This window comes from Salmo trutta, chromosome 4 (assembly GCF_901001165.1).
Source record: "Salmo trutta chromosome 4, fSalTru1.1, whole genome shotgun sequence".
NCBI classification, from domain to species: domain Eukaryota; kingdom Metazoa; phylum Chordata; class Actinopteri; order Salmoniformes; family Salmonidae; genus Salmo; species Salmo trutta.
This window is the reverse complement of record NC_042960.1, coordinates 55,228,921-55,301,009: the sequence shown is the minus strand read 5'-3', so window position 1 is coordinate 55,301,009 and position 72,089 is coordinate 55,228,921.

The following is a 72,089-nucleotide window of genomic DNA, read 5'->3' as shown; positions in this document are numbered from 1 at the left end:
AATGCACATGAGGGTGTACTTCAGAGTTACTCCGGACAGAACAAAATTCAGTTGGTGGTACGGTAACCAAAAAGGTTGGAACCACTGCTGCAGTATACTGTAGTATTTAATAGTGATTGGGAAACAAAGCTTCCTGAAGCATTGAGGTTTCCAGCAAAAATAGGTTAATTACTCAATGATTTGAACACAATGTACACTAGTGGCACCTGCTAGTCAAAATAATTTAGAGCAGACAAATTATTATAGATGACAATCCACACTCCGTAGCGCATGCGCAGCAGAGCCTTTTTATCTTCTACCAATCCAATACCAAACCAATCAGGTGGTTGTTCAACGAAATGAAGCTTTGGAAGTCCTTGATCACATGCTTCTGATAAAATTATACACTGCTTGGCTATTTCGACACATGCCTTGGAGCTCCAGTATGAAACGAAAGAATCTTATTATTTACTATAGTGTTTTTGTTTAATTATCTTTGACATAGAAATGGAGGCTTTGTCCTTTAGGAAGCCTGTTGGGGAAATACTAAGAGAGCAAACTGTACATAATCTTTAGATAGGCATGCAGCCTGAACAGTCCAGCACTTCTGCTCTTCTCTGTAAGGCACACAATATGGTCTACACTTGGCATGTAGGTTTCTCACTTATGGGTGGCACAAATTGCAATATTGGGAGGGAAATGGGCAGGGTATATGCAAATGAATTAATGTAGTATTTACTATAGTTAACTATAGTTACTATATTTACTTTAGAGATACTACAGTATACTACAGTTTACCATAGTATTCCATAGTTAACTGTAGTATTTCTTTATGTGGGGGTAAACACTTACTGTAGGTTGACACAGGTTTAATTTAAGAGTGACCACCCATGAAATCACCCACAGAATCTCCCCCAAAAAGTGCCACCCATAAACAAACAAAATCAGTAAACAACATTACCCAGTAAGTGGCCATACCTGGGAGGGTCAAACAGCACACTATTTTAGTGAGGAGCGGAGGAACAGGAAAGCAACACTCCTCCTCCACACTCCTCGTCCACACAGAGGCGGTTAGAGCCTGTCTCTCTAATTATGCTATTCTAAGGACCATAATAATCACTCTCTCTCTCGTCTCTCAATCTTGCTCTATAAAAACAAATCCACTGCAGGGCTCTATATCATCTCCTCCCCATTTGGCTGGTTGGTGGCTGGTGCTAATTTCCCACTCTGGCCATCCTACGCTAAACCACGGTCTACACAAAATACATGTGCCAAACCAGCGAGCCACTATTATCCTCCCCACATCCTCTCACCTCTCCCCAACTCAGTCTCTCCTCACACCTCCCCATATCCTCTCCCCTGGCCTGCATCGTATCACAGTCCCCACAAACACCACTGCTATAGCAACAGTCTTCTCATCTCCATCCTTCGGCTGCTGCTCATTAAGCCTGCTTGTGGCCATGTTTGGTGGTGGGAGCAAAAAGGAAGGGAAGGAGATAAATCCAAAACAAATGAGTGTGGCTCGCTGACAGATGTGCTGGCCCTGTTGCCTTGCCTTTGTTTGGGGACAAAAGCTTTCCACCTTTCCCCCTGAGCCGTGCTGCGCTGGTTAGGTGTCTGGGTGGCAGCCGGGCTGGGTGGAGAAGATTAGGAGGTTATGTAAAATGAGAGAATTCAATCTGGCCTGGCTGGCGTTGCCCGCATGCAGCTCTCTGAGGGGTGCTGAGTGAGCTCGGGGACTGTACTGTAGAGAGGGAGTCACAGGGTACATGGTGTGCCAGATCATTTGTTATACAGACCAGGCCTTGCCCCAACCACTGTATGGTACTGCATGGTACCATGTAGGGCAGCCCCCGAAGTGACTGTTCTTATCAACTGTATGCAAGAATTTCCTCAGTGTTAGGAATTCAGCATTCTCTGTGTTCATCTTGCTAACCCCATTGTTACACCTCTAAGAAGCAGAGGTTCTGTTGTGATTACATCATATAGGGCTGATATCACTTTGGAGGTTCATTTTACAGTAATGCTATTGGTCAACAACTAAGATTTTGAATCCAAAACAACTTAGATGTTATAGAAGGTCTTAGATGAATTGTTTCTCTCTCTTTTTTGTTCCTGACCAGCGCTGGTGAGATACCTACACTCTCTTTTTTTTCTATATGCCATGGTTTCTTTGTTTCTCTCTCTCTATGATCATGTCTAGAGTAGTGCCTTGTAAAACTTGTTAATGCTTTGTAACTTAAGCTGAATGCCTTGTATGTGAATCCATTCATTGTACAATGTTAATTAAATATCTGCATTTGATATAGACAATTCTCAGACCGATTCTTTGTAGTCAATGTCAACTCATTGTCTAATGCTTGCTTGTATATTATAATTATCTTTATGGAGTCAGAATTGTTCATTTATTGGCTAATTGCTTACTCTTATTATGAGTCGCATGTGATGTATACATAATATGCATACATTAAATATTACTGCCCACTACAACCATATATCTATCACCTGCTCAGTCTCATGCATTGTGTGGATGACCCATCTAATGTTTAGTGGGCCCACCCACTCTTACCACAACTTGTGTAGCAGAGCCTTTACATCCCAAAGAGCTGATGTGAGCTGATGCAGTCCTGGATGCTGGAGGGACTGCATCACACGAACCACCCTCCCTGACCTCTAACCCCTCTACACAGAGACCAGGCTGATCTTCAGAGTCCTTAAGCTCAGTTGCAAACAAGACCCTGCACATAGGGGCCATATGGAGGAATAACGACTCAACCATATTGAACAGTTGACCATACATGAGATTGAGTCAACCATACATGAGATTGAGTCAGCATACCTTATGTAAGAGTCAGTCGACTATGGAGGGAACCATACTGGGTCATGAGCGAGTCAACCATACACTGACAGTCGACTTTCACCCAGCGATGAATGAGCTCTGACAAGACTGACTCTGAGGCCCTGTAATCAGGATCCACTCAAGATGTACAATATATATTTGAGACGTGTTTGAGATGTGTCCGAGACAGGGTTTGAGACAGTCGCCCCAGAGGAAACCAAGCTAGTGGGGGTTACAGCCTGGATGTGACTGCGGTCGATCTGTTCTGGTCCGGGCACATGGTTCAAAATAGCCTGTGGAGAGGCTGGTATTTCATAATGACATCCTGTACACATCAGCGAACAGATTGTCTGGCTGCATCCTCCACTACTCATCTGACATAACTATGCTGGAGAAAAAAAACATTACTCGCTCATACTCGACATTAGCCTTAAGTCGATGGTGTATAGAGTGTAGTGGCTAAGACCATTTTCAATGCATTCTTTCTCTGACACTGTCAGTATGGGAGGCTAAGTGCCAGGGTTGCTACAGTACAACACCCCATTGATAGAAGCACTCCAGTTGTATCTCCTCACAGGCCTTGGGTCCATGACAGAGGAGAGGTTTGGCCCCAGCAGATTAGCAGTGGCACAAGCTAACAGCACACAGGTGGCTAACGTCCACTCCATCTGTCAGTAAGACAGAGGTTGGCGTCAGGGCGTCTTGTACAAATAACCCCTCAAAAATACCTCTGCCTCAATCTTCTCCTATGTGGAATCCAAACAAACACATCTAATAGGCCAACACATTCATGTTTAACTGGGATATATCTACATAATGAGCCATGACAGACGGAGCCCTTTAACAGATTCTACCTTTATACCACAAAGAGAACAGTTTGTATGATTTATTGGAAAATGTTGGCCATCACCCAGATGTTTTGGCTTGACCTTGGATTTCATAGGCCTGAGGTTAACCGGTCAGCAGACACATTGGGAGATACTGTGATGTGACCCTTGCAGCGGTGGGTAACTGAGATCCAGAGCACGAGAGTGGAGTGAAGCAGAGGTGCGAGAATGTGTGACTGTATGTGTGTAGAGAGTTACGTAAGAAGTATGTTTAAATGTTGAATGAGAAAACAGGTTGTTGACCATGGCCTGCTGAGAGTAGTCTCTTCGGTGTCTGTGTGTGCGTGCATATACAGTGCCTTCGGAAAGTATTCAGACCCCTTGAATTTTTTCACATTTTGTTAGGTTACAGCATTATTCTAAAATTGATTCAATCGTTTCCCCCCCATCAATCTACATACACAATACCCCATAATGACAAAGCAAAAATAGGTTAAGAAATGTTTGCTACATAAGTATTCAGAACCTTTACTCAGCACTTTGTTGAAGCACCTTTGGCAGCGATTACAGCCTTGAGTCTTCTTGGGTAGGACGCTACAAGCTTGGCACACCTGTATTTGCAGTTTCACCCATTCTTCTCTGCAAATCCTCTCAAGCTCCGTCAGGTTGGATGGGGAACGTTGCGGCACAGCTTGTATTTTCTGGTCTCTCCAGAGATGTTCGATCGGGTTCAAGTTTGGGCTGTGGCTGGGCCATTCAAGGGCATTCAGACACTCATCCCGAAGCCACTCCTGCGTTGTCTTGGCTGTGAGCTTAGGGTCGTTGTCCTGTTGGAAGGTGAACCGTCGCCCCAGTCTGAGGTCCTAAGTGCTCTGGAGCAGGTTTTCATCAAGGATCTCTCTGTACTTTGCTCCATTCATCTTTGCCTCGATCCTAACTAGTCTCCCAGTCCCTGCCACTGAATGCCAAGTATCACAGACGTGACAGATGAGAGTTCAATCTTGGTTTCATCAGACCAGATAATCTTGTTTCTCATGGTTTGAGAGTCTTTAGGTGCCTTTTGGCAAACTCCTAGCAGGCTGTCATGTGCCTTTTACTGAGGAGTGTCTTCCGTCTGGCCAATACCATAAAGGCCTGATTGGTGCAGTGCTGCAGAGATGGTTGTCCTTCTAGAAGGGTCACCCATCTCCACAGAGGAACTCTAGACCTCTGTCAGAGTGACCATCAGGTTCTTGGTCACCTCCCTGACCAAGGCTTTTCTCCCCCGATTGCTCATTTTGGCCAGGTGGCCCGCTCTAGGAAAAGTCTTGGTGGTTCCAAACATTTTACATTTAAGAATGATGGAGGCCACTATGTTCTTGGGGACCTTCAATGCTGCAGACATTTTTTGGTACCCTTCCCCAGACCTGTGCCTCAACACTATCCTGTCTCAGAGCTCTACAGACAATTCCTTCAACCTCATGGCTTGGTTTGCGTTCGGACATGCACTGTCAGCTGTGGAACCTTATATAGACAGGTGTGTGATATTCAAAATCATGTCCAATCAATTGAATTTACCACAGGTGGACTCCAATAAATGTGTAGAAACATCTCAAGGATGATCAATGGAAACAGGATGCACCTGAGCTCAATTTTGAGTCTCATAGCAAAGTTCTGATTACTTATGTAAATAAGGTATTTCTATTTTTTAATTTTAATAAATTTGCAAAAATTCCTAAAAACCTGTTTTCTCTTTGTCATTATGGGGTATTGTGTGTAGATTGCTGAGGATTTGTATTTATTTAATCCATTTTAGAATAAGGCTGTAACGTAAGAAAATGAGGAACAAGTCAAGGGGTCTGAATACTTAGGCACTGTATTTGTTCTCACGGCTGTTTGAAGGATCGGATCAAAATGCAGCGTGTTTGTAGTTCCACATCTTTATTTATTCATGCAACGTAATGCAATACATTAAATACTTGAACTAACAAAAAACAACAAAACGTGACGCAGAGAGAAAACACACTACTCAAAATATAATCACCCACAAACACAGGTGGGACAAACATCAGCATAAATATGACCTCCAATTAGAGCTAATGAGGATCAGCTGCCTCCAATTGGAGATCAACCCAAACAACACCAACATAGAAATACAAAACTAGAAACTGAACATAGAAATACAAAACATAGACAAACACCCCCTGTCACGCCCTGACCTACTCTACCATAGAAAATAATCACTTACTATGGTCAGGACGTGACAGTAGCCCCCCCAACAACAAACCCCCCACACAACAAACCCCCCAACAACAAAACACAAAGGGAGGGTAGGGTGGGCAACTAATGTCTATGGTGGCTCATATGCAGTACCCAGAACCTTCTTATCTAGCGCCTCCCCCCATGGAGGCGGCTCGGGTTCGGGGCGTAACCCCCACTCCACCCACTGATCCCTTTGCTTCTTTACCACCTGACCGTGGATCGTCGTCGAAAGAACCGGACTGTAGATCATTGCTAGAGGTTCTGGGCTGCAGGCCGCCACTGAAGGCTCCGGGCTGCAGACCGCCGCTGAAGGCTCCGGGCTGCGGACCGCCGCTGAAGACTCCGGGCTGCGGACCGCCGCTGGAGGCTCCGGACTGGGGAGCGTCGCTGGAGGCTCCGGACTGGGGAGCGTCGCTGGAGGCTCCGGACTGGGGATGCGCACTGGAGGCCTGATGCGTGGGGCTGGCATAGGAGGCGCCAGACTAGTAACACGCACCTCAGGGCGAGTGTGGGGAGCAGGAACAGGACACCCTGGACTGGGCAGGCGCACTGGAAGCCTGATGCGTGGGGCTGGCCTAGGAGGCGCCAGACTAGTAACACGCACCTCAGGGCGAGTGCGGGGAGCAGGAACAGGACACCCCGGACTGGGCAGGCGCACTGGAGGCCTGATGCGTGGGGCTGGCCTAGGAGGCGCCAGACTAGTAACACGCACCTCAGGGCAAGTGCGGGGAGCAGGAACAGAACACCCCGGACTGGACAGGCGCTCTGGAGGCTGGGTAAGTGGGGCAGGCATAGGATATACTGGGCCGTGGAGGCGCACTGGAGATCTCGAGCGTAGAGCTGGCACAACCCGTTCTGGCTGGATGCTCAACCTAGCTCGACTAATGCAGGGCGCGGGCACAAATCGCACCGGCCTGTGAGTGCGCCCTGACGACACAGTGCGCATCAACACCCTGTCGTTCTCCACTAACATCAAGGCGGTGACCCGATCCTGTAGGTTCATGCTCTACAACATTCGCAGAGTACGACCCTGCCTCACACAGGAAGCGGCGCAGGTCCTAGTCCAGGCACTTGTCATCTCCCGTCTGGATTACTGCAACTCGCTGTTGGCTGGGCTCCCTGCCTGTGCCATTAAACCCCTACAACTCATCCAGAACGCCGCAGCCCGTCTGGTGTTCAACCTTCCCAAGTTCTCTCACGTCACCCCGCTCCTCCGCTCTCTCCACTGGCTTCCAGTTGAAGCTCGCATCCGCTACAAGTCCATGGTGCTTGCCTACGGAGCTGTGAGGGGAACGGCACCTCCGTACCTTCAGGCTCTGATCAGGCCCTACACCCAAACAAGGGCACTGCGTTCATCCACCTCTGGCCTGCTCGCCTCCCTACCTCTGAGGAAGCACAGCTCCCGCTCAGCCCAGTCAAAACTGTTCGCTGCTCTGGCACCCCAATGGTGGAACAAGCTCCCTCACGACGCCAGGACAGCGGAGTCAATCACCACCTTCCGGAGACACCTGAAACCCCACCTCTTTAAGGAATACCTGGGATAGGATAAAGTAATCCTTCTACCCCCCCCCCCCCGAAAGATTTAGATGCACTATTGTAAAGTGGTTGTTCCACTGGATATCTTAAGGTGAATGCACCAATTTGTAAGTCGCTCTGGATAAGAGCGTCTGCTAAATGACTTAAATGTAAATGTAAATGTAAATCACCGCATAACACGGTGCTTTCCCCGTCACTCGCTCCCCACGGTAAGCACGGGGAGTTGGCTCAGGTCTCCATCCTGACTCTGCCAAACTTCCCGTGTGCCCCCCCCAACATTTTTTGGGAGGGATGCCTCTCGTGCTTCCTTCATTGGGCTAGCTCCTCGTAATGTCGCCGTTCCTCCCTCGCTGTCTCCACCTGCTTCCATGGCAGGGTCTTGTCCCCTGCCATTACCTCCTCCCATGTCCAGGACGTCCTCCATTCTCTCCTTTCCCTGGCCCAGGATCCCTGCTCCTCTTGGGCACGCTGCTTGGTCCTTTTTTGGTGGGTGACTCTGTCACGGCTGTTTGAAGGATTGGACCAAAATGCAGCGTGTTTGTAGTTCCACATCTTTATTTATTCGTGAAACGTAATGCAATACATTAAATACTTGAACTAACAAAAAACAACAAACCGTGACGCAGAGAGAAAACACACTACTCAAAATATAATCACCCACAAACACAGGTGGGACAAACATCAACATAAATATGACCTCCAATTAGAGGTAACGAGGATCAGCTGCCTCCAATTGGAGATCAACCCAAACAACACCAACATAGAAATACAAAACTAGAATCTGAACATAGAAATACAAAACATAGACAAACACCCCCTGTCACGCCCTGAACTACTCTACCATAGAAAATAACCACTTACTATGGTCAGGATGTGACAATTTGTGTGCGTGTGTATGGTGTGACAGTGTGACAATGTGTGTGTCTGTGTGGGTGTGATGGCTGATAACCATCATCACTCCTAAATCCACAGCCCTGAGTGAGACTGTGTGCGGTTGAGGGATGAGGGATCTCATGTTAACATGTGTCTAATGTCAGAGGGGTATAGTTTCATAAGCAAATTTTTGACATTACATAGGTGACCCACATGAGGCCGTAAAAAGGTGTGTTTAGTTTAAAATAGAACACCTTGCAGCAGGACAATGGATATTCAGTCCTAAGCTGTGTAATGTGATGATAAGAGAGCGATTGAGACTGAAACATCAACAGCAGCTAGTTCAAGGGGAGTTATGCTGTTTGTAGAGTGCCATTATACTTAGTCTTTGTTGAGAGACATTATGTTTCCCATGCCAATAAAGCCCTTTGAATTCAATTTAATTGAGAGAGAGACAGACGGAGAGAAAGAGAGCGATACTTTGACTTGTATGGACTACAAGTTCATACAAGTCCATATAAGATTTCATGTAGATTCTCCCAACAGTTTAGAATCTACTTGAAATCTAATATGTAAAGGTTTTCAGGGTATGGTAATTAGCCATCCATTCTGCGCCATGACTAATACCTTAATTGAAATGTACACTCTTGTTGCCCAAGATATGTTTTGTTCTGTCTGTCAAAACTTCAAGATACAGCTCTTTATTGAATAGTGCACCTATTGTTCATGGTCTTTTCTATGGCTTAGAGCTCATTTCAGCTAATATAATTCAGTTCATAAGTCAAAAGACAATGGCTTCCTGTCTTATTTTAAAGTGGCAGTGCAGTCAAAAACACGATTGTTCTGTGTTTGATATATATTTCCACACTATGAGGTTGGAATAATACTTACAATTTGTGAAAATTATGATAATGCACTTTTAGTGTAAGAGCTGTTTGAAAAGAACGCCTGAAATTTCAACTTGTTTGGCTGGGTGGGGTTTTTGGACCACCTGGTGACATCACCAGGCGATATAACGTAATAGACCAATAACAAAGAGAGTTTCCCTGCCAATAACAGCTAGTTTTCAGGTTACACATCCCTCACATTAGGCCCCTCCAATTAGACTCCCCTCTCAGACCACTCCCAGACAGTCCTAGCAAAATTCTTGCTTAAATTGCATTTTGCTAAAAAGTTGTTACTTTTTGACCATTTTAATTGAAAACAATCATAGTAAGTTAATTAATTGTTACCCAGAAATGATTTGATATTGAGATAAAAATGGCTGCATTGGCCCTTTAACAACTCTGCTGAATAATGAGAAGTGCACCACAGCTGTTTCTGACACAGTGCTGAGAGAGGTCAAGGTTCAAGGCTTGAAGGGACCTGCCGTTTGAAACTCAAATACAACACTTCTGTGTAACAACACCATGGCTGGTTCCAGAGGCAAGCCTTTCTTCCTCCAGGCTTAAAGCTAACTTCAATGAACTCTCAACTCACACTCTTTTCTATGTCCAACCACTCTGCATTACAATAGGCTCTCACAAACACATTTTTCTGTCAAACCACTCTTGCTACCTCTGTATGGTCTGTAAAGAGTTAACACACAGAAAAGGATTAGGTCTCTGTGTGCTGCAGCTGCCAGACTCGTGAGTTGAACAGGGTGCAGATAAAACATAAATTCTCCCCTGCTTGTCCGGTGCAGGGGGGCTGGCTTCCATCCCATTCCCAGAACTGAGGGGGAAAGAATCTCTTGATTCCGCAGCTGAACAAAAACACACTACAGTACCTCCGTAGTCCACCTCCAAACCCACTCACCTCCCCTCTTCCCCCTCCACCCGAAAGGGGGTCTGGGGGTGAATGTTGTTCCCCGTACTGGTCCCCTGGTGAGTTATTTCCCCCCTCTACCGAGACAGAAAGCTTGGAGCCCAGAGCCCAGGGGGTGAAAGGCTACTACGTGAACATACAGAGAGTTATGCAGCCCTGCTACCCCCACAACACGGCCCCTGTATATATCATATATGCGCCACCTCAAAAGTCTGTCAATAAAAGGGAGGTTAGTGAGTTCAGGGGGGAGTCAGACTGTGAGACTGGGAAACTGTGAGACCTCTGGCATAGGAGGACGTGTCCACAGAACCAGCAGACTGTGCCATTCCCCGTTTCGGCTCAGTCCAGGCCGCCTCGTGTGATGGGAAGGAGAGGAGCAGAGTTCAAAGCTCCCCCATCTGGGAGGGTGGAATTTACCGGTCGCTCACACGTCTGGAGGTCCACAGGATCAGATGCCTTGGAAGAGAGGAATTAAAACAAAAATGGAGTGAATGAGAGGAGAAAATTGAATTGACACGGGGAAGGAGGGGTTGAGGGAGAGTGCGGTGCAGCATACACAGGAGCGCAGACACAAACATGCATGCACACGCACACACACATTCCTCTTTAATGAAGTCAAGCAGGAGCGATCAACTCAAACCAAGGCGGCACCTTGAAGGAGTAAAACACAAGCCTGCTTCTATTAAAATAACCCAGAAAAACCCATCGCCAATTCCTGCCATCGTGTGTCAGCTCCCCCATGTATGTCTTTCCACCCACTAAGCTGAGAGAGGGATGGAGAGTGAAGAACAGCAGAGAGAGAGAATGAAAGAGAACACAGCTGTTTTGCATCACTGTCAGAACAACCTTGAAAGAGATTCTTGTAGGGATGTGGGAGTCAAACCATGGATCTCCTTCTGTTCTACCTGATAATTAATTGCACACACCTGGTATCCCAGTTCTAAATCAGTCCCTAATTAGAGGGGAACAATGAAAAAATGCAGTTGAACTGGCTTTGAGGTCCAGAGTTGAGTTTGGTCATTCATTGACACTTATTTGGTTTCACACACATACTGTATATCTTAACACATTGAGCCGGCACTAATTCATGTAATGTAAAGGATAGGACTGAGGAGACCAACTCCTCCAGTGCTCTGTTCATAGACACACATACTGTACATTACATTACACCACCCTCCAGCCATCTGGCCTTCATTGGACTGAGAAATATCTAGTGTCATCTCTAGCCCTGTTTATACCTGGTTCTAACATGCGTCCTTTGTCCTGATCTTGTACACATTCTGATTGTGCCCGTATTTATCGACAGGTATAGATAATCAAAAGATGCAGTGTGATCTGATTGTGATTAGATCTTCCTGACCACCTCCCGAGGTAGTCGAAGACACATCTTGTAGGGCAGGGCTGCACGGGGGTACAGAATATCCTTGAAGTGTAAATTAACCTGGACAACGAAAGCATATACATTTGACCAACGTCACGATTGTCCCGTCCTCTCAAAAAAATTACACCGGCCAGTTGAATTAAGATCATGGTCTTTATTAGAAACCAAGTGCCTACTGGCACTGTGGTCAGATGCTAAAGTCCAATACCGTTTCCAGCTCTGAAATAAATGGGTATATAGATATAAAGATATTTATAAAGAGATCATCCTGAATGAGAGAAAAAGTTCCCAGCGCAAAATCTAATGAAGACATTGTAGGCTACAGAAATGCCGAAGACTGTAACAGTAGAATTTAAAGTGAACTGCAGATGTAGTGGGGATGCATGGGACGCACTATGACGGAGTTGTTGCAGAAGAGCGCAGTGCATAACAAGTGTATGGCAAGGTATAATGTGTAGGTCTAATTTTCCAACTTTAGATTTAGACAGAATGAACTGTGGGCAGGTGGTGAATAGACTATTTTAGTTGCTATATCAGATATTAAGATAATACATTGGTATTATAATGCAATCCCAGTAAGCAAATTTCAGTTGAAAATATGTATATCCCAGACATTGATGTCAGGTGAATTTTAGGTGCTGAATTAAAGGTGAAAAGACAATTTACAGACGTTGAAAACACTTGTTCTTTGGTATTTGATTCTATGACCAAATTTCAACTGCTATACATTCTCAATGAAGTAAGAATTATATCACAATAATACTTTCTCAAGCCTCTTAAAAGGAAAGAGGAGAAGATTGCAACAGAATATTTATTATTGCTCCCATCTTTCGCATGCGCTTACATTAGCTTTTTCAAAAGGTCAATTTATTTGGTTATTCCAAAATTCATGTAAAAATTTCTCATCCAATTTTGTTAAACTTCAAAATAATAAACAATTGATACAATAAATAATCAATCCAACTTAAGTTTATAAAATCTGAAGAAAAACAAGCAATTGCCAAAAAAATGGTGTCTGAGCTGGCAGTTTCTGGATGAAGGTGGCAGTTGTGGTTGGTCAGTGCTGTGTCCAGGGAAAACCTGGGTTGGAGTTGGGCCCGGGTTGGAAATTGTGCTGGTACCACGGCTGGAAAACTAGGGGTTGGTGATGGGTCTAGTGCTAGGACTGTGGGCCTGGGAGAAACAGGAACCGGGAAGCGGGGCTGGGGCTGGTGCTGGTGCTGGGGCTGGTGCTGGGTCGGGATCTGTATAGGGGAGGAAAGACAACCCGAGGAGCAAGCAAACATCCAAGGGAGCCCTAGACTCAGAGGTAAATTGTGGCACTCCCCTGTGGTCTGCTCGCTCCGGGTGAAGGTGTCTGGTGTTTGGTCCATGTATGCCACCAATATAAGCCTCTCCCACTGGGCCCCTGGCATCTGGTAGCCAGGGATTCCTGGTGTTGACCTGTTCTTCTGGAGGAAAGACTCTAGGTAGATGTTGTACAGCAGCCCCCATTAAATTGGCGGATCTATAGTGGAGCAGGTCGAGAGTTTCAAGTTCCTTGTCGTCCGCATCACCAACGAACTATCATGGTCCAAACATACCAAGACAGTCGACGACAACACCTTTTCCCCCTCAGGACACTGAAAGAATTTGTCATGGGTCCCCAGATCCTCAAAAAGTTCTACAGCTGCACCATCGAGAGCATCCTGACCAGTTGCATCACTGCCTGGTATGGCAACTGCTCGGCATCTGACCGTAAGGCGCTGCAGAGGGTAATGCGTACGGCCCAGTACATCACTGGGGCCAGGCTTCCTACCATCCAGGACCTTTAAACTAGGCGGTGTCAGAGGAAGGCTCAAAAATGTGTCAGACTCCAGTCACCCAAGTCATAGACTGTTCTCTCTGCTACCGCACGGCAAGCGGTACCGGAGTGCCAAATCTAGGACCAAAGGGATCCTTAACAGCTTGCTGTTAAGCCTGCTGAACAATTAATCAAATGGCCACACGGACTATTTACAATTGACACCCTCCTCCCTCCCTTTGTTTTTACAATGCTGCTACTCGCTGTTTATTATCTATGCATAGTCACTTTACCCCTACCTACATGTACAAAATAACTTGACCCCCGCACATTGACTCGGTACCAGTACCCCCTGTATATAGCCTCGTTATTGTTATTTTTATTGTGTAACTTAAAAAAATAAATAAAATGACTTTAAAATTCAAAATGCACTCGCACATCTGAGAAATCTTTTTTGCAGGTGCATGGTAACAGTTGAACAAGATGAAGGAAAAAGGAAAACAATTTTTACTTTAGTTTATTTAGTAAATATTTTTTCAACTCTTTCTTGAACTGCATTGTTGGTTAAGGGCTTGTAAGTAAGCATTTCACAGTAAGGCACTCGTCTGTGGTCTGTTGTATTCGGAGCATGTGACAAATAACATTTGATTTAATTTGATTTTGTTGGTCTGTTGTTTGTCTGGTCTTTTCCATTTGGTCATTTTTGTCCAGTTTGGGTTGCCATCATCTAAGAACTGGAGTTGTGATGTGGGGTGGGGGTCTTCCTGTTGTATGGCCTTTCTCGAAACCGGCTCCCCTTTGACCAGGGATTTGCAAAAAGTCATTAACTGTTGTTTTGTGGGGAACATTTTAACCACAGGATTATGCAAAGGTGGAGGGGCCAGAAGGGGTAGGGGCTGTTTCTGGGACGTCTTGGGTGGTGACAGGGGTGGGGGCCATTTCTAAGACATCTTGGGTGGTGGGGGTGGTGCCTGTAGACAGGTTTGTGTCTGGGTCTTTGTTGTTGTTGTCTGGTGGAGGGGGTGGGGGGTTGGCGGTGCCTGTAGACAGGTTTGGGTCTGGGTCTTTGTTGTTATTGTCTGGTGGAGGGGGTGGTGGGTTGGCGGTGCCTGTAGACAGGTTTGGGTCTGGGTCTTTGTTGTTGTTGTCTGGTGGAGGGGGTCGTGGGTTGGCGGTGCCTGTAGACAGGTTTGGGTCTTTGTTGTTGTTGTCTGGTGGAGGGGGTCGTGGGTTGGCGGTGCCTGTAGACAGGTTTGGGTCTTTGTTGTTATTGTCTGGTGGAGGGGGTGGGGGGGTTGGCAGTGCCTGTAGACAGGTTTGGGTCTTTGTTGTTGTTGTCTGGTGGAGGGGGTGGGGGGGTTGGCGGTGCCTGTAGACAGGTTTGGGTCTTTGTTGTTGTTGTCTGGTGGAGGGGGTGGGGGGTTGGCGGTGCCTATAGACAGGTTTGGGTCTGGGTCTTTGTTGTTGTTGTCTGGTGGAGAGGAGTTGGGATTTCGGTTCATGGGGTTGGTGGTGTTGGCCCTTGTCCTGCCGACGAAGGAACTGGGGCAGGTTCTGAAGAAGTGGCACCCTTTCCCACACATATTGCAGGAGCATGTGGAGATACAGTCGGATGTGGGATGGTTGTCTTTACAGATCTTGCAGATAATAGCTGAGCAGGCTGTGACCAGATGGCCGTTGGTCCTGGACAGTTTGGGCATTCCGTAGGAATGGACAGAGCCTCTGTTGTTTCCCAGAGTGATGGTGCTGGGGAGGTGTTGGACTCCGCCCACTCCAATTGGGTCCAGTCTTAACATTACTTTTTCATTCTTTCATGCCCCAGTCCAGGACCCTCCTAGCCACAGACCTGCATAAACAAACTTGTATGCCATAGTCCTGGATGCATTTGTTGTTAAACTGTACTGTAACTAACTTGGATTCTATGTCAGAAAAGGGATATTTTTTTATGTATTTAACTAGGCAAGTCAGTTAAAAACAAATTCCTATTCACAATGACGGCCTACCCTGGCCAAACTGGGATGAGGCTGGGCCAATTGTACACCGCCTTATGGGACTCCCAATCCCAGCCAGATGTGATACAGCCTGGTTTCAAACAAGGGACACCTCTTGCACTGAGATGCAGTGCCTTAGACCACTGGGGGGGGGGTCTTGAAACTGGCTTTGAATGATTCCTGTGGCCCTGGGGGTTTCACCAGGCAGTTTAGGTCAGACGGCACAAAGCCCATGCCTCTCTACAGAACTGCCCTGCTGAATTCCAGGTGGGTCAATGTTTCTGGTCTGGCGGTTGTTGTTGCTGCTCCCCGGCGATTGGCGGCTCCGTCCTCGGCAGCCTCCTCTTTGGGGATTAGCGTCAGTCTCACTGCGTTGTAGCAGGGCATCACTCATGGGTTCATCCCGGTCATCTGGGCTCTGCTCCGGTCCTGCAGGGGGAGGAAGGACGAACCTCAGAGCGGGCAGACACACCTGAAAGCCTGTGTCCCATAGGTCATTGGGGGCACTCGTTAACCATTGAAGCTGCTTCACTCAACTTTGCCTCACTGATTGGCTTAGCCAAAGTACCCAAACAAAGCCAAATTAGAAGGAGAGTGATGAGAAGCAGCAGCAGCATCAAACCACCAGTGCTGATGCTGCTGAGCTTCAGCTAGCTCGGCTGCAGAGCCTACCTACCCTTCCTCAAGCACCACTAGGATGATGGTTCCACAGCTAGGGCTGTGGCGGTCATGAGATTTCATTATCCGGTGATTGTCAAGCAACAGTGTTGTAAGAAGACTTGAAAGTACTACTTAAGTCATTTTTTGTGGTATCTGTACTTTACTTCACTATTTATATTTTGACTACTTTTACTTTGACTCCACTACATTCCTAAAGAAAAAAATGTACTTTTTACTCCATACATTTTCCCTAACACCCAAAAGCTCTTGTTACATTATTATTTTACCTTTATTTAACTCGGCAAGTCAGTTAAGAACAAATTCTTATTTTCAATGACAGCCTAGGAACTGTGGGTTAACTGCCTTATTCAAGGGCAGAACGACAGATTTTTACCTTTTCAGCTTAGGGGTTTGATCCTGCAACCTTCCAGTTGCTAGTCCAACACTCTAACGACTAGGCTACATTCAATTTGATTTGATTTAGCTTATTGTTATAGAGTCTTATTGTTATAGAGTCTTATTGTTATAGAGTCTTATTGTTATAGAGTCTTATTGTTATAGAGTCTTACTGTTATAGAGTCTTATTGTTATAGAGTCTTATTGTTATAGAGTCTTATTGTTATAGAGTCTTATTGTTATAGAGTCTTATTGTTATAGAGTCTTATTGTTATAGAGTCTTACTGTTATAGAGTCTTATTGTTATAGAGTCTTATTGTTATAGAGTCTTATTGTTATAGAGTCTTATTGTTATAGAGTCTTATTGTTATAGAGTCTTACTGTTATAGAGTCTTATTGTTATAGAGTCTTATTGTTATAGAGTCTTATTGTTATAGAGTCTTATTGTTATAGAGTCTTATTGTTATAGAGTCTTACTTCATTTGCTCACACTGTATATAGATGTTTCTATTGTGTTATTGACTGTCCGTTTGTTCACTCCATGTGTAACTCTGGGTTGTTTGTGTCGCACTGCTTTGCTTTATCTTGGCCAGGTCGCAGTTGTAAATGAGGACTTGTTCTCAACTGGCCTACCTGGTTAAATAAATGTGAAATAAAATAAAATAAATGTCATGCATCATCAGGATGCCCAGCCCACATTTTGAATGCTCAGGCTGGACAACTATTCCCCAGGTCATTGCTGTAAAAAAATTAAATAATACACCAATCAATATACCGCGTCGTCATCCCTACTGCCTCTGATCTGGCAGACTCACTAAACACAAATACTGTGTTTGCAAATTATGTCTGAGTGTTGGAGTGTGCCCCTGGCTTTCTATGATTAAAATAACAAGAAAATCTGGTTTGCTTAATATATGGAATTTGATGTACTGTACAGCATTTACTTTAACTTTGTACTTTCACTCAAGTATGAAAATGTAGTACTTTTTCCACAACTGTACTTAAGTACATTTAAAACCAGATACTTTTAGACTTTTAGTATTTTACTGGGTGACTTTCACAGATTGAACTTATTAGACTGAAAGATACAGCCTAAGGTAATTTTGTCAAACTGTCCATCCTCATTAGTTGCTCATTCAACATACAGTGAGGCCTGAAATTGACACTCTTGATAAAGATAAGCAGTAATTACTGTATAAAGGAATAATTCAAATACTGATCTATATTATATGCTATTTTATATTATTATATTATTTTATACTAATACCATTTCTCAGAGAAGTAATACAAAAAAATCTCAAAAAGGTAGCGATCAAAATTATTGAAACCCTTAAAGATCATTATAAAAAAGTAGTCAAACGTTTAGTATTTGGTCCTATATTCCTAGCACGCAATGACTACATCAAGCGTGTGACTGTACACACTTGTTGGATGCATTTGCAGTTCATTTTGGTTGTATTTCAGATTACTTTGTGCCCAATAGAAATGAATGGTAAATACTCTATTTTGGTGTCACTTTTATTATAAATAAGAATAGAATGTTTCTAAATATTTCTGTGGATGACAATGGTATTATTTTGTGGGGAATTCGCAGGACAGTGTAGCCTTCATGAATAAATGTTTTTTACAATACATGACGTGGTGTGCCCAGTGGGTTGTAGCCTACTCTGTAACTGTTTTTACTGTGTGCATTAGGGCCTAAGTGTCATTTTAATTACACTGTGCAATAATTGCATTTTGTACACACATCCAGATAGTCATCTCATTTGTGTGGTGACTTTTTTAGGGATGTGAGAGATTCTCTGAATATTTATTTGTATGGCTGTGGACAGGTCGGCTGTGGACAGGTCGAGGTTATCGGGACAGTAGCCTATTATGTCCAGTCTTAAATCATTGGATAACGAAAGTAGACTGTAATGATGAGAGTATAAAACTATTGACTATAAAAGTATGGTGTTTTCTGTCGATTTATACAGCTTGTGTCATAACGCGAGGTCCAAGGCAGGGTGGATTAATTTGCATACAGGGAGGGACTATGGAATCTGGACAAAATGCGGATGCACTGTGTAGACGCAACAAATCTTGATCTCATAGTAATCCGATAATCTCGACAACCACATGTAAATGCAAGGTGTAACTACTGCTTTTGTTATGCAACGCAGTCAAATAAGAGCACTTCAAATCAAATCAAATTTTATTTGTCACATGCGCTGAATACAACAGGTACCTTACAAGCCCTGAACCAACAATGCAGTTTTAAGAAAATACCCCAAAAAAGTAAAATATAAGAATAACAAATTATTAAAGAGCAGCAGTAAATAACAATAGCGGGGCTAAACGCAGGGGGTACTGGTACAGATTCAATGTGTGGGGGCACCGGTGTCGAGGTAATTGAGGTAATATGTACATGTAAGTAGAATTATTCAATTGACTATGCATCGGGGGGGGGGGGGGGGGGGGGGGGGTCAATGCAAATAGTCTGGGTAGCCATTTGATTAGCTGTTCAGGAGTCTAATGGCTTGGGGGTAGAAGCTATTTAGGAGCCTCTTAGACCTAGACTTGGCACGCCGGTACCACTTGCTTGCGGTGGCAGAGAGAACAGTCTATGACTAGGGTGGCTGGAGTCTCTGACAATTTTTAGGGCCTTCCTCTGACACAGCCTGGTATGGAGATCCTAGATGGCAGGAAGCTTGGCCCCAGATGATGTACTTGGCCGTACGCACTACCCTCTGTAGTGCCTTGCGGTCGGAGGCAGAGCAGTTGCCATACCAGGCAGTGATGCAACCCGTCAGGATGCTCTCAATGGTGCAGCAGTAAAACCTTTTGAGGATATGAGGACCCATGCCAAATCTTTCAGTCTCCTGAGGGGGAATAGGTTTTGTTGTGCCCTCTTCACGACTGTCTTGGTGTGCTTGGACCATGTTAGTTTGTTGGTGATATGGATGCCAAGGAACTTGAAGCTCTCAACCTGCTCCACTACAGCCTCGTCGTTGACAATGGGGGCGTGCTCTGTCCTCCTTTTCCTGTAGTCCACAATCATCTCCTTGTCTTGATCACGTTGAGGGAGAGGTTGTTGTTCTTGCACCACATGGTCAGATCTCTGACCTCCTGTCTATAGGCTGTCTCATCGTTGTTGGTGATCAGGTTTACCACTGTTGTGTCATCAGCAAACAAAATGATGGTGTTGGAATCGTGCCTGGCCTTGCAGTTATGAGTGAACAGGGAGTGCAGGAGGGGACTGAGCACACACCCCTGAGGGGCTCCCGTGTTGAGGACCAGCGTGGCGGATATGTTGTTACCTACCCTTACCACCTGGGGGCGGCCCGTAAGGAAGTCCAGGATCCAGTTGCAGAGGGAGGTGTTTAGTCCCAGGGTCCTTAGCTTAGTGATGAGCTTTGAGGGCACTATGGTGTTGAACGCTCCTTTTGTCCAGGTGTGAAAGGGCAGTGTGGAGTGCGTGATCACACAGTCGTCCGGAACAGCTGATGCTCTCATGCATGTTTCAGTGTTACTTGTCTCGAAAGCGAGCATGGAAGTTATTTAGCTCATCTGGCTGGCTCGTGTCAATGGGCAGCTCTCAGCTGTGCTTTCCTTTGTAGTCTGAAATAGTTTGCAGGCCCTGCCACATCCGACGAGCGTCAGAGCCGGTGTGGTACGATTCGATCTTAGTCCTGTATTGACACTTTGCCTGTTTGATGGTTCGTTGGAGGGCTTAGCGGGATTTCTTATAAGCTTCCGGGTTAGAGTCCTGCTCCTTGAAAGTGTCAGCTCTACCCTTTAGCTCAGTTCGAATGTTGCCTGTAATCCATGGCTTCTGGTTGGGGTATGCACGTACAGTCACTGTGGGGGCGACGTCCTCGATGCACTTATTGATAAAACCAGTGACTGATGTGGTGTATTCCTCAATGCTATCGGAAGAATCCAGGAACATTTTCCAGTCTGTGCTAGCAAAACTGTCCTGTAGTATAGCATCTGCTTAATCTGACAACTTTTTTATAGACTGAGTCATTGGTGCTTCCTGATTTAATTTTTATTTCTTAGCAGGAATCAGGAGGATAGGATTATGGTCAGATTTGCCAAATGGAGGGTGAGGGAGAGCTTTGTACACGTCTCTGTGTGGAGTAAAGGTGGTCTCGAATGTTTTTCCGTCTGGTTGCACGTTTAACATGCTGATAGAAATGAAGTAAATCTGATTTAAGTTTCCCTGCATTTAAGTCCCCGGCCACTAGGAGCGCCGCCTCTGGATGAGTATTTTCCTGTTTGCTTATGGCGCTATACAACATTGAGTGTGGTTTTAGTGCCAGCATCGGTCTGTGGTGGTATGTAGACAGCTACAAAAAATACAGATGAAAACTCTCTAGGTAGATAGTGTGGTCTACAGCTTATCATGAGATACTGTACCTTAGGCGGGCAAAACCTTGAGACCTCCTTAGATATCGTGCACCAGCTGTTGTTTACATAAATGCATAGGCCCCCGCCCCATGTCTTACCAGAGGCTGCTGTTCTGTCCTGCAGATAGAGTGTATAACACGCCAGCTGTATGTTCTTAATGTCGTCGTTCAGCCACGACTCGGTGAAACATAAGATAATACAGAGTAGCTCATACTGTGGGAGAGGTCTGGACCTGGGAGTACGCCTTGGAATATCATAGTGTATCATCATTACAGGTTCAGGCAGTACAGCTCGGTACATGTAACTGCCAAAATAAAGGAAACACCAACATGTCTTAATAGACACATTGAGCCATCACGAGCCAGAACAGCTTCAATGCACCTTGGCATAGATTCTACAAGTGTCTGAAATTCTATTGGAGGGATGCGACACCATTCTTCCAAAATACATTTCATCATTTGGTGTTTTTTCTGTTGATGGTGGAAAACGCTGTCTCATGTGCCACTCCAGAATCTCCTAGAAGTGTTCAATTGGGTTGGGATCTGGTGACTGAGACAGCCATGGCATATGTTTTACATTGTTTTCATGCTCATCAAACCATTCAGTGACCACTCGGGGCCCGTGGATAGGGGCATTTTCATCCTATGGGGGCGTAGCTATGGTAGCCAAAATAATGGCAAAAAGAGTGGCATGCCCAGCATTTTCATACATGACCCTAAGCATGATGGGATGTTAATTGCTTAATTAACTCAGGAACCACAACTGTGTGGAAGCACCTGCTTTCACTAAACTTTGTATCCGTCATTTACTCATGTGTTTCCATTATTTTTGCAGGAATCTGTATATCTTATCCTCATTACAGGGTTAGGGAGTACAGCTAGGTATATCGTATCCTCATTACAGGGTTATGGAGTACAGCTAGGTATATTGTACACTCAAGTAGAGGGTTAGCTCCAAGGTCAGGCATCACCCAGTCAACACCATCTCTATTGTCAAGTAGTGAGGTGGCTGAGAAAGCCGTATCATGTCATAGGGATGCTTATGGTCAGCAGGGAGGGCAGGGTGGGCTTCGCTCGTTCTCGCTGGGCCTCTGGAAATGGCAGGAGAGGGAGTTGTGTTCTCAGTCTGAAATGAGCTCTTCCTGAGTGGCAGTGGGTTTATTATTGTATGGAAAGAGGAGAGGGTTGATGCCTATAGGTAGCCAGGGAGGGCGGTGTGCGGCTGAGAGGCCTGGAATGCATTACATGTACGTTTTACAGTCAAAAATACGTTACAAAAATACATCACCTCATATTTGACACCACACTCCACAAAGCAAGTCCTGCAGGCTCTAGTTTTATCTTATCCTGATTATTGTCCACTCATATGGTTAAGTGCTGCGAAGAAGCACCTAGTTAATCTGTAGCTGGCCCAGAACAGAGCAGCATGTTTTGCTCTTCATTGTAATCAGAGGGCTAATATCAATACTATGCATGCCAGTCTCTCTTGGCTAAGAGTTGAGGAAAGACCGACAGCATCACTTCTTGTTCTTATACGAAATATTAATTCCAAATTGTTTGCATAGTCAACTTACATACACTGAGTATACAAAACATAAAAAACACCTGCTCTTGACATAGACTGACCGGGTGAATCCAGGTGAAAGCTACTGTATGATCCTTTATTGATGTATGAAGGGAGGAGGCAGGTTAAAGAAGGATGTTTAAGCCTTGAGACAAATGAGACATGGATTGTGTATGTGGGCTATTCATATGGTGAATGGGCAAGACAAAATATTTAAGTACCTTTGAATGGGGTATAGTAGTAGGTGCCAGCCACACCGGTTTTTGTCAAGAAACGGAACGCTGCTGGATTTATTAAGAATGGTCCACCACCCAAAGGACATCCAGCCAACTTGACACAACTGTGAGAAGCATTGGAGTCAACATGGGCCAACATCCTTGTAAAACACTTTTGACACCTTGTAGAGTCCATGCCCGACAAATTTAGGCTGTTCTCAGTGCAGAGGGGGGAGGGATGCAGCTCAATATTAGGAAGTTGTTCTTGATGTTTGGTATACTCAATGTACAGCACTGACACACACACTTACCCCACCAGAAATGCCACCAGGGGTCTTTTCACAGTCCCCAGATCCAGAACAAATTCAAAGAAATGTACAGTATTATACAGAGCCAAGATTGCATGGAACTCCCTTCCATCTCATATAGCGCAAGTGAACAGCAAACCTGGTTTCAAAAAACAAATAAAGCAACACCTCTCCCCCATGTGACCTACTTTTTGTGTGTATGTACTGACATGTACAGTTGAAGTCGGAAGTTTACATACACTTAGGTTGGAGTCATTAAACCTCGTTTTTCAACCACTACACAAATTTCTTGTTAACAAACTATAGTTTTGGCAAGTCGGTTAGGACATCAACTTTGTGCATGACACAAGTCATTTTTCCAACAATTGTTTACAGACAGATTATTTCACTTATAATTCACGGTATCACAATTCCAGTGGGTCAGAAGTGTACATACACTAAGTTGACTGTGCTTTGAAACAGCTTGGAAAATTCCAGAAAATGTTGTTATGGCTTTAGAAGCTTCTGATAGGCTAATTGACATCCGTTGTGTCAATTGGAGGTGTACCTGTGGATATATTTCAAGGCCTACCTTCAAACTCAGTGCCTCTTTGCTTGACATCATGGGAAAATCAAAAGAAATCAGCCAAGACCTCAGAAAACAATTGTAGATCTCCACAAGTCTGGCTCATCCTTGGGAGCAATTTCCAAACGCCTGAAGGTACAACGTTCATCTGTTCAAACAATAGTACGCAAGTATAAACACCATGGGACTACGCAGCTGTCATACCACTCAGGAAGGAGACGCGTTCTGTCTCCCAGAGATGAACATACTTTGGTGTTAAAAGTGCAAATCAATCCCAGAACAACAGCAAAGGACCTTGTGAAGATGCTGGCGGAAACAGGTACAAAGTTTCTATATCCACAGTAAAACGAGTCCTATATCGACATAACCTGAAAGGCCCCTCAGCAAGGAAGAAGCCACTGCTCCAAAACCACCATAAAAAAGCCAGACTACTGTTTGCAACTGCACATGGGGACAAAGATTGTACTTTTTGGAGAAATGTCCTCTTGTCTGATGAAACAAAAATAGAACTGTTTGGAGGAAAAAGGGGGATGCTTGCAAGCCAAAGAACACCATCCCAACCGTGAAGCACGGGGGTGGCAGCATCATGTTGTTGGGGTGCTTTGCTGCAGGAGGAACTGGTGCACTTCACAAAATAGATGGCATCATGAGGCAGGAAAATTATGTGGATATATTGAAGCAACATCTCAAGACATCAGTCAGGAAGTTGAAGCTTGGCGGCTTATGGTAGATAAATTAACATTCAATTCTCTGGCAACAGCTGTAGTGGACATTCCTGCAGTCAGCATGCTAATTGAATGCTCGCTCAAACTTGGCATTGTGTTGTGTGACAAATCTGCACATTTTAGAGTCACCTTCTATTGTCCCCAGTACAAGGTGCACCTGTGTAATGAGCATGCTGTTTAATTATCTTCTTGAAATGCCACACCTGTCAGGTGGATGGATTATCTTGGCAAAGGAGAAATGCTCACTAACAGGGATGTAAACAAATGTGTGCACAAAATTGAAGAGAAATAAGCTTTTTGTGCATATGGAAAATGTCTGGGATATTTATTTTAGCTCATGAAACATGAGACCAACACTTTACATGTCCGTTTATATTTTTGGTTAGTGTAATTAGAATGACAGTTATGGGCCTAAAACTTCTCTGCGACTGGGCCTGTGGTGGATATCAGACCTGGGTTCAAAATATATTTAATATATTTTAAATAGTTTGAGTGTTTAATTGAGGCTGTCTGGAGTGCCAGGATGGCAGGGTTTGCATTTTTGGGCCTAGTCCATTGGTTCCATTGAGCCAGGCTAGCTCAGTCAAGAACAGCTACAATATTTGAAAGTGAATCAATCCTATTTGAACCCAGGTCTGTGAGTCAGCATAGTCTGCAGAGATGCTGATGCTCCCCAGGCCAGGCCAGCTGTGTGTGTCAGTGATCCAGAGAGGAAGCCTGAAGGAGAGGGTTCACTGTCAGATATATACAGCCACATAGGAAGATGAAAGACGAGAAGGAGAAGGAGAAGGGAGTAGGAGGCAGGGAGAAGGAGGACAATAATGACTAGGAGCAGCAGGGCCTTTATAAATCAGATTAATCTTCACTTTTGGGGTCAAGCACCTTCTGACTGCAAACCTTACCAGACCCACATTTCCTCCACCAGTCATTCAGCACTTTTTCCACCTCCGGCCCCCCTCTTTTTGTCCTTGATGCCCTGGACCTGGCCTGCTGTAGCCTCTGATCTGGTGTGGCTTGTGCCCACTTGAGCTGGAGTCTTTAATGTGGGCCATTGGCTTGCGTGAGCCGTAGCCGCCTGCTGTCTTTGATCGCTGGCTGCCTTGACTTTATTAATGTAATTGATGGAGGGAAGGCTCATGTAGTAGCTTAGCACAACACCCTCCACCCCCTCTCACTCACTCACAGCCAGCCCCCCAACCAGCCTCCCAGCCCTACAGCCAGCCTCCCAGCCCCACAGGCCCCCAGCCATCCAGCCCCCCCATAGTTCCCTCTTTAACTCTCACACTTGGGTATGGGGCAACTCTGTCCTCTGACAGGTAAATCAGTGCTATGATCCCTCCGTATGGACAGCTAGAACTACACTCCCTTCGCCTGTATGAGGTTCAGTTCAGTCTACTGTGCTGTAGCCTACATACAGTACCCTCCATGTCTGTCTGTCGCCACCAGCCCTTGCTGCCTGGACAGACCCAACAATGTTGCTGGCGATGAAATGGACCGCTCCACTATTATACAGGCAGCTTGACTGGGGAAATTAATTACAACTCGGGGGAATGGATGTGTGTGTGTGTGTGTGTGCGTGCACATGCATATGTATCTGCATTTGTGACTGCACGTGTGTGTATGTGTATGTGTCAGCATGCCTGTGTTTCCCCCCTCTGTATTTTTCCCACTGCGTGCCAGACAAGCTGTGTTTATATGTGGGGGACATTAAAACGTACATGTGCATTGACAAGTGAGACTTTCATGTGCTGTGATGTTGTCTTAATGACTTAAACAAGCCAGTTGAGTTATGGAGGGAGGGGACACATGTAGGGCTTACTAAGCTGGGTGCCCGCCTGTCCGCCTGACTGCCTGCCTGACAACTACCAGCTGCCAATGGACAGGGAGAAAACACACAGGAGCCTATAGAAATAGGACACACACACACACACACACACACACACACGCGCGCACACGCACACACATGCACACACTGAGAGAGCAAACCTGCATTATGACCTGCTAGACTTTCTAGTCACCATCCCTGTTGGTCACCATCCCTGTTGGTCACCATCACTGTTGGTCACCATCCCTGTTGGTCACCATCCCTGTTGGTCACCATCCCTGTTGGTCAACATCCCTGTTGGTCAAGGTCACCATCCCTGTTGGTCACCATCCCTGTTGGTCACCATCCCTGTTGGTCACCATCCCTGTTGGTCACCCCTACCATTAGCTCTGTTGAATGGCTGTGAGACACAGGGCTGGGGTCAATTCGAATTGAAAAAACTAATAACTCAGGAAGTAAACTTAAAGAACATTTCAACACTTGAAAAAACTGCAACTGTTTTCAATGACTTGTCAAAAAACTAAGGTGTAGAAGCTTTTTATTTCAAACGTTTTTAAATGCTTAATTAGAAGTACTTCCTGAATTGACTACCTTCTATTTTGAATTGACCCCAGCCCTGGTGAGACAACATAGGAGATAGCTATCTATGCAGAGGTACATAGACAGTGAGGAAGTACATAGGGCTTGTAGGCTATACTCAGTAGGTGGGAGGAGAGAGGCTTCGCGTGCAAAGCTTCCATTCATCACTGTCAATAGCCTTGGGTTTTCTGGCTGTAGAAGACTGCTTTAGTTCTTCCTGTGAAAATGCTTTTAGGATGAACTGCTGGCTGGCTCCTGTAAAAGGGATCTATCCACTCTGCCACTTAGCCAAAGCCCTATAAAGTGGGCCAGTGCATGTCAGAGTACCGTTAATTACAGCAGTGCAACTGGAGTGTGACCTGTGTTAGTGTTAACCCAGCTCTAATGGACTCTGTCACCACCTCCTGAGATTATCTCACTTGATTTACTTATGATTGATAATAATGACAACAAAACCATGCTCTTGGATGGGTACTGTAATTTACCAAACAGTTTCTTCTCCTTAGAACCCCCTCGCTCAATCTCTTTAGTAACGAGTACTTGATGTGGTAACGAACCTTCAAACAAACAAAGAGTTTGTGAGTGTTTGAGAGAGAGTGTTTTGTGTTTTGGTGTGAAGCTGCAATAGCACACAGCACTCGTCCAATGCTCTCTCAGGTCATATAAACACATAAACATGGTCTACGGGCCAAACAGGGAGGGGGTCAGGCTCTGGAACTCTGGCCTACTTCTGAACCAGGTTTTGCCATTTGTCCTTACCTCTATCAAGGGCATCAGTCCACCAAGTTTATAGGTTCCCTAGATCTGGCCTGATAATGGTGTGTGCGTGTGTGTTTGTGTATATGCGTGTGCTTGCTTGTGTGCATGTGTGTTTCAGAGAGTTTTTATTGGCCAACTGAGAAAACAGTCAGTTGACGTACCTTATTTTCTACTCAGGTGGAATGTGTCCGGCCAGAGAATGGTTTAGTGGCTGGAGAGAACTAATGCAGGAGAAAAATGCTGGAGTCAAATTCAATTACCTTAAGTGGACCAGACTGAAAATGAGGGGGTCTGTTTCAAATTGGGCCCATTTTCGGTTCACAAAACACCCATTTAACTGAACTAAATGTAATATGAGCCCAATCTAAGTGCCACAAGGATTAAGAAGTTTACAGACAAAGGGGCTATCAACAGCTAATGTCTATAAATCAACACAGTGTTGGAAGGAGGATACAGTATATGGAAAATTGTCACCAACTGTCAATGCCCCAGGTTTTTCAGGGTCGATAGTTCTTACGATAGCTAGGATATATTGCTATATAAGATCTCCTTTCAACTCTACTGGACAAAGTCTGCAGTATCCCCTCTGAAGTCCCCAGTACTGTATTTGTCATTGTTCCTGAACATTCAGAAACTTCTGAACTTCCTTTGTTCTGTCCCCAACCAATAGCCATCGATCTGCAACACGTTGGCCAATGAAATCCATGGGAAGTAGACTACTAAGCAACAGTCCATTGTAATATCCTATCTATTAGTATAATGATTCACTTCACAACAGCTCTCTGTCCACCAGCTAAAAAAGTCCCATATGAATAACGCTGTCTGTCTCTCATGTGTTTTCTAATTCCCACATCTGCAAACAGGCTTCTTCAGGGAAAGAGAGACTGTCACAATCCAGCTTTGTTTGATCAGATGCCGGCAAAGATCTACCTTTGTGGACCCCAGAGCGAGAGAGAGAGTGTCTAAATGACATAATGAGATCAAGGGTTGGGTGTGTTTGGATGATGACCTAGTTTGAGAGGGAGAGAGTAGTAAGCAGAGCCGGCCTGAGACTCATTATACACTCTGACAGGTCCAAATGAATGGGCCATTTCTCTAATATGGAACAGAGATGGGGGGCCTAGGATACTTCAAATGTTTCAAATTCAGCAAAACAGTGACCTCCCTTTGGAGGTCTTCACAACGAAATCCCCAGTCACACAGTCAAACCACGGGAAGAGGACAAATGGATCCTGCACCAACGCTTGAGACAAAGTGAAAAAGTATGTACACGGATCTGTACTGGGATTATGCTGAATGTTTTATGTGTGTGTTGGCTTCACTGTGCGTGTGTGTGTGTGTGTGTGTGTGTGTGTGTGTGTGTGTGTGTGTGTGTGTGTGTGTAATAGTACAAATTAGGTGGGTGCTTATATTTGTCCAGTTTCACACAAATACAAGTGGGTATTATACGCATGTGTGAATTGGAAATGTAACCTGAATCAATTAGGGTTAAGTGCCTTGCACAAGGGCACATCAACAGTTTTTCACCTTCTCGGCTCAGGGATTCAAACTAGCAACCTTTCGGATACTGGCCCAATACTCTAATCGCTCTGCTACCTGACGTCCTTATGTACAAATAACAATGTGTATGGTGACCCCTGTAGATATAAAAAATATATATAAACTCAGCAAAAAAAGAAACGTCCCTTTTTCAGGACCCTGTCTTTCAAAGATAATTTGTAACACTGGTTCCCATGCTTGTTTAATGAACCATAAACAATTAATGAACATGCACCTGTGGAACGGTCGTTAAGACACTAACAGCTTACAGGATGGTAGGCAATTAATGTCACAGTTATGTGCGTGTGTGTAGGACACTAAAGAGGCCTTTCTACTGACTCTGAAAAACATCAAAAGAAAGATGCCCAGTGTCCCTGCTCATCTGTGTGAACATGCCTTAAGCATGCTGCAAGGAGGCATGAGGACTGCAGATGTGGCCAGGGCAATAAATTGTAATGTCCGTACTGTGAGATGCCTAAGACAGCGCTACAGGGAGACAGGAAGGACAGCTGATCATCCTTGCAGTGGCAGACCACAACACCTGCGGGACAGGTACAGGATGGCAACAACAACTGCCCGAGTTATACCAGGACCGCACAATCCCTCCATCAGTGCTCAGACTGTCCGTAATAGGCTGAGAGAGGCTGGACTGAGGGCTTGTAGGCCTGTTGTAAGGCAGGTCCTCACCAGACATCTCTGGCAACAACTTCACCTATGGGCACAAACCCACCGTCGCTGAACCAGACAGGACTGGCAAAAAGTGCTCTTCACTGACGAGTCATGGTTTTGTCTCACCGGGGGGATGGTCGGATTCGCGTTTATTGTCAAAGGAATGAGCGTTACACCGAGGCCTGTACTCTGGAGCGTGATCGATTTGGAGGTGGAGGGTCCGTCATGGTCTGGGGCGGTGTGTCACAGAATCATCGGACTGAGCTTGTTGTCATTGCAGGCAATCTCAATACTGTGCGTTACAGGGAAGACATCCTCCTCCCTCATGTGGTACCCTTCCTGCAGGCTCATTCTGACGTGACCATCCAGCATGACAATGCCACCAGCCATACTGCTTGTTCTGTGCGTGATTTCCTGCAAGGCAGAAAGAAATGTCAGTGTTCTGCCATGACCAGCGAAGAGCCCGGATCTCAATCCCAATGAGCACGTCTGGGACCTGTTGGATCGGAGGGTGAGGGCTAGGGCCATTCACCCCAGAAATGTCCGGGAACTTGCAGGTGCCTCGGTGGAAGTGTGGGGTAACATCTCACAGCAAGAACTGGCAAATCTGGTGCAGTCCATGATGAGGAGATGCACTGCAGTACTTAATGCAGCTGGTGGCCACACCATATACTGACTGTTACTTTTGATTTTGACCCCCCCTTTGTTCAGGGACACATTATTCCATTTCTGTTAGTCACATGTCTGTGGAACTTGTTCAGTTTATGTCTTAGTTGGATCTTGTTATGTTCATACAAATATTTACACATGTTAAGTTGCTGAAAATGAACACAGTTGACAGTGAGAGGACGTTTCTTTTTTGCTGAGTTTATTTATATACACTGAACAAAAATATAAATGCAACACGCAACAATTTCAAAGATTTTACTTACTTATAGTTTATATAAGGAAATCAGATACCTTGAAAAAAGGTGTGACCACCATTTTCCCCATGCAGCGTGACACATCTCCTTCACATATAGTTGATCAGGCTGTTGATTGTGGCCTGTGGAATGTTATTCAACTCCTCTTCAAAGGCTGTGCGAAGTTTCTGGATATTGGCGGGAACTGGAACACGCTGTCATCCAGAGCATCCCAAACATGCTCAACGGGTGACATGTCTGTTGAGTATGCAGGCCATGGAAGAACTGGGCCATTTTCAGCTTCCGGGAATTGTGTACAGATCCTTGCGTCATGGGGCAGTGTTCCAGTTCCCGTCAATATCCAGCAACTTTGCACAGCCATTAATAAAGAGGACTGGGACAACTCTGTCAACAGCTCTGGTGGACGTTCTTGCAGTCAGCATGCCAATTGCACACTCCCTCAAAATTTGAGACATCTGTGGTATTGTGTTTTGTGACAAAACTGCACATTTTAGAGTGGCCTTTTATTGCCCCCAGCACAAGGCTCACCTGTGTAATAATCAGCTTCTTGATATGCCACACCTGTCAAGTGGATGGATTATCTTGGCAAAGGTGAAATGCTCACTAACAGGCATGTAAACAAATGTGTGCACAAAATAAGCTTTTTGTACAGATGGAACATTTCTGGAATCTTTTATTTCAGCTCATGAAACATGGGACCAACATTTTACATGTTGTGTTAATATTATTGTTCAGTATATATAAAATAAAATATTAAATTTTGGGCTTTACTACTTTAGCCCATAGAAATGCATTTAATAAATCAAATCAAATCCCCCAAAATTGTCACATGCGTCGAATACAGTTGGTGTAGACCTTACAGTGAAATGATTACTTACAAATACCCCCCCAAAAAGTTAAAGATAAGAATAACAAATAATTAAAGAGCAGCAGTAAATAACAATAGCGGGGCTATGTATAGGGGCTACCGATACAGAGTCAATGTGCGGGGGCACCGGTGTCGAGGTAACTGAGGTAGAATGGTTAGTTAAGAGCCGATAAGATGGCAGCCATCCCCTCCGGCGCCATCATGAATCAATACACATTCATAAGTGGGAAAACAGACAGACAAAAACATGATTAAGAAATTAGGTTTTGAAGTGTCTTTTCTATATCTAGGACAGTGGTTCCCAACTTTTTTCATTTACCGTACCACCAACTGAATTTTGCTCTGCCCGGAGTATCCCTGAAGTACCCTTCATGTACATTTTACCAGTAGGTCTGTGGTCTCATGAGTCTTCTCAAGTACCCCCAGCTGATAGGCCAAGTACCCCCAGGGGTTCTAGTACCCCTGTTGGGAACCACTGATCTAGGAGATATATGAAAGCTCAGAAAATGTATATTTAACCCCCCTTTTTTTGGGGAACAAAACTACCTCTGTACTTATGTTCATTATTTTAAACGGTACCAGTTACTTTCAGCCAAGTTACGTGAAAGTTGTGGGGGTCATAGAGCAAAACAGAAAACACCATTGTGTTCATATTAATTTGTAGCCCAAACTGTTCGGACGCTACAGACAGAAGTTGGTACATCGGCGGTACCGACTTCAGACGAGTCCCTTGGCTTGTTGGGGTCGTAGACCAAAACAGAGAACATCTCATCTTTCCATAGAGTAGTAGGCCAAACCGTTCGGAAGCTGCAGACGTTTTCGTGAGAAGACAAAGAGCGCTGTAGCTCTGCCAATGATTGAGATGCAGCCCATGCACAAAACCAGATAGCTTTAGCTTAAACTGAACGATTTTAATGGGGATTTTTTATTATTATGTTAATTATATATAGATTCTTAAAGATTATAAACCTGAATTCACATAAAGCACTATTGTTATATGTACAGTACATGTGTGTACGGTTGTAGACTTACAGTATGTCTGTTTTCTCCATTTGCTCATTCCGTATCCCCCATGTCTCTCTTTCTCAGGATTGTCTGTCTCTGTCAGTCTGCCGACTAGGTCAAGGTCAGTCTTGGTTCTAGGTCAGAGCCTGTGGATGAGAGCCATAGGGGGGCCAGTCTCTGGATCCAATGTCATGCATTGAAAAATCTCCACTTGAACTCAACAGACTCAACAGACGACCAAGTTCATCAAAGTAAATCGGATAAAACCCTAACAGAACCAATAAGAATCCTCAAAACCCAAACGTCTGCATAAATGAGCAAATATTTCCAAACAGATGTCACTTCACTTCACTTCCACTCCTCTGCAGATAGGAGGAAACCTCTTAAAACAAGCAAATAATTCTGTTGGTCGGACACGTTTGGTATAGGAGAGGTTTTTATCGTTTGGAGCAATGTGTCTAGATCCGGTCTGGAGCGGAGGTTGCAGACAGGCAGGAGGAACCATAGGGTGATGGAGAGGGCCACCTGAACAAACCCGTATGGGTCTTAGGACCACGATTTATTGCTCTCTTCCCCCAGGCTGGGGCCTGTCTCTGGAGCCGCTCTGTCAGGGGAAAGATAGCTCCCTCTCTCACGTTCTCTTTTTCTCTCTCTTGCTCTCGTTTTCCCTCTCTCTCTATCTCTCTCACCTTCTCTCTCACTATTTATTTATCTGGCTTTCTCCATCCCTCTCTCTCTCTCACTCTCTCTGTCTCTCTACACGGCTCTCTTTCTCTCTCCAGACATCCGCGACAGCTGTTTGTCCAGACGGGTGTGTGGGTGTCTGCTGTGGGGTTGCCTGGCCCTGGCCTCAAGGGTGGAACTCTTTTCTTTCCCAGCACTTCTTCTGTCTCCTCTTACTCACTGACTGACTGAGTTGCTGCTGCATCACCTACCTTCAGACGACCTCCGCCACTCGCTGTTACATGGAGTGTACATGCCACCCACAAGTTACAGAACAGACAGACGGACTGGCAAACAGTTTAACCATACAGATGTAGGATCTTAATTTGAGCCAGTTTGCTACAGCTGGAAAATAATCCTGCAGCAACAGGAAATGTAAATGATTATGTTGATTATAATTAATGGAGATTTTTGTAGGGGATGATTGTTTTGTAATTTCTTTTTTTTTCACCTTTATTTAACCAGGTAGGCTAGTTGAGAACAAGTTCTCATTTGCAACTGCGACCTGCCCAAGATAAAGCATAGCAATTCGACACATACAACAACACAGAGTTACACATGGAATAAACAAAACATACAGTCAATAATACAGTAGAACAAAAGAAAACAAAAAGTCTATATACAGTGAGTGCAAATGAGGTAAGTTAAGGCAATAAATAGGCCACGGTGGTGAAGTAATTACAATATAGCAATTAAACACTGGAATGGTAGATGTGCAGAAGATGAATGTGCAAGTAGAGATACTGGGGTGCAAAGGCGCAAGATAAATAAATAAATACAGTATGGGGATGAGGTAGGTAGATAGATGGGCTATTTACAGATGGGCTATGTACAGGTGCAGTGATCTGTGAGCTGCTCTGACAGCTGGTGCTTAAAGTTAGTGAGGGAGATATGAGTCTCCAGCTTCAGAGATTTTGCAGTTCGTTCCAGTCATTGGCAGCAGAGAACTGGAAGGAAAGACGACCAAAGGAGGAATTGGCTTTGGGGGTGACCAGTGAGATATACCTGCTGGAGCGCATGCTACAAGTGGGTGCTGCTATGGTGACCAGTGAGCTGAGATAAGGCGGGGCTTTACCTAGCAGAGACTTGTAGATAACCTGTAGCCAGGTTATCTGTTGATACCTTTTTCGTAAGGGAAAGTCTGAAATTTCAAAGCGGAAATTACAAACGTAAGTATACGTTTTACATTTCCTGTATTGCAGGAATGTTCTCTTGCAACAGGGTGATCAAATTAAGATCCTACATCTGTACATTATTAGCTGACTACCATTACGTACTGCACAGTGTGCATTGTGCATACAAACTAAAATAGACTTGCACACTCAAACATACTCAGCTCATTCAAAAGCACAGTATGCTATCAGTTCTACTATTCTTGTGTTGTTAAAGAGGATTTATCCACCCTAGCAACAGTGAAATCTTGGCAAAGGCAACCATCACCCCAAGTAAAAGTAAAATCACTGACTACAGACATTCAGTAAAGGTGTAAAGATTTCCCTTGACGGTGGTAAACTCTTTTAAACAACTTTTGAGACACAAAGTAGTAAAATCAAATGAAGTGTGCGGCAAATTTGTCCTGCTTTGCTGCAGATATTGCAATAATTAATCTAGGCCTTGTACGCTTTTCTGCCATGGTATTTCACCTTAGTAGCTAAGTCCATCTCAGATGGGGGAATTTAAGAGCTTGCTCTCATTTCTTAAGTTACAAGCCAAAGCATGAGCCAATCAGACCTACTCAGGACATGGACTTGGGTAGCTCACAAGCATTTCCAACATAAGCACAGAAGCACAACCGTATTCCATGGGCAGGATACAGGAGAAGAGACAGAACAAAGGCATTTCCTTCCAATTCCTTCCAATTATAACATTCAAAGGTGTAACTCTTTCAAACATTGGTCAAACCATTGACCAATGAAACGATACCACGTTTACAGTAACCTGATCACCCAGGCCCAATCTCCACAGCATGTCACAGCATCTAAAGGCTTGTGTGAGACCAATGTAAAACCCCTTTGCAGATAATAATTCAGAGTTCATCCTGTAAAGATACAAGTTACCACAGAGATCATACATCCATATAGATGGCATCAGAGTCCTCTTCAGGGTAGAAGTTTAAAATAGATACCAAACATGGCTGCAGTAGTATTATTCATCACACATTCCAGTTTAAGAGAGCGAGAGAGAGAGAGAGAGAGAGAGAGAGAGAGAGAGAGAGAGAGGAGAGAGAGAGAGAGAGAGAGAGAGAGAGAGAGAGAGAGAGAGAGAGAGAGAGAGAGAGAGAGAGAGAGAGAGAGAGAGAGAGAGAGAGAGAGAGAGAGAGAGAGAGAGAGAGAGAGAGAGAGAGAGAGAGATTTTGTCCCCTCAGAGGGTGGAAGGGCGTACTGGGCATTAAATCATTGTCGTTTGTGTCTGCCTTGTGTTCCTGGGCCATTTGCCATGCAGCCCCAGGTGACATAGTTTAGGGCCGAGCCTACATCGGCTGTGACAAAAGTTTTTGATAAAAATTTTTTATTGTATTTTCTGAGAGATTCAAATAGCTGTTCTATTGTTTCCAAGGTAAGTCAAAAACAACATTCTCCTCAATGTTTTAAGAGAATGTTTAAACCTTGAAACAAACTAAAACTCCACTTAAACCAGTCTCACAGAAACAAGTGAAAATAATGTTGTTTTTATTATCACCTGGAAACCCGGTTATTGCTTGTGATGGAATAGGGCCTCTAGACAGTGTTTCTTTATGTTGGTCATTACAGTAAATGTAGTTATCAATGAGGAGAGGCTGACTGAAACCTCCAGGCCCATGTGATGGACGTGTTTACCCTGGACCTAAACACCATGTCTGATGTTTTATTTATTTTTATTTATTTCACCTTTATTTAACCAGGTAGGCCAGTTGAGAACAGGTTCTCATTTACAACTGCGACCTGGCCAAGATAAAGCAAAGCAGTGTGACACAAACAACAACACAGAGTTACACATGGAATAAACAACATACAGTCAATAATACAATAGAGAAAGTCTATATACAGTGTGTGCAAATGAGGTAGGATAAGGGGGGTGAGGCAATAAATAGGTCATAGTGGCGAAATAATTCCAGTATGGCAAATTAAACACTGGGGTGATAGATGTGCAGAAGATGAGTGTGCAAGTAGCGGTACTGGGGTGCAAAGGAGCAAAATAAATAACAATATGGTGATGAGGTAGTTGGATGGGCTATTTACAGATGGGCTATGTACAGGTGCAGTGATCTGTGAGCTGCTCTGACAACTGGCGCTTAAAGTTAGTGAGGGAGATATGAGTCTCCAGCTTCAGTGATTTTTGCAGTTCGTTCCAGTCATTGGCAGCAGAGAACTGGAAGGAAAGGCGGCCGAAGGAGGAATTGGCTTTGGTGTGACCAGTGAAATATACCTGCTGGAGCCCGTGCTGCGGGTGGGTGCTGCTATGGTGACCAGTGAGCTGAGATAAGGCGGGGCTTTACCTAGCAGCGACTTATAGATGACCTGGAGCCAGTGGGTTTGGCGACGGATATGAAGCGTGGGCCAGCCAACGAGAGCATACAGGTTGCAGTGGTGGGTAGTATATGGGGATTTGGTGACAAAACGGATGGCACTGTGATAGACTGCATCCAATTTGCTGAGTAGATGGAACGGCCGTCGTCAGAATGAGAACAAGGTGCAGCGGAGGATGTGTTCATCTTAAATTATTTTAATGACCGAATGAACACTTACAAAAGAAAACACGAAAATGACAGCCAAACAGTTCTGTCAGGAATAACAAAACACTAGACAGAAAACATTCACCCACAAACCCCAAAGGAAAAACAGGCTGCCTATGTATGACTCTCAATCAGCAACAACGATCTACACCTGTTCCTGATTGAGAGCCATACACGGCCGAAACAAAGAAAATCACCGACATAGAAAAAGAAACCTAGAACGCCCACCCATGTCACACCCTGGCCTAACCAAAAATAGAGAACAAAAAACCCTCTCTATGGCCAGGGCGTTACAGTAGAGTGTTGGAGGCTATTTTGTAAATGACATCGCCGAAGTCACGGATCGGTAGGATAGTCAGTTTTACTAGGGTATGTTTGGCAGCATGAGTGAAGGATGCTTTGTTGCAAAATAGGAAGCCGATTCTATAATTAATTTTGGATTGGAGATGCTTAATGTGTCTGGAAGGAGAGTTTACAGTCTAGCCAGACACCTAGGTATTTGTAGTTGTCCACATATTCTAAGTCAGAACTGTCCAGAGTAGTGATGCTGGACAGGTGGGTAGGTGTGCTGTCAGTGATCGGTTGAAGAGCATGCATTTAAGAGCATTGGAGGCCTCGGAAGGAGAGTTGTATGGCATTGAAGCTCGTCTGGAGGTTAGTTAACACAGTGTCCAAAGAAGGGCCAGAAGTATACAGAATGGTTTCATTTGTGTAGAGGTGGATCAGAGAATCACCAGCAGCAAGAGCAACATCATTGATGTATACAGAGAAAAGAGTCGGCCCGAGGATTGAACCCTGTGGCACGCCCATAGAGACTGCCAGAGGTCCGGACAACAGGCCCTCCTGTTGACACACTGAACTCTATCAGAGAAGTAGTTGGTGAACCAGGCGAGGCAGTCATGGGGCTTCTCTGGACGTGTGAGGGAGAAATGCCAGCTAAATGCAGTCACCGCCATCTAATGAAGTGGTAGAGCTCCTTCTACCCAGCCTGTAATTCAGCCACCAGCCTCCCTACCTCTCTTGACCTGGTTGCGTCACAAGTGTGTCCATCCATAGTTTTGATATATGCCCACATCTCCTGTGCTGTAGTAAAGGCTGAACCCAAAGGGCTGCCTGTTGCTCAAGGCTGCATGTGTGATTTTGTCAGTGCATGAAATGGAAATGGTAAGAGGAAATTACTTGTGTTTTGCCTGTTTTTGATGGATGCTGAACTCTGTGTCCTGGGTACATGGAGTCTCATACACACACACACTGAGCTCTTCTCCTAATGGTTAAACAGCATGCTCATGCCATGCTACGTAATGACAGGCTTGGGTAATTCCGTTGAAGTGGCAGTTTTCAGAGTCAGCAGGCAAAGAGAAGTCACTGCACCGCCCTAGGCACAGAGGTTGTGTGAGGACACTGTCTCCACACCTCACTCAGGCATGCACATATATGCACAGACACACACACACACACATGCACACGAACGCACGCACGCACACAAACACAGTGGTACGGCACAGTAATTAAGGTCTGGAGGTTTGGTTATCTTCCAACAGTTCCTTGAAGATGGAACTCTGATAGTAGTGTTGGGTGGAATCTCATTCCAGCTCAGAATCTGCTCCTACTTTACACAAAATCCCAAAGATTAAGCTGATTATTTTTCTGGAGTGAACACAATCATGGTGTTTTGGCCTCTTGGGCTCTCACCAGGGTTTCACATCAGCTAGGTCACCCATGATACATGTCAGTAATCGACATCCATCCATGTCTGAGGATGTCGGGAGATGACGTGGAAACCAGCCACTCGGGCAACAGTGAGCGTTGTTACCTTCCAGTAGGTTTGGGTTTTGCTAGTGTCGTGTCTTTGGCTATGCCGGATTAAGTGATATGACATGCTAACCTATAAAATTATTTCTCTAATTAATATTACCTGATTAAGCTAATCATGTAAATGTAATTAACTAGAAAGTCGGAGCACCATGGAAGAACGTTTATAGAGCCGTTATCTTCCGAATAAATTCTTAAAATACTTAGTAATATTTTACATCGATAGCAGTCAATATTAACCCTTATCTTATTTTCAGTCTCATAATGAAAGTTGTAAATTCTTGGTTATCTTCACGAACCCTGGCTAACAAGTTGAATCAGCAATACAAAATTTGGTTTAATTATTTATTTACTAAATACCTAAACTAATCACACAGAATTACATATACACAGAATACCAATGCTGTCATACAGAAAACGTCCTGGTGGACGGAACCTGTATCATGGCTGGTTACACAAAGGAAAGGGAGTTGGGCTTGAATGAAAGAGCGGGAAGACTTAGGAACGAAGAAACAGCAGCTATGCTATCGTAAATACATTATCTTATGCGTTCTAAATTACCGCCCATTTGGAAAAGGAAAATGCAATAAATAGTTACTCTGAGCTGCGCTTCGGTAGATTGGTCGTAGATGCTGGCCGGGTTGGCCAACAGATCTTCCTGTCCTTGGGAGAATGTCTCTGGTGGTAAATTGGATACGTGGTGGTATCTTCGTCTGTTTGTTAGACTGGATCCGTCGTCCGTCCTTTCCTAGCCCACGTCTACAGCGGCCGCTGCTAACTCAACGGCTAGGAAGTATCACTTCTGTAGTGAATAAGCTCAAAGTTCATACCATTCACAACCAAAGCTCACGCCGAGGTTGGCATAGTTCTGTTCTTGACATGTGTGTCCTTCTAACGTAGAGGCTGCAGACCTTACGTACTGGAACAACATGGTTATCTTTTCGTCAAAGGCTTATATAGTGGAGAGGGGGGAAGGATGTGTTTCATCGTTTATAACCCCTCCTCTTCACAGGGGTGGGCCACTGATCAAGCAGGGCACTTTCCTTATGAAAACCCAATTCTCTCATTTGGAAGCTAAAATTACATTTAATCTCCTAACAAACAATTTCAATATCAAACATTTCAATTGCATAACAATTCCATGTGACTCTGATAACTAGAGGGTGTATACTTTCCCAGGTACAGTTTATGTCGTCGTGTCATCAGTCATAATGTCTCAGATGACAACGGAACTGACATCCATACTCATTACGTTCCAAAGCATATTTCCAACTGGTTTTATTACCAAAATATGGTTCCTTTTCCCCATTTGTTTGATGTTCCCAGACTCTCTATATTTAACACAGGCTATTCAAGTCCTTCAGTAGGGTCAGAGAGGGGAAGGGAGAAAGGTATTTATGGGGGGGGGGGGGGGGGTCATAAACCTTACCCACAGGCCAACGTCATGACACTAGGTTGTTGTTGACGGGGTTGGCAGATGGGCGTAGGCATCTGCCTCTGATTCAAGGTTGCAAGTTGGAATCCAGTGATAGAAAGTCGTTTTAGATTTTTTTGTTTTAAGCCTATCCCAAACCTTAACCCTTACCTTAATTAACCAGTTAATGCCTGAATGTAACCTTAGACAACGCAAAATTTGGAACAACTTAGAAATTTGAGATACATGGATGAACGTGTAATTATCTTTCTTTAAAAAAATTTAATTTCGATCTTGTCCCATCGCTGCAACTCCCCAACGGGCTCGGGAGGTGAAGGTTTAGTCATGCGTCATCCGAAACATGACCCAACAAACTTCTTAACACCCGCCTGTTTAACCCGGAAGCTAGCCGCACCAAAGTGTCAGAGGAAAACACTGTTCAACTGACTACCAGGGTCAGCCTGCAGGCACCTGGCCCACCACAAGGAGTTGCCCACCCGGCCAAACCCTTTTCTAACCCGGACAATGCTGCTCCCACCCGGCCAATTGTGCTCTTCCCTATGGGACTTCCAATCAGGGCTGGTTGTGATACAGCTTGGGATCAAACCCAGGTCTGTAGTGAACCCTTTAGCACTGCGATGCAGTACCTTAGACCGCTGCGCCACTCAGGAGGCCCCATGAATGTCTCATTCTGACGTGAGACTGTGAGAGCTAGTAGTTCACATGGCTGTCACTTCTCATGACCATGTTTTCCCTAGAATAGGTCCCATTCACATCAGTTGGAGACGTACATACTGAACACACATCCTTGTTGTTAACAATATTATATAAGTGGTGGTGAATAAACCCTGTCTGGCTGGTAGTGGTAGCTGGTATTGGTACAGAACATCCTCCTGCTATCTCTGTGTGTCTGAAAGGGAAGGAGGTTTAACTAAATTACTCCTGTGACAGAGCTTCTGGCACAAAGTCCATGGTTGCGTCCAATCATTTTTATTATTATTATTTTTTATGTTATTTAAGCCAGTTAAGAACAAATTCTTATTTACAATGACGGCCTACTGGGGAACAGTTGTTAACTGCCTTGTTCAGGGCACTACTTTGACCAAGGCCCATAGGGCTCTGGTAAAAAGTAGTACACTACTGTATGTAGGGAATAGGGTGCAATTTGGGACTCATGTCCCTAGTCTGCACTTAAAACAAATCAAATCAAATCAAATTGTATTGGTCACATACACACGGTTAGCAGATGTTAATGCGAGTGTAGCGAAATGCTTGTGCTTCTAGTTCCGACCGTGCAGTAATATCTAACAAGTAATCTAACAATTTCACAACTACCTTATACACACACAAGTGTAAAGGAATGAATAAGAATATGTACATATAAATATATGGATGAGCGATGGCCGAACGGTATAGGCAAGATGCAGTAGATGTTATAGAGTACAGTATATACATATGAGATGAGTAATGTAGGGTATGTAAACATTATATAAAGTGGCATTGTTTAAAGTGACCAGTGATACATTTATTACATCCAATTTTTTATTATTAAAGTGGCTAGAGATTTGTGTCAGTATGTTGGCAGCAGCCACTCAATGTTAGTGATGGCTGTTTAACAGTCTGATGGCCTTGAGATAGAAGCTGCTTTTCAGTCTCTCGGTCCCAGCTTTGATGCACCTGTACTGACCTCACCTTTTGTGGATGATAGCGGGGTGAACAGGCAGTGGCTTGGGTGGTTGTTGTCCTTGATGATCTTTTTGGCCTTCCTGTGACATCGGGTGGTGTAGGTGTCCTGCAGGGCAGGTAGTGTGCCCCCGGTGATGCGTTGTGCAGACCTCACTACCCTCTGGAGAGCCTTACGGTTGTGGGTAGAGCAGTTGCCATACCAGGCGGTGATACTGCCTGACAGGATGCCCTCGATTGTGTATCTGTAAAAGTTTGTGAGTGTTTTTGGTGACAAGCCAAATTTCTTCAGCCTCCTGAGGTTGAAGAGGCGTTGCTGCGCCTTCTTCACCACGCTGTCTGTGTGAGTGGACCATTTCAGTTTGTCCGTGATGTGTACGCCAAGGAACTTAAAACTTTTCACTTTCTCCACTACTGTCCCGTCGATGTAGATCGGGTGGTGCTCCCTCTACTTTTTCCTGAAGTCCACGATCATCTCCTTTGTTTTGTTGACGTTGAGTGTGAGGTTATTTTCCTGACACCACACTCCAAGGGCCCTCACCTCCTCCCTGTAGGCCGTCTTGTCGTTGTTGGTAATCAAGCCTACCACTGTAGTGTCGTCTGCAAACTTGACGATTGAGTTGGAGGCGTGCATGGCCACGCAGTCATGGGTGAACAGGGAGTACAGGAGAGGGCTGAGAACGCACCCTTGTGGGGCCCCAGTGTTGAGGATCAGCAGGGTGTTGATGTTGTTTCCTACCCTCAGTTGTACAGGGTGGGTTGTACAGGACTCAGGTTGTACAGGACTCAGTTGTACAGGGTGGGTTCGAGACCCAGGGTCTCGAGCTTAATGACGAGTTTGGAGGTTACTATGGTGTTAAATGCTGAGCTTTAATTGATGAACAGGGTTCTTACATAGGTTTTCCTCTTGTCCAGATGGGTTAGGGCAGTGTGCAGTGTGATTGTGATTACGTCATCTGTGGACCTTTTGGGGTGGTAAGCAAATTGGAGTGGGTCTAGGGTGTCAGGTAGGGTGGAGGTGATATGATCCTTGACTAGTCTCTCAAAGCACTTCATGATGACGGAAGTGAGTGCTACGGGAGTCGTTTAGCTCAGTTACCTCATCTTTCTTGGGAACAGGAACAACGGTGGCCCTCCTGAAGCATGTGGGAACAGCAGACTGGGATAGGGATTGATTGAATATGTGTTACGTGCCTCCTAGTAGGAGGGAGGTGCAGGAATCAGGAGCAGGAAAGCAAGGAAGTCCCAGTGGCACAATCGTTTATTAAAGGAGTCCCAACTCAACAACAACATGGGGGGAAACACGCTCAAACGAAGTCGCCACACACAGGGGAAGTAACGCAACACACGGAGGAGAAACCTCTACTCCTAAATATAGCTCAAAACGGTACAACTACCGAGGGAAAAGAAAACCCCGTGGTGCAAACACGCACCCCTAACAAAGTAACACATGCAAACAATCCCGCACAAAGACTAGCAGGCAGCGGAGGTAATTAAACCCACCGAAATCAACTAATGGTACACAGCTGTGACAAAACAGACAGACACAAACGAAGGAAAAATGGATCGGTGGCAGCTAGTAGGCCGGCGACGACGACCGCCGAGTACCGCCCGAACAGGGAGAGCAGCCACCTTCGGTGGAAGTCGTGACAATATGTCCGTAAACACACCAGCCAGCTGGTTTCAGCTGGTTTGCACATGCTCTGAGGATGCGGCTAGGGATGCCGTCTGGGCCGGCAGCCTTGCGAGGGTTGACAAGTTTAAATGTTTTACTCACGTTAGCTGCGGTGAAGGAGACCCCGCAGGTTTTGGTAGTGGGCCGTGTAAGTGGCACTGTATTGTCCTCAAAGCAAGCAAAGAAGTCGTTTAGTTTGTCTGGGAGCAAGACATCGATGTCCGCGACGGGGCTGGTTTTCTTTTTGTAATCCGTGATTGACTGTAGACCCTGCCACATACGTCTCGTGTTTGAGCCGTTGAATTGCGACTCTATTTTGTCTCTATACTGACGCTTAGCTTGTTTGATTGCCTTGCGGAGAGAATAGCTACACTGTTTGTATTCGGTCATGTTTCCGGTCGCCTTTCCATGATTAAAAGCAGTGGTTTGCACTTTCAGTTTTGAGCGAATGCTGCCATCAATCCACAGTTTCTGGTTCGGGAAGGTTTTAATAGTCACCGTGGGTACAACATCACCGATGCACTTGCTAATAAACTCGCTCACCGAATCAGCGTATTCATCAATGTTGTTGTCTGAGGCTATCTGGAACATCCCAGCCCACGTGATCGAAGCAATCTTGAAGCGTGGAATCAGATTGGTCGGACCAGCTTTGAACAGACCTGAGCACGGGCGTTTCCTGTTTACTCCAGCAGTAAACATTAAACAGAAGGAGAGAGAGAGTGTGTGTCTTTGTCTTTGAAAACACAGGGGTGGTTTAGGACTCCTTTGTTTAGCCGAACAGCCTGCTATTAGGATAGTAAACTACCAAGCTTCATTGTTATTTAGACTATCTACTGGCTACATGTTTGTCTTTTAAATTCCCTCTGAGACAGCCAGGATGTAAGGGGACCTCCACCTAGTCTCGCGAAGCAGAGCAGTTGGAGGTGACCCGAGCCGAGGGTCTTCAGAGTGGAGGAGAATCCATCATCTCAGCATCACTTGGCCTGGCACAATTAGACTCTCCCAGGGAGCTGCATGGGCTATGCAAGGCTATGCTAGGTCACTCAGTGGCTGCATGGGTCACATTACCATGGGCCAGTATGATGCTACTCCTAGATTACGCTATCTCACTCCCAGGGGCCAGTATGATTCTAACACTAGGCTGCGCTAAGCTAGACCACATTTCCAGGGGTTGCTCAGGTCCTGACACAGTTTCCCTGGCTGCATCCTCCTGCAGGCTCAAGATCTGCCCTGCGGCTACAGCTGACTTCCACTCGCATCAGCAAGGTGGGAAGAAGAAGAATGGGCCTTTTCATCAGGCAGGACTGGCCCTACATGAATATTTCAATCAGGCAACATAATTCCAGAGTGCCAACCTAGACTAGACAAAGGAAAGCTATGTGGGTGAGGAGGTGAAAGGAGAGGTGAGAGAGGAGGGACATGAGGGGGTTAGAGAAGCAGGGAGAATGGGAGACTTGGAGCTCTGATATCTGATTTTCTCCTTGAGGTACCACCTGCTGGAATCCACAGGCAGCCTTGTGGTTTTAGTTTGTTCCGTGATGGGAGAGACGGCAGCTTGGTAAAACCCTATCTGACCATGTCTGCCTGAAGCGGTGCCAGCCAGCCATTGAGCTGACTAGACCACATCCCATCTCCTGTGGAAAGATGAAGAGGCTGAACGAGCTCTGGCTTGTGCTCCCAGTGTCCAGGCCTATGTGTGTGGAAGGGAAGGGTGTGCCTGTGGACATACCAAGCATTCCAGGTCGGCAATAAACCCAAATTGAAGGGGGGATATAGTTGTGATGTGTTGAGTGATACCTGGGCAGCTGGGCCAGGGGGTGGGACCAGGGTAACAGGGTGGGTTAGCTGATGAGAGGTCCTGATGTTGCCTAGGGTGGTGACTGGAGACAGATTGAGAGTGAAGGCTTTCTTGCCACTCCCAGTCCCGCCCTCTACGTCAATTTGGGCTAAGGTTATAGAAAAGTGTTTTAGAGTAGCTCTGTGGTCTGACTAAGATGCAAAGATACTGCTGTTAGTTGTTCCTGTTGCCACAGCATTTTGGCAGTTGAAGTTGTTAGAATAGTGGAGTCGAACTCAATTCCGTCCATGTTGCATTCACCATACAGGCATGCACCGAAAGTCTCAGTACAAAAGTATTGATTTTCATACAACAGCTCCGCCAAATACCTGTTATGTTGTTATTATGCAAGTGCATGGTGGTGACTCTCAGTCTCACTATGGCTTAATAGCTTAGCATTTCTTGGGGGGGTTAAAAGCTTGTCCAAGCTTGAGACAGAGGCCTAACCCAGGCACCACAGATCCTCAACACATAGCAGATCCATAGATAAAGGCAATGCATATTCCAAAACACAAGCTTCTTCCAAAACTGGGGACGCAGCGTACTTTTCTGTAACTTTACTGTTTCTTGCATGACAATATTTCAAAACATCAGCTTATGTTCTTTAGATACTTTTTGGAATATTTATCAGCTGTAAATTGGAATTCTACTAAATCCCCAACAAGCATGAAGAATACTGTAAACCTGTGGTGTTACTGTAGATTTGCACATAACATTTGTGGAGTGTTGTCCAATTCAAATGCATGGCTGTTAACTAATTCAACATCATTCAACACATCACACATTTCCCCAAGCAGCTTGGCTACAGTACCAGTCAGTCAGTCAGGACACGTAGGGATATGACTGACATTGACACGGCTGAGGCGTGGTTCATTACACCAGAAAACTGACCCAATTACACCAATTAACAACGCCAATGGACCCCCCAGAGGGAGGGCCTGTAATGTGCCAACAGGGAGAGAAAAAAGAGGTGGAGGCCTGAACACATCCTCTGTTAACACACACACACTGTTAGAACAGCACACAGAATGAACATGTCTGAGGAACCGAAAAGCGCTCCATTGTTCATGCAGTGTATTTCACCTCTCTGGCACGCGATCTCTGTTGTGGCTAGAAGACATGGGAATCCAACGAAGCCAAAAATAACCCTAACCCCAGCTTTAATAACAGGAGTATTTCCCGACCGAGCCGACTGAAGGGCCACAGTTATAGTTGAGAATAACTCTCAGACGGGGATTCCTACATGGTCCTGTAGACATCTGGATGCTTTTCAAAAAGCCAGTTTTTCAGCATGGCCAGTATTTTGAAATGCAACAGAGGGGGCCTTTGTCTTTGAGTGTAACTGACTTCCGGGCAACATGTGGAAAAAAGGGCCAGCCTTTTCATCCTGAAGGTATGTCCGTCAGGGCTGCACGGCGCTGTTCGATGCAGGGTTCCTCTACCCTGGCCTGAAAAGCCTAACGGGAGCCAGATTGCTTTTGGGTAAAATATAGATCTGATAATTACCAACAATTGACCAATTCATTTGAGACCTCGTTTGACATTGCGTCTGTATGTGCTGTTTTACGTGTGTGTATTCCAGATCCATCATGTAGTAATATATCTAAGGAGGCTGGTAGCCCGTAGCTCGTTTTGGGCCTCTCATTTCAGAGAAATTGGCACACGACGTGATCATTGATTTAAGCGACAGCAGGGAGGCAGGGACATGGAGACTGAGTGTTAGGATTTGAGTGAACACATCACATATGCAGCAATGCACAGATGGTGATTGTGTTGTAGTCCGTCCAGCAGACAGAATTTTGTAGGGCTGGGCTTTTGGTTTGTAATTCTCACTGGCCTCAGTGGACCAGGCCAAAACATTAGTGCTCAGCACGTGTGGACCGCTAGAATCCAAAGCAACAGGGTCGCACGATTAACGGCTTGACTGATCACTGGCCTCAGGAATGGAGGTTTTAACTCAGAAAGCTTCAGATGGGCCATCATAAAGTCTTCAGAGAGAGAAAAGAGGGAGAGAGAGTGAGAGAGAGAGTGAGAGAGGGAGAGAGCGAGACAGAGAGAGAGTGAGAGAGAGTGAGAGAGAGCGAGCGAGAGAGACAGAGACAGAGACAGAGAGACAGAGAGACAGAGAGACAGAGAGAGAGAGAGAGAGAGAGAGAGAGAGAGAGAGGGAAGAGGGGATAGGGCAGCTTTACTGGCTGCAGATGAAGTAGTTCTGTACAAAGGGATTCCATGCATGCCAAGGGAGATGGAGAGGAGACTGCCCATGGCCAGGTAGCCCCCCAGCCCACAACTCCCACCCTCTCCTCCCCTTTCCTTTCCTTTCCTTTTCAATGGAGCTTATCACAGCTGGCACACAGCTGCTTCTCCCCAGCAGAACTCTCCCTCTAACCCACTGGCACAGGTATTTATGATGTACAGTATAGTTCAATAAAAGCCTGTGTGTGTGTGTGTGTGTGTGTGTGTGTGTGTGTGTGTGTGTGTGTGTGTGTGTGTGTGTGTGTGTGTGTGTGTGTGTGTGTGTGTGTGTGTGTGTGTGTGTGTGTGTGGGTCATATTCATATCTAGCCTATTTTTGTACAATATCACACATTGACTCTGTACCGGTGTGTGTGTGTGTGTGTGTGTGTGTGTGTGTGTGTGTGTGTGTGTGTGTGTGTGTCATATTCATATCTAGCCTATTTTTGTACAATATCACACATTGACTCTGTACCGGTACCCCCTGTATATAGTCTCGCTACTGTTATTTTACTGCTGCTCTTTAATTTGATTTGATTTTGTATTACCCTAAACAAACTCTAGATCTTTAGATTAATTCAGCATCTGTTCAGTAACAGTTTGTCCCAAACGTATGCAACACAAACAGGGAGGTGACGGCTGGGATGTCTGTGGATGACATCACTGTTTCTTTGTGGCCCCCCTTGGGTGTCACATGGTCTTGATTAGGGAGTGGAGCACACATGTCCCCTGTCATCCTCCCCATGTGGTGTCCATAGGGGCCTCCGGGATCAGACCAATCCCAGGTTGGGGGCCACACGCTAGACTACATCCACCAGATGAAACCCACCACAGGAAGAATGGGTGAGGAGCTGGTGAATTTGGACAAAGATGAAGGTAGAGTAAAGAGGAGGAAAGCACCATTAAAAAGAAGACACTGGTCACATGTGGTTGCGGAGACGGAAGACGGTTGCCTGAGATCACAAGCAGAGAAATGATTTATCACTGCTTACTCTATGATTTCTCATGGCAGAGACAGATGGCCTGAAGTTAGATTGGATCAGTGATGTATTACTTGGCGTTTACAAACACGCACACACACTCCACACTCACTGTGGCTAAGAAGATGAACAGCTTCCTTCCACAAAATTGTCTGCATTCAGAGATAATATTTGTATTTTTGTGGGACATCGTGGGAACGTTATATTGATGTTATGGGAATGTTATGGTGATGTTACAGGGAGGTTATTGGGACGTTGTGTTGATGTTATGGCAACATTATCGGGGCTTTATAATGATGTTATGATGTTAAATTGATGTCATGGGAATGTAATGGGGATATGATGAGGGAGTTATATTGATGTTGATGTTATGGGAACATTATGGGGACGTTATGTTGATGTTGGGGACATTAAAGTTGAGTGGGTGTCAGATAAAAGTAACCTGCTTTTATCTTTGAAGAGACCAGTGTTAAATGTTAACATGTGTGATAAGGAAATCCTTTGAGCGAGCATCCGCCATCTCGTAAACACACAAACAGTCTGTAAACAAGACTACAAACTTACATAATGTCACTTTCATGTACCTTCCTAAAGTGTCCAAACAAAGCATTCATGGTATGAACTCATTGTTATGTATGTGAGATTGAAGCAGAGATTATGCCATTGTTCACTAGCATTATTATTGGCATTACAGCATTACAGCAACTCTGTATCACCTGACACAAAGAAAACAGTTCAGTAACTTTTAGGAAATATGACTTGTTAGTCCTGTGAACATTTCATATTACAGATGTAGGATCTTAATTTGACCTACAGTACCAGTCAAAAGTTTGGACACAGATAATCATTCAAGGGTTTTTCTTTATTTTTTACTATTTTCTACATTGTAGAATAAGAGTGAAGACATCAAAACTATGAAATAGCACATATGGAATCATGTAGTAACCATAAAAGTGTTAAACAAATCAAAATATATTTTAGATTTTAGATTCTTCAAAGTAGCCACCCTTTAACTTGATGACAGCTTTACATACTCTTGGCATTCTCTCAACCAGCTTCATGATTTAGTCACCTGGAATGCATTTATATTAACCTCTCTAGGGTAGGTGGCACCAAATCGTCCCACCTACGTAACAGCCAGTGGAATCCTGTGGTGCGTTATTCAAATACCTTAGAAATGCTATTACTTCAATTTCTCAAACATATGACTATTTTACAGCATTTTAAAGACAAGACTCTCGTTAATCTAACCACACTGTCCGATTTCAAAAAGGCTTTACAACGAAAGCAAAACATTAGATTATGTCAGCAGAGTACCCAGCCAGAAATAATCAGACACCCATTTTTCAAGCTAGCATATAATGTCACATAAACCCAGAAGACAGCTAAATGCAGCACTAACCTTTGATGATCTTCATCAGATGACAACCCTAGGACATTATGTTATACAATACATGCATGTTTTGTTCAATCAAGTTCATTATTTATATCAAAAAACAGCTTTTTACATTAGCATGTGACGTTCAGAACTAGCATACCCCCCGCAAACTTCCGGCGAATTTACTAACAATTTACTAAATTACTCACGATAAACGTTCACAAAAAGCATAACAATTATTTTAAGAATTATAGATACAGAACTCCTCTATGCACTCGATATGTCCGATTTTAAAATAGCTTTTTGGTGAAAGCACATTTTGCAATATTCTAAGAAGATAGCCCAGCATCACAGGGCTAGCTATTTAGACACCCAGCAAGTTTAGCCTTCACCAAACTCCGATTTACTATTAGAAAAGTTTGATTACCTTTGGTGTTCTTCGTCAGAATGCACTCCCAGGACTTCTACTTCAATAACAAATGTTGGTTTGGTCCCAAATAATCCATAGTTTTTGTTCAAACAGCGGCGTTTTGTTCGTGCGTTCAAGACACTATCCGAATGGTAAATAAGGGTTACGAGCACGGCGCATTTCGTGACAAAAAAAATCTAAATATTCCATTACCGTACTTCGAAGCATGTCAACCGCTGTTTAAAATCAATTTTTATGCCATTTTTCTCGTAAAAAAGCGATAATATTCCGACCGGGAATCTGCAATTAGGTAAACAGACGAAAGAAAATAAAGCATGGGGTCGACTCGGGCACACGCCTAAGCCCATTGTCCTCTGATCGGCCACTTGTCAAAAGCGATAATGTGTTTCAGCCTGGGGCTGCCTCGATATCGTTCAGCTTTTTCCCGGGCTCTGAGAGCCTATGGGAGCCGTAGGAAGTGTCACGTTACAGCAAAGATCCTCAGTCTTCATTAAACAGAGGCAAGAACAACAACAACTTGTCAGACAGGCCACTCCTGCATGGAATCTTCTCAGGTTTTTGCCTGCCATATGAGTTCTGTTATACTCACAGACACCATTCAAACAGTTTTAGAAACTTTAGGGTGTTTTCTATCCAAAGCCAATAATTATATGCATATTCTAGTTACTGGGCAGGAGTAGTAACCAGATTAAATCAGGTACGTTTTTTATCCGGCCGTGTAAATACTGCCCCCTAGCCCTAACAGGTTAATAGGTGTGCCTTGTTAAAAGTTAATTTGTGGAATTTCTTTCCTTCTCAACGCGTTTGAGCCTATCAGTTGTGTTGTGACAAGGTAGGGGTGGTATACAGAATATAGCCCTATTTGGTAAAAGACCAAGTCCATATTGTGGCAAGAACAGCTCAAATAAGCAATGAGAAATGACAGTCCATCGCTACTTTAAGACATGAAGGTCAGTCAATATGAAACATTTCAAGAACTTTGAAAGTTTCTTCAAGTGCAGTCACAAAAAACATCAAGCACTATAATGAAACTGGCTCTCATGAGGACCGACCACAGGAAAGGAAGACCCAAAGTTAACTCTGCTGCAGAGGATAAGTTCATTAGAGTTCACTGCACCTCAGATTGCAGCCCAAATACATGCTTCACAGAGTTCAAGTAACAGACACATTTCAACATCAACTGTTCAGAGGAGACTGCGTGAATCAGGCCTTCATGGTCGAATTGCTTCAAAGAAACCACTACTAAAGGACACCAATAATAAGAAGAGGCTTGCTTGGGCCAAGAAACACGAGCAATGGACATTAGACCGATGGAAATCTGTCCTTTGGTCTGATGAGTCCAAATTTGAGATTTTTGATTCCAACCACGGTGTCCTTGTGAGATGCAGAGTAGTTGAACGGATGATCTCCGCATGTGTGGTTCCCACCGTGAAGCATGGAGGAGGAAGTGTGATGGTGTGAGGGTGCTTTGCTGGTGACACTGTCAGTGATTTATTTAGAATTCAAGGCACACTTAACCAGCATGGCTACCACAGCATTCTGCAGCGATACGCCATCCCATCTGGTTTGCCCTTAGTGGGACTATCATTTGTTTTTCGACAGGACAATGACTGAAAACACACCTCCAGGCTGTGTAAGGGCTATTTGACCAAGAAGGAGAGGGATGGAGTGCTGCATCAGATGACATGGTCTCCACAATCACCCAACCTCAACCCAATTGAAATGGTTTGGGATGAGTTGGACCGCAGAGCGAAGGAAAAGCAGCCAACAAGTGCTCAGCATATGTGGGAACTCCTTCAAGACAGTTGGAAAAGCATTCCTCATGAAGCTGGTTGAGAGAATGTCAAGAGTGTGCAAAGCTGTCATCAAGGCAAAGGGTGGCTACTTTGAAGAATCTCAAAAATAAAATCTATTTTGATTTGTTTAACACCTTTTTTGGTTACTACATGATGACATATTTGTTATTTCATAATTTGATGTCTTCACTATTATTCTATATGTTGAAAATAGTAAAAATAAATAAAAACCCTTGAATGAGTAGGTGAGTAGACACTTTTACCGGTACTGCATATTGTCACAGCAAAGTAATCCTGCAGCAACAACATTTTAACAATTCTGTTTATATATTAGTGTGGGTTTTCAGTGATTTTATGTAAATCACGAAGCTAATCTGCATTTCCTGCATTGCACGACAATTCTTACAAACAAAAGAGAGATCATATTAAGATCCAACTTTTGTACTACAGTGGACGATAACATCGTCCTTCCAATCCTTCATACAGTATAAGTACAGTAGACATTATTTTCCGATACTGACAGACAACTCTCTCCCATCACAGACACTACAGTAATGCCCTGGAGACCCAATCCACTCCCAGTGCAGAGAACTCTCATTCTAGAGAAGCTTAGCAGGATGTTTGTGAACGCTGTGAGGCTTTTTGTTGCCCCAGTTCCTCCCTGGTCTCCTGACGGTGAAGACAGCGCTATCCGGGATCCTTGGGATGCCCCTATTCTAACCCTGACCTTAACTCCTACCCTTACTCCAACCCCAACCTTAACCATAACCCTTACCTAACCCTAACCCTAAACTTAAACCTTACCTTAACCATTTTAAATTTCAACTTCAATGGGGTAACGTCAGAGTTGGGACGTCCAAAGGAGTCCGGATAGCAAGGACGAGAATGGATGCCAACAGGTATCGGAACAGGAAGATTGTGGCATGAACGAGTCGGGAATGGGTGGACGGGTGGAAAAATACCCTGGGAGTAGTCAGTCTGTCATGGATGCTTGACCACGGATTAGGGATCTGACAGGGCGATCAGATGTGAAGATGGGATAGGAAGAGCATGGCAGATGGTTCATTTGAGGGCCTCAAACACCTGTATGCTCCAGTGCTTATCACCTAAGAGAGTATTCTAAAAACAGAGTGTTTTGCTCATGCATCATCATTTGATTTTGACCATGCACACATATGCCCATACACCAACATGCACGCACGCACGATATGCAAGCGTGCACACACGCACGCACGCACACGCACACACACACACACACATGCATGCACCCACACTAGGGTTGCAAAGCTACCATTAATGTACCGAAGTTATCGGAATTTTCTGTACTTTTGGTAATTAACAAGTAATCTATGGTAACTTTGGTATTTTATACTTGAATAACAAAATTTTTTAAAATCTTATCTAGAATTCATTTTTAATATCTGTTTCTAGTAGATATACCATATGGTTCAAGAGAAAATAACCTAATTAATGAAAAAGCATCTTATCAACAATGGCATTATTTTCAGTTCACTCTGCAACTTTTCCAACTATTGACTTTTTTCACAACTGCCACCAGTTTGGCACAAAAACATTTACAACAAAGATGTATTGAAAAATATATGATAGCTAGAAATGAAAACTGGATGGTCTTCAGAGATAGATGGGAGGGGTTGAGGGTAACTGAAGGATGGGACTAAAAGCAAACAAAAGATAACTAATGTAAAAGTATGTATAAGTGGAAGTAGAAACCTAACGGGCTGACTACACCGCTCACGTCGCGTGCAAGAGCCTTACAAAATAAATGTAGAATTATTATTCAATATTATTCAATTATTGCACCCACACTGCTCGCGTGCGCCAACGAGCGTCTGCGTTGCCCAGGGATAAAATATAAGTCAGTTCTATTTGTGACACAGATCGCGCTGCAAGTCCTGCCTCTCCCATCTCCTCATTGGTTTAGAGAAGCAGGTACCCACGTGCCATCTCCTCATTGGTTATACCCACGTGGGTGACAGAAAGACGAACGAGGTCAGTGGCGGTAATGCACCTAATTTATGAAAGTTTCCAGTAACATACTCTCCCGTTGCAATCATAACCCACACACACACACACCCACCTACCCCCACCCCAACCCCAACCCCCACACCCACACATTACACACTAAAGGCCATACACACATACACACATACATCCGTGATGAATCAGAGTTCTACAGACAGCCCTCTCTCTGGGAGATATGAAGTATGTTTGAGTGATGAATCAGAGTTCTACAGACAGCCCTCTCTCTGGGAGATATGAAGTATGTTTGAGTGATGAATCAGAGTTCTACAGACAGCCCTCTCTCTGGGAGATATGAAGTATGTTTGAGTGATGAATCAGAGTTCTACAGACAGCCCTCTCTCTGGGAGATGTGAAGTATGTTTGAGTGATGAATCAGAGTTCTACAGACAGCCCTCTCTCTGGGAGATATGAAGTATGTTTGAGTGATGAATCATAGTTCTACAGACAGCCCTCTCTCTGGGAGATATGAAGTATGTTTGAGTGATGAATCAGAGTTCTACAGACAGCCCTCTCTCTGGGAGATATGAAGTATGTTGGAGTGATGAATCAGAGTTCTACAGACAGCCCTCTCTCTGGGAGATATGAAGTATGTTTGAGTGATGAATCAGAGTTCTACAGACAGCCCTCTCTCTGGGAGATATGAAGTATGTTGGAGTGATGAATCAGAGTTCTACAGACAGCCCTCTCTCTGGGAGATATGAAGTATGTTTGAGTGATGAATCAGAGTTCTACAGACAGCCCTCTCTCTGGGAGATATGAAGTATGTTTGAGTGATGAATCAGAGTTCTACAGACAACCCTCTCTCTGGGAGATATGAAGTATGTTGGAGTGATGAATCAGAGTTGTACAGACAGCCCTCTCTCTGGGAGTTATGAAGTATGTTGGAGTGATGAATAGAGTGTGAGACACTCCCAGGTCTATAATCACACTGATAACACACTACTGTAATTGTCACCTGGTACACTTTAACGCTTCATCTCAGCATTGCTGCAGCTGGCGTAGACACGCCACACCAATAAATAAATATACATTCCTACACATACGTTGAGAGTAAGCACCCTGTTTTTACTGTGTACTGTGTGTGTGTGTGTGTGTGTGTGTGTGTGTGTGTGTGTGTGTGTGTGTGTGTGTGTGTGTGTGTGTGTGTGTGTGTGTGTGTGTGTGATTATATTTCCCATGACATTTTCTAAATAAAAAAGAGTTAGTAGAATAATGAATGTCTACAATATATGAAATATAAAAAACACTGTAAACTGTAAACACTCCAGTTGCAATGGCGTCAGCCTATTCACTAATGCTATGGCTGGCTTAGCTTCTTGGTGCTAAGCACGCTTTAATTGTTTGGAAATGAGCCACCTCCCTCCCACTCTGTGTTCTGATCCAGGGATGGAGCTTCCCGAAAACAGCCCGCCCCCTCCACCCTCTACTCCGCTCTGCTCCACGGCCCATAGTCCTTTTCTGAATCCCAGCTCCATCCGCAATGCATTCTGGGAGGATGGTCACAAAAACTGGTGAGGGACATAACAGTTCAAAGGCAGACCCCTGCCATAGAGTCTATGTACTGACTAGTTTCTAACAATTCTATAGAATGGAATGAGTAGCTTCAAGTTTAGTTGCTACCATTGTATTTCTCAGTCCTCTTATGAGGCATGATTCTAGTGTATGAAAGTCGGAATTCAAAGAATTGGTTGAGAAATTTCGCACACATTTCTGTTGACACACATTCATAGACAGACAAAGCACACACTGCAACCACTAATGCCACAGCACGAGTTAATGAAAATAGTCCAGCTGCAGGCCTAATAGTTAGAGTAGTGATTTATTTGTTTTGAAGGAGCTGTTCATATATGCAGCTCCTAGACTGTAATGTCTGCTCTTTTGTTTTCCTACCAGGGGTTGAAGAGACAAAGCAAAACACAGATTCTGTTTGAGTTGCCAACTGGAGAAATGAACTGTAAACACTCTGCATACCTCCTATTTCGCCACGCTGAGTATAGTAGGGATGCCAGAAAACAATTACATTACTCTTCTCTGGTTGTCTGAGTGAGATGGATGTGAGGCGTGCATGGAGGAGAGGGGGAGGATAGAGGAGAGAAGCAGGGGGAAGATGGAGGAAAGGAGAGGATAGAGGATAGGAAAGGAGAGTAGAGGAGGAGGGTGGAGGAGAGGAGAGGGGGAGGATGGAGGAGAGGGTGAGGATAGAGAGGAGGGGGGATGGAGGAGAGGAGAAGAGAAGAGAAGGATGGAGGAGAGGGGGAGGATGGAGGAGAGGCAAGGGGGAGGATGGAGAAAAGGAGAGGGGAGGATAGAGGAGAGGATGGGGATGAGGATGGAGGATGAGGATGAGGATGGAGGAGGGGAGGAGGAGAGGAGAGTGGGAGGATGAAGGAGAGAAGAGGGGGAGGAGAGGAGAGTGGGAGGAAGTGGAAGGGGGATGGTGGGGGAGATGAGAGGGGGAGGAAGGAGGAGAGGAGGAGAGTGGGAGGACTGGAGGAGGGGATGATGGAGGAGATGGATGAGAGAGGAGATGAGAGGGGGAGGATGGAGGAGAGGAGAGGGGAAGGATGGAGGAGAGGGGAGGATGGAGGAGAGGAGAGAGGGAGGATGGAGGAGTGGAGAGTGGAAGGATGGAGGAGAGGGGAGGGGAGGAGGGAGGAGAGGAGAGAGGGAGGATGGAGGACTGGAGAGTGGGAGGATGGAGGAGTGGAGAGTGGGAGGATGGAGGAGAGGGGAGGGGAGGAGGGAGGAGAGGAGAGAGGGAGGATGGAGGAGTGGAGAGTGGGAGGATGGAGGAGAGGGGATGGGAGGAGGAAGGAGAGGAGAGGGGAGGATGGAGGAGAGGGTAAATATGGTTCTGCTGGCCAGAGACAAGAGAAATCAGCCTGTGAAATGATACAGCTGCCACTCTGCTGCCTGTGCTGGATGGGATGGATGGGATGGATGGGCTGGATGTGCTGGATGGTTGGGTTGAATGGAAACGTGTGATGCCACAGACAATGCCGCAATACAGTGACTGGCTGGCTGGTTGGCTGGTTGGTTGGCTGTTCGTTGAGTAGTTGTTGGAAGCTAGGAGTAAACACTATCTATTAGTGGAGAGGTGGAGTGGGTATGCATGTGTGTGCATGTGGAGGATGCAGGGTGTTGGAAGGGTTGCCACTATTTACCTCAGCCACAAAGTCAATATTTGCTATATCATAAAAATGTATGAAAACAAAAATGTGCTCAATTTAATGTTTAGCATAAGGTTAGCAGTGTGGTTACGGTTAGGTTTAGGTTCAAAATCTGATTTTAAGAAGAGCAATTGTAGAAATAGGTGGAGTTAACTGTAGCTCAGTGTGCCCTCGTCTTCGAGCTTCAGCCCTCCTCCTTCCCCTTGGATCGCTCCAAGATAGCTTACCTCATCACGCTGATGTCCGGGAGGGCTCTCACCTGGGCTACTGTCGTGTGGGAACAGCCGGCCATATGTGCTAGTCTGGAGGTGTTTGTGGGAGAAGTGAGGAAGGTCTTTGATGCCCCGTTCTCCGGGCGAAAGGCCACCCGGAAGCTAATCCAGCTTCGGCAGGACTCCTGCAGTGGAGCTGATTATGTGGTGGATTTCCGCACGTTGGCAGTGGAGAGTGCTTGAACTCAAGAGGCACTGTTCAATATTGTGGCAGACGGCAGGGAGAGGTGAGGGGAGTGGTAATTGAGGGGAGATATCTTGCAGGTCGCTGGCTCCATGAGCCTTATACGGACTTCCTGCCCCAACGAGGTCGTTAATTGTTAAGCCAGGGGGTGCTTGGGGATAAAGGAGGAAGCAGCCTGCACAAAGGGGCAGAGTAGTAGAGAGCGAAGCACGTTATGAAGAGTGAGAGAAGAGAGAACTATATCTTTGTGATTACCCGTTGTGACCTAGACTGTCGGACTAACCCCCTTGTGTACCGGACCGGATTGGCTGAGGACCCGAGTGTGAGGATTACCCCTGGAAAACGGAACGGACAACGGACATGGCTTGAATTCCCCGTCTTCCCCAGTGTACCAATATCCCTAATAAACCCCCTATATCCATTCTATTTGTGCTACTGGTGCATGTTTTGTTTTTGAACTTGGTGACGTGGAGACCCCACACCCTTGAGCCTGCTACATATGGTAGAGAATGCGGGCAAAGCAAACCAAGCTCAATAACTAAACAGACACAGAGGACAATGGAAGCATTGTTGAGACAGCTGGTGAAGGCGAACCAAGCACAGCAGGCTATGCATCGGGAGCTGCTGGAGGAACAGCGTCAGCAGACCGCTCTCCTGCGAGCTGAACTCAGCTAGCTGAACTCAGCCAGCTGACAGCCGCATAACGGCGGGCGCAGCATTCTCTCGTCCCAAACCTAGTAGGTTAATATTGAAGCTGACAGAGGCTGACGACATTGAGGCTTACCTACAGGCCTTCGAAAGGACGGCGGCTAGTGAGAAATAGCTCCATGAGCAATGGGCCAGCCTGCTAGCACCCTTCCTATCAGGTGTGGCAGAGAAGACTTCAGAATCTGACGGTCAACCAGGCGACGCATTACAAGGTGCTGATAAAGGAGATCCTCCGCCGCTATGGTTACACCCTGATTAACAGGGCACAAAGATTCCATGATTGGGCGTATGATCTTACAGTATCCCCCGATCACCAAATGCAAGATCTAATTAGGCTGGCCAAGAGCTGGCTAACTGCTGAACCCATAACGCTCATGACCATCGAGAAAGTGGTCATAGATAAATGTATACGCTCTCTCCCATTCTAAGCTAAAAACTTAGCAGGCCAAGCTAACCCGTAGAGTGCAGATTAGCTGGTGGAACTGGTGGAAGGACAACAGGTGGCTTTGGAGGTCCTGAGCAGCGGACAACCACGGAAGGCGGAACCCTCCACTCGCCCGAAGGAGCGAAAAAGGAAGGAGGACCACACCGGGACTCCAGCCAAGGATGGGGGGACCCCAACAGCCAGCTCCCCGAGATGACACCCCCTCCTGAACTTGGACAGCAGGATGTCCCATGAGTGTGGTGAGCCGGGACACATCGCATGGAACTGTCCAGACCGCAATGTCCCAATGCCTCAGCCAGTGAGGTAGCCACAGGGCATCCCTGCGGCTTACTGATGACATGCTGGGCTGAGGAGAGTGGTCCTTCCCCTGTCACACCAATTAGAGCCAACGGAAAGAACACCATGGCACTTTTGGACTCCGGGAGTATGGTGACCCTGATCCGACCTGACTTCGCCCAGTCCCAGAACCTGATGGACACTGTGGCCATCACATGCATACACAGTGAGACCAAGGACTACCCTACCACACTCCTCCACCTACAGACCACAAAGGGACAACACGCAGGACCAGTGGGAGTCATCCCAAACATGTCTGTATCGGTCCTTATCGGAAGGGATTTCCCAATGTTCTGCCAACTGTGCAACAGTATGTCCGGTGACATGGGGAACCCGAAGGAACCAGAAGGGAAGAGGAAGCCGAAGATGTGGGAGGGACACCAGAAGGAGTGATGCCCAGATGTGTGGATTCCAGGAAGTGAACTCTGAACCCAGACTGGAGGGAGAGATGGCGAGAGGTAGCGAGTCTGGAAGACATTTTCCCAATGGACCATAATGTGGCACCAGAGCCCGCCTCTCTAGCGGACTGGTTCGGCATTGCCCAACTGGAGGATCCCAACTTGGCCAGCGCTCTCCAGCAGGTGACCGTAGTGGACGGAAAGCCCGTGGAGGGGTAAGACAAATAATCTACCCCCATTTCGCTATGAAGAAAAAGTTGCTATATCAGGTTGTGAAGAATGACGAATGTCTGGAGTTGTTGTTGGTGCCCTGTACCTTTGTACCATCTGTCCTGCATTTGGCACACTCCCACCTTCTTGGGGTTCACCTAGGGGTGGAAAAGACCTTAGACAGAATTAAGGCACAATTTTACTGGCCAGGGGTGAAGAAAGCAGTGGAAGAATACTGCCGTCATTTCCCGGAGTGCCAGCAGGTGGCTCCAAAATCCCATTTCCACAGTCCCTTAATTCTCCTACCCATTATTTCAGTTCCTTTCAGCAGGATTGCAATGGACCCTGTGGGACCTCTACCCAAGAGCAACCGAGGGCACCAATACATTCTGGTGATTTTGGATTATGCCACCAGTTACCCAGAAGCCATTCCCCTGCGCACCATGGCCACCAAGGGAATCGCACGTGAGTTGGTTATGCTGTTCTCCTGAGTAGGCATTCCCGGTGAGATATTGACCGACCAGGGCACCCAGTTCATGTCACGACTCATGAAGGATCTACAAGCTAATGAGAATAACACAGGTCAAATCAAATCAAATCAAATTGTATTTGTCACATACACATGGTTAGCAGATGTTAATGCGAGTGTAGCGAAATGCTTGTGCTTCCAGTTCCAACCGTGCAGTAATATCTAACAAGTAATCTAACCTGACAATTTCACAACAGCTACCTTATACACACAAGTGTAAAGGAATGAATAAGAAGATGTACATATAAATATATGAATGAGCGATGGCCGAACGGCATAGGCAAGATGCAGTAGATGGTATAGAGTACAGTATATACATATGAGATGAGTAATGTAGGGTATGTAAACATTATATAAAGTGGCATTGTTTAGGGTAGCTAGTGATACATTTATTACATACATTTTTTTCATTATTAAAGTGGCTAGAGATGAGTCAGTATGTCGGCAGCAGCCACACAATGTTAGTGATGGCTGTTTAACAGTCTGATGGCCTTGAGATAGAAGCTGTTTTTCAGTCTCTCGGTCCCCGCTTTGATGCCCCTGTACTGACCTCACCTTCTGATGATAGCGGGGTGAACAGGCAGTGGCTTGGGTGGTTGTTGTCCTTGATGATCTTTTTGGCCTTCCTGTGACATCGGGCGGTGTAGGTGTCCTGAAGGGCAGATAGTTTGCCCCCAGTGATGCGTTGTGCAGACCTCACTACCCTCTGGACATCCTTACGGTTGTGGGTGGAGCAGTTGCCGTACCAGGTGGTGATACAGCCCGACAGGATGCTATCGATTGTGCATCTGTAAAAGTTTATGTTTTTGGTGACAAGCCGAATTTCTTCAGCCTCCTGAGGTTGAAGAGGCGTTGCTGCGCCTTCTTCACCACGCTGTCTGTGTGGGTGGACCATTTCAGTTTGTCTGTGAAGTGTACGCCGAGGAACTTAAAGCTTTCCACCTTCTCCACTACTGTCTCGTCGATGTGGATAGGGGGGTGCTCCCTCTGCTGTTTCCTGAAGTCCACGATCATCTCCTTTGTTTTGTTGACATTGAGTGTGAGGTTATTTTCCTGACACCACACACCAAGGACCCTCACCTCCTCCCTGTAGGCCATCTCGTCGTTGTTGGTAATCAAGCCTACCACTGTAGTGTCGTCTGTAAACTTCATGATTGAGTTGGATGCGTGCATGGCCACGCAGTCATGGGTGAACAGGGAGTACAGGAGAGGGCTGAGAATGCACCCTTGTGGGGCCCCAGTGTTGAGGATCAGCGGGGTGGAGATGCTGTTACTTACCCTCACCACCGCCCGTCAGGAAGTCCAGGACCCAGTTGCACAAGGCGGGGTCGCGACCCAGGGTCTCGAGCTTAACCTCTTACATCTAGATGTTCCGCTAGCGGAACGTCTGCTCCAATATCCAATGATGGGCGTGGCGCGAAATACAAACTCCTCTAAAATCCGAAAACTTCCATTTTTCAAACATATGACTATTTTACGGCTATTTAAAGACAAGACTCTCCTTAATCTAACCACACTGTCCGATTTCAAAAAGGCTTTACAGAGAAAGCAAAACATTAGATTATGTCAGCAGAGTACCCAGCCAGAAATAATCAGACACCCATTTTTCAAGCTAGCATATAATGTCACAAAAAACAAAACCACAGCTAAATGCAGCACTAACCTTTTGATGATCTTCATCAGATGACACTCCTAGGACATTATGTTATACAATACATGCATGTCTGTTCAATCAAGTTCATATTTATATCAAAAACCAGCTTTTTACATTAGCATGTGACGTTCAGAACTAGCATACCCACCGAATACTTCCGGGGAATTTACTAACAAGTTACTAAATTACTCACGATAAACGTTCACAAAAAGCATAACAATTATTTTAAGAATTATAGATACAGAACTCCTCTATGCACTCGATATGTCCGATTTTAAAATAGCTTTTCGGATGAAGCACATTTTGCAATATTCTAAGTAGATAGCCCAGCCATCACGGGCTAGCTATTTAGACACCCACCCAGTTTAGCCTTCACCAAAATCACATTTGTTATAAGAAAAATGGTCTTACCTTTCCTGTTCTTCGTCAGAATGCACTCCCAGGCCTTCTACTTCAATAACAAATGTAGGTTTGGTCCCAAATAATCTATTGTTATATCCAAACAGCGGCGTTTTGTTCGTGCGTTCTAGACACTATCAGAATGGTAAATCACGGTCGTGCGCATGGCTCAGAACGTGACAAAAAAATTCTAAATATTCCATTACCGTACTTTGAAGCTTGTCAACGCTGTTTAAAATCAATTTTTATGCAATTTATCTCGTAGAAAAGCGATAATATTCCGACCGGGAATCTGCTTGTCTGTAAACTGAGGGAAAAACCGGGGGCGGGGCAGGTCACGAGCCTAAGCCTTTCTCCTCTGATAGAGCACTCAGCAAAAGCGCTCGTGTGTTTCAGCCAGGGCTTTGAATTACGTCATTCCTTTTTTTCCCGGGCTCTGAGACCCCATTGGAGACGTGGGAAGTGTCACGTAACAGCAGAGATCCCTTGTAATAGATAGAGAGAATCAACAAGGGCAAGAAATGTTCAGACAGGGTACTTCCTGAACAGAACCTTCTCAGGTTTTTGCCTGCCATATGAGTTCTGTTATACTCACAGACACCATTCAAACAGTTTTAGAAACTTTGGAGTGTTTTCTATCCAAAGCTAATAATTATATGCATATTCTAGTTTCTGGGCAGGACTAATAATCAGATTAAATCAGGTACGTTTTTTATCCAGCCGTGAAAATACTGCCCCTTAGCCATAAGAGGTTAATGACGAGTTTGGAGGTTACTATGGTGTTAAATGCTGAGCTGTAGTCGATGAACAGCACTCTTACATAGGTATTCTTCTTGTCCAGATGGGTTAGGGCAGTGTGCAGTGCGATTGCGATTGCGTCGTCTGTGGACCTATTGGGGCGGTAAGCAAATTGGAGTGGGTCTAGGGTGTCAGGTAGGGTGGAGGTGATATGATCCTTGACTAGTCTCTCAAAGCACTTCATGATGATGGAAGTGAGTGCTATGGGGCGATAATCATTTAGCTCAGTTACCTTAGCTTTCTTGGGAACAGGAACAATGGTGGCCCTCTTGAAGCATGTGGAAACAGCAGGCTGGGATAAGGATTGATTAAATATGCCCGTAAACACACCAGCCAGCTAGTCTGCGCATGCTCTGAGGACGCGGCTTGGGATGCCGTCTGGTCCGGCAGCCTTGCGAGGGTTAACACGTTTAAATGTTTTACTCATGTTGGCTGCAGTGGAGGAGAGCCCACAGGTTTTGTTAGCGGGCCGTGTCAGTGGCACTGTATTGTCCTCAAAGTGAGCAAAGAAGTTGTTTAGTTTGTCTGGGAGCAAGACATTGTGGTCCATGACGGGGGTGGTTTTCCTTTTGTAGTCCGTGATTGACTGTAGACCCTGCCACATACGTCTCGTGTCTGAGCCGTTGAATTGCGACTCTACTTTGTCTCTATACTGACACTTAGCTTGTTTGATTGCCTTGCGGAGGGAATAGCTACACTGTTTGTATTCGGTCATGTTTCCCACCTCTTTAAGGAATACCTGGGATAGGATAAAGTAATCCTTCTAACCCCCCCCCCTTTAAAGGATTTAGATGCACTATTGTAAAGTGTTTGTTCTACTGGATATTATAGGTGAATGCACCAATTTGTAAGTCGCTCTGGATAAGAGCGTCTGCTAAATGACTTAAATGTAAATGTAAATGTAAATGTTTCTGGTCACCTTGCCCTGATTAAAAGCAGTGGTTCGCGCTTTCAGTTTTGCGCATATGCTGCCATCAATTCACGGTTTCTGGTTGGGGAATGTTTTAATAGACGCTGTGGGTACAACATCACCGATGCACTTGCTAATAAACTCGCTCATCGAATCAACGTATTCATCAATGTTATTGTCCGACGCTATGCGGAACATATCCCAGTCCACGTGATCGAAGAAATCTTGAAGCGTGGAATCCGATTGGTCGGACCCACGTTGATCAGACCTAAGCGCGGGCGTTTCCTGTTTTAGTTTCTGTCTATAGGCTAGGAGCAACAAAATGGAGTCATGGTCCGATTTTCCGACAGGAGGGCGGTGGAGGGCTTTATATGCGTTGCGGAAATTAGAATAACAATGATCCAGGGTTTTGGCAGCCCGGGTCGCGCATTCAATATGCTGATAAAATTTAGGGAGCCTTGTTTTCAGATTAGCCTTGTTAAAATCCCCAGCTACAATAAATGCAGCCTCAGGATATCTGGTTTCCAGTTTACATAGAGTCGAATGAAGTTCTTTCAGGGCCGTCGATGTGTCTGCTTGGGGGGGATATACTGTGATTATGATCGAAGAGAATTCTCTTGGTAGAATTTGATTGTAAGGAATTCTAGGTCAGGTGAACAAAAGGACTTGAGTTCCTGTATGTTGTTATGATCACACCACACCCCGTCTCGTCTCATAAGGCATACACCCCCGCCCTTCTTCTTACCAGAGAGATGTTTGTTTCTGTCGGCACGATGCGTGAAGAAACCAGGTGGCTGTACCAACTCTGATGACGTATTCCGAGTGAGCCATGTTTCCATGAAACAAAGAACGTTACAATCTCTGATGTCTCTCTGGAAGGCAACCCTTGCTCGGATTTCGTCTACCTTGTTGTCAAGAGACTGGACATTGGCGAGTAATATGCTCGGGAGCGGTGAGCGATGTGCCTGTCTACGGAGCCTGACCAGAAGACCGCTCGGTCTGCCCCTTCTGCGGCGCTGTTGTTTTGGGTCGCCGGCTGGGATCCGATCCATTGTCCTGGGTGGTGGACCAAACATATGATTCGCTTCGGTTAAGTTTCCTGGTCATAATGTTGGTGAGTTGACGTAGCTCTTATATCCAATAGTTGCTCTTGACTGTATGTAATAAAACCTAAGATTTCCTGGGGTAACAATGTAAGAAATAACACATAAAAAACTAAATACTGCATAGTTTCCTAGAAACGCGAAGTGAAGCGGCCATCTCTGTCGGCGCCGGCAGTTAATGTTGCACACCTCCGTGTATCGCCCTCCGACTGATGAATTGGTGGAAAGATTCAATCAAACTCTAAAGCAGATGACAAAAAAGGTGATGAGGCTGACAGAAAGAACTGGGACCAGCTGCTACCCTACCTGATGTTCTCGATCTGTGAAATGCCCCAAGCTTCAACATGATTCTCTCCCTTCGAACTCCTGTACAGGAGACAACCCCGAGGACTGCTGGACGTGGCTATAGCATCTTGGGAACAGCAACCGTCGCCCCACCGAACCTTTGTGGAGCACGTGGGAGAAATGAGAGATCGGATTGCACCCCTGATGGCACCATCCGATTCTGTAATGATTTTAGGAAGGTAAATGAAATCTCAAAGTTCGACGCCTACCCACCCCATTCCCCGAATTTATGAATTAATCCAATGGCCCGATATATCAGCACGTTCGACCTGACAAAGGGTTTCTGGCAGGTGCCCTTAGCTCCCGAGGCACGGGAGAAAACTGCTTTCGCCACCCCGGATGGTCTGTTCCATTACAAGAAGCAGCCATTTCGACTGCACGGGGTCCTGGCCATCTTCCAGAGGTTGATGGCCCGGGTTCTCCGACTCCATCGGAAGTACACGGTGGCATACATTGACGATATTGTGATCCATGTGAGTTAGTGGGAGACCCATATAAACCAGGTAAGCACGGTAGCGCAGGCCTTATGGGTGGCGGGGCTAACCGCAAACCCAAAGAAATGTCGGCTTGGCCTGCGGGAGGCTGAGTACCTGGGGTACACGATCGGGAGGGGATGTGTCAAACACCAGGTGAAGAAAGTGCAGGCGATTTGTGACTGGCCCCGCCCCTTTACCAAGAAGCAGGTACGCACGTTTGTGGGGTTGACTAGTTACTACCTGAGATTTATTCCCCACTTTGTCTCCCTACCCAGCCCCCTGACAGATCTGACCAGGAGCTGTCTGCCCGCCCAGGTGAAGTGGACCGAGGAGACAGAGAAAACCTTCCAGGACCTGGGGGAGAGCCCGGGTACACCCTGATCTGTTTCTTTGTGATCATCTTTGTGATTGTCTTCACTCCCCTCCAGGTGTCGCCCATCTTCCCCATTATCCCCTGTGTATTTATATCAGCTCCTGCTTTTTCCCAGTCTCTCTTTTCTCATCTTCCTGGTTTTTGACCCTTGCCTGTCCTGACCCTGTACCCACCCGCCTGACAACTCTGCCTGCTGTCCTGTACCTTTGTTACTTCGACACGGTCTGCATATGGGTCTTACTTTGATACCTGATACTCAAGGCTTAAAAATAATTCTTTAACCTCCCCTTCATCTACACTGATTGAAGTAGATTTAACAAATCAAATCAAACGTATTTATAAAGCCTTTTTTTTACATCCACAGATGTCACAAAGTGCTTATACAGAACCAAGAAACAAGTGACATCAATAAGGAATCATAGCTTTCACCTGGTCAGTCTATATCATAGAAAGAGCAGGTGTCCTTAACGTTTTGTATAATTTGTATTTATTAGGGATCTTCATTAGCTGCTGCCAATGCAAAACACATTAAGGCACTTACATTAAACATAAAACAAAAGATAAAACAGTACATATAACATTATTACAACACAACATATCTACAATACGAAATGTATAATATCACCATACAACTTTATTTCAATGTACGTGTGTGTGTAGAGTGTTAGCGTTTGTGTGCGTATGCATGTTTCTGTACCTGTGTGGGTGTCTCTTCACAGTCCCCGCTGTTCCATAAGGTGTATTCTTCTCTGCTTTTTTAATCTAATTCTACTGCTTGCATCAGTTACCTGATGTGGAATAGAGTTCCATGTAGTCATTCCTTGCCACCCACTCTGACACTAACTGCAGCTCTTTGTTAAGTGTCACAGTAACTTCAGTCACTGTAGTAGCTGACGTGTATAGTGTTGAGTCATCCGCATACACAGACACACTGGCTTTACTCAAAGCCAGTGACATGTTGTTAGTAAAGATTGAAACAAGTAATTGGCCTAGACAGCTGCCCTGGGGAATTCCTGATTCTATCTGGATTATATTGGAGAGGCTTCAATTAAAAAACAGTGGTAGCAATACATGGTTATTATATCTACAGAAAAGCCAATCGGGGAATGTAATGTTCTGTGTTCTGTTAGACAGGTAACTCTTTATCCATATAGCAGGGGGTGTAAAGCCATAACACATACATTTTTCCAGCAGCAGTCTATGATCATTAATGTCAAAAGCCGCACTGAAGTCTAAGCATTTCACACATATTATCCAGATACTGACTGTTAGCACTTGGTGGTTTATAGCAGCTTGCCACAAGAATGACTTTAGGTGAGGCAGATTAACCTGTAGCCATACTATTTCAACAGCATGTAACATGAGATCCTCTCTAAGCTTTACAGGAATGTGTTTCTGAATATAGACTGCAACACTGCTCCGATTGGCTTTTCTGTAGATATAATAACCATGTATTGCTACCACTGTATCATCAAAGGTATTATCTAAGTGAGTTTCAGAGTCAATCAGTGAAGATGCCTAGAATTATGTTTTGTTAACGTCAGTATGTGAATCCATTCATTTTACAAAGTTATTCAATTATACTTGGTTTGGTATTCACTTCTCATGACCATTCCTTGAATTCATAATACCTGATTTCACATGGTTTTACTAGAATGTTAAATGGAATCAGATATACTTTCAAATAGATTGTCCATGAATTGCTTAGTCTTATTACAGGTTGCATGTGAGGTGTGTGTATATAGTACAATGCCTACATAAAGTATTCACACCCCTTGAGTTTTTCAAAAATGTTCTTGTGTTACAGCCTGAATTTAAAATGGATTGAATTGAGATGTGTCACTGGCCTACACACTATACCCCATAATGTCACAGTGGAATTATGTTTTTTTTTCTTTTTTTCTACATAATAAAAAATGAATACCTGAAATGTCTTGAGTCAATAAGTATTCGACCCCTTTGTTATGGCAAGCCTAAATAAGTTCAGGACTAACAATGTGCATAATAAGTCACATAATAAATTGTGTGGACTAATAGTGTAGAACATGCTTTTTTAAATTACTACCTCAGCACTGTACCTGAAACATACAATTATCTTGAAGGTCCCTCAGTCGAGCAGTGAATTTCACAGATTCAACCACAAAGACCAGAGAGATTTTCCAATGCCTCGCAAAGAAGGGCACCAATTGGTAGATAAAAAAAGAAGCAGACATTTAATATCCCTTTGAGCATGGTAAAGTTATTAATTACACTTTGGATGGTGTATCAGTACACCCAGTCACTACGAAGATAAAGGCATCCTACCTAACTCAGTTACCAGAGAGGAAGGAAACTTCTCAGGGATTTCACCAAAGCTGACTTTAAAACAGTTACAGAGTTGAATGGCTGTAATAGGAGAAAACTGAGGATGGATCAACAACATTTTACTCCACAATACTAACCTAGATGACAGAGTGAAAAGAAGGAATCCTTTACAGAATACAAATATTCCAAAACACGCATCCGGTTTGTAATAAGGCACTAAAGTAAACCTGCAGAAAATGTGGCAAAGAAATGAACTTTATGTCCTGAATACAAAGTGTTATGTTTGGGGCAAATATAACACAACACATCACTGAGTCCGACTCTTCATATTTTCAAGCACGGTGGTGGCAGCATCATGTTATGGGTATGCTTGTCATCGGCAAGGACTAGGGAGTTTTTTAGGAGATATACACTGGAGTTGCTTACCAAGACGACACTGAATGTTCCTGAGTGGCGTACTTACAGTTTTGATTTAAATCGGCTTGAAAATCTATGGCAAGAATTGAATATGCCTGTCTAGCAAAGATCAACAACCAACTTGACAGAGCTTGAAGAATTTTTAAAAGAATAACGTGCAAATATCGTACAATCCAGGTGTGCAAAGCTCTTAGAGACTTACCCAGAAAGAAAGTGGTAGGCCACACAAGCTCACAGAACGGGACCGCCGAGTGCTGAAGAGCATAGCGCGTAAAACTCATCTGTCCTCGGTTGCAACACTCACTACCAAGTACCAAACTGCCTCTGGAAAGAAACATCAGCACAAGAACTGCTCCTCAGGAGCTTCATGAAATGGGTTTCCAAGGCTGAGCAGCCACACAATAGCCTAAGATCACCATGCACAATTCCAAGTGTCGGCTGGAGAGGTGTAAAGCTCACCGCCATTGGACTTCGGAGCAGTGGAAACACGTTCTCTGGAGTGATGAATCACGCCTCACCATCTGGCAGTGCAATGGACGAATCTGGGTTTGGCGGATGCCAGGAGAATGCTACCTTCCCAAATGCATAGCGCCAACTGTAAAGTTTGGTAGAGAAGGAATAGTGGTATGGGGCTGGTTTTCAAGGTTCGGGCTAGGCCCCTTAGTTCCAGTGAAGGGAAATCTTAACAGCATACAATGACATTCTAGATGATTCTGTGCTTCCAACTTTGTGGCAACAGTTTGGGGAAGGACCTTTCCTGTTTCAGCATGACAATGCCCCCGTGCACAAAGCGAGGTCCATGAAGAAATGGTTTGTCGAGATCGATGCGGAAGAACTTGACTGGCCTGCACAGAGCCCTGACCTCAACCCCATTGAACACATTTGGGATGAATTGGAACGCCAACTGCGAGCCAGACCTAATCGCCCAACATCAGTGCCCGACCTCACTAATGCTTGTGTGGCTGAATGGAAGCAAATCCCCGCAGCAATGTTCCACATCTAGTTGAAAGCCTTCCCAGAAGAGTGCGACAGCAAAGGGGGGACCAACTCCATATTTTGGAATGAGATGTTCGACGAGCATGTCCACATACTTTTGGTCATGTAGTGTATATTAGTGTTAATTTTTCATAATTTTTGTACAAATGTTTTTACAAAATGTCCACATTGACATTAGAAAGTATTTTGTATAGATCGTTGACAGAAATGACAATTAAATCCATTCTAATCCCACTTCGTAACACATGGAAGAATTCAAGGGGTGTGAACACTTTCTGAAGGCACTGTATATGCTTAGGCTATATGATAAATATTACCCCACTACAGCGACGACCAGTTGGAAGAGTTTGGTACATTTTAACCTCTTGGCGTTCCCCTAGGATAGGGGGCGCTACAGCGATTTTTGAAAAAAAGTCGTGCCCATTTTAAACGGCCTCCTACTCAAACTCAGAAGCTAGGATATGCATATAATTAATACTTGTGGATAGAAAACACCCTAAAGTTTCTAAAACTGTTTGAATGGTGTCTGTGAGTATAACAGAACTCATATGGCAGTAAAAACCCCGAGACAGATCGAAACAGGAAGTGGAATTCTGAATTGCGAACTCAACTTCATCACGTTGCCTATTAATCACACCGTGAGCTATGGTTCATTGAGCACTTCCTATTGCTTCCACTAGATGTCCCCAGTCTTTACAAAGTGATTTGAGTCTCCTACTGTGAAAACTGACACAATGACACGCTGTGGAACGTGGTCACACGGAGAAGGCCATCACCATTATGACGCTGGCGCCCCTGGTTACCCTCCCCTTTCGAAACGTTTTGAAACACAATGCAATCGTCCCCCTCGAATCTTATTGGAGCTCTCGTTGAAAAAGGCCCTACAGATTTATGTTATACAACGTTTGACATGTTTGAACGAACCTAAATAAGAAAAAAATGCATTTTGTTGAAAGAGTAGCCCCGCGCACGTCGTAACTTTTGGTTCAGCCTTCAGAACGCGCTAACAACAACAAGCTAATGGAACATAAAGGATGAACTTTTTCAAACGAAAATACATTTGTTGTGGACCTGGGATTCCTGGAAGTGCCTAAGGATGAAGATAATCAAAGGTAAGGGATTATTGTCAATAGTATACAAGACTAGATTTGATATGCGATTGTTCCAAGATGGCTAGCCTATTGCTATTGCTAGCCTATTGTTCTGAGTATCGCATCCCTTTTATCGCAAAGTGTGATTACCCAGTAAAGTTATTTTTAAATCTGGCATTACAGGTGCTTTCAAGAGATATTCATCTATAAATCTTAGAATGACAATATTACATTTAAAAAATGTTTTCGAATAGTAATTTAGTAAATTGTAGCACTGTTTCACCGGATGCATTTGAGGGAAAATAATTAGTCAATGTTACGTGCCGATGTAAAATGCTGTTTTTATATATAAATATGAACTTTATCGAACAAAAGAATGCATGCATTGTGTAACATGATGTCCTAGGTGTGTCATCTGATGACGTTTGTAAAAGGTTAGTGCTGCATTTAGCTGTTTTTTGGTTATTTGTGATGCATGTGGTTGGTTGGAAAATGGCTATTTGGCTACTTTTACGATATACTCCTCTAACATAATCTAATGTTTTGCTTTTGCTGTAAAGCCTTTTTGAAATCGGACAACGTGGTTCGATTCAGGAGAGGTGTATCTATAAAACGATATTTAAAAAAATTGGCGATAGGATTTTTCGCTGGATGTCCGTCCCGAGGCCGCACAGGGGTTAAATTAAAACCCTGCAGTGTTGTGACTTGTCTCCAGATGTTGTATGGTTGGTCCAATTGGTTACAGTAAATGGGGGTGGGCCCTTCACCAACCCAAAACATTTAACCATGTTAAGAAGTGTTCTGAGTATCATAGGCCTCCTTTTGTGAAAGCAGAAGCCTGTATTTGTTGCTGTGGTTACAGCTTGTTTTCCGTCATAACAGCTTATATGTAGATGTCTTTATTGTGTGTGTAAAGAGCTAATTTTTTTTTAAACCTTTATTTAACTAGGTAAGTCAGTTAAGAAAAAAATCTTATTTTCAATGACAGCCTAGGAACAGTGGGTTAA